At 36.1% G+C, this 71,612-nt stretch overlaps 6 protein-coding genes, 3 long non-coding RNA genes and 1 other non-coding gene across 16 annotated transcripts; 6 read left to right on the top strand and 4 right to left on the bottom strand.

Annotated features, from left to right (window-relative positions):
• The first annotated feature begins 1,949 nt into the window (after positions 1-1,949).
• LOC110894706 (U-box domain-containing protein 44) lies at positions 1,950-6,890 on the top strand. The gene is made up of 4 exons (XM_022141932.2): positions 1,950-2,270; positions 3,008-3,602; positions 3,677-3,986; positions 5,129-6,890. Exons 2-4 carry the CDS (start codon positions 3,054-3,056, stop codon positions 6,694-6,696), a joined length of 2,427 nt encoding a protein of 808 aa, XP_021997624.1. The 5' UTR covers positions 1,950-2,270; positions 3,008-3,053; the 3' UTR covers positions 6,697-6,890.
• Positions 6,891-7,000: 110 nt separating this feature from the next.
• LOC110894707 (probable protein phosphatase 2C 27) lies at positions 7,001-9,521 on the bottom strand. Of its 3 annotated transcripts, none has more exons than XM_022141933.1 (4): positions 9,374-9,521; positions 8,904-9,183; positions 8,049-8,243; positions 7,001-7,963 (listed from the first exon to the last, which is right to left on the bottom strand). In XM_022141933.1, the coding sequence occupies exons 2-4, from the start codon at positions 9,102-9,104 to the stop codon at positions 7,196-7,198; spliced, it is 1,164 nt and encodes a 387-aa protein (XP_021997625.1). In that variant the 5' UTR covers positions 9,105-9,183; positions 9,374-9,521; the 3' UTR covers positions 7,001-7,195. The 3 variants fall into 3 exon arrangements, with proteins under 3 accessions (XP_021997625.1, XP_021997626.1, XP_035836833.1); XM_022141934.1 differs by having other exon boundaries at positions 8,904-9,163; XM_035980940.1 differs by having other exon boundaries at positions 8,904-9,516.
• Positions 9,522-15,631: 6,110 nt separating this feature from the next.
• LOC110896618 lies at positions 15,632-19,455 on the bottom strand. Its single transcript, XR_002568032.2, has 3 exons — positions 18,737-19,455; positions 17,674-17,741; positions 15,632-15,842 (listed from the first exon to the last, which is right to left on the bottom strand). It is a non-coding gene; the product is annotated as an uncharacterized LOC110896618 (long non-coding RNA).
• A 1,358-nt stretch (positions 19,456-20,813) lies between these two features.
• Positions 20,814-24,271, bottom strand: LOC110896617. Its single transcript, XR_002568031.2, has 3 exons — positions 23,919-24,271; positions 22,856-22,923; positions 20,814-21,024 (listed from the first exon to the last, which is right to left on the bottom strand). It is a non-coding gene; the product is annotated as an uncharacterized LOC110896617 (long non-coding RNA).
• A 6,093-nt stretch (positions 24,272-30,364) lies between these two features.
• LOC110894705 lies at positions 30,365-32,406 on the top strand. The gene is made up of 2 exons (XR_002566619.2): positions 30,365-30,530; positions 32,101-32,406. It is a non-coding gene; the product is annotated as an uncharacterized LOC110894705 (long non-coding RNA).
• LOC118485328 lies at positions 30,881-30,946 on the top strand. Its single transcript, XR_004875630.1, has one exon. It is a non-coding gene; the product is annotated as a small nucleolar RNA snoR101 (small nucleolar RNA).
• Positions 32,407-34,468: 2,062 nt separating the features above from the next.
• Positions 34,469-39,592, top strand: LOC110894704 (GTPase Der). Of its 5 annotated transcripts, none has more exons than XM_022141931.2 (12): positions 34,483-34,647; positions 35,222-35,348; positions 35,450-35,496; positions 35,776-35,984; positions 36,081-36,366; positions 37,239-37,463; positions 37,661-37,920; positions 38,000-38,205; positions 38,302-38,427; positions 38,516-38,689; positions 38,931-39,068; positions 39,149-39,592. In XM_022141931.2, the coding sequence occupies exons 4-12, from the start codon at positions 35,861-35,863 to the stop codon at positions 39,461-39,463; spliced, it is 1,854 nt and encodes a 617-aa protein (XP_021997623.1). In that variant the 5' UTR covers positions 34,483-34,647; positions 35,222-35,348; positions 35,450-35,496; positions 35,776-35,860; the 3' UTR covers positions 39,464-39,592. The 5 variants fall into 5 exon arrangements, with proteins under 5 accessions (XP_021997621.1, XP_021997623.1, XP_035836831.1 ...); XM_035980938.1 differs by having other exon boundaries at positions 35,447-35,496; XM_022141929.2 differs by lacking the exon at positions 35,222-35,348 and having other exon boundaries at positions 34,469-34,647.
• A 989-nt stretch (positions 39,593-40,581) lies between these two features.
• LOC110894703 (pentatricopeptide repeat-containing protein At2g13600) lies at positions 40,582-43,749 on the top strand. Its single transcript, XM_022141928.2, has one exon. It carries the CDS (start codon positions 40,794-40,796, stop codon positions 43,512-43,514), a length of 2,721 nt encoding a protein of 906 aa, XP_021997620.1. The 5' UTR covers positions 40,582-40,793; the 3' UTR covers positions 43,515-43,749.
• Positions 43,750-47,643: 3,894 nt separating this feature from the next.
• Positions 47,644-49,742, top strand: LOC110896616 (probable inorganic phosphate transporter 1-9). Its single transcript, XM_022143857.2, has 2 exons — positions 47,644-48,413; positions 48,604-49,742. Exons 1-2 carry the CDS (start codon positions 47,665-47,667, stop codon positions 49,499-49,501), a joined length of 1,647 nt encoding a protein of 548 aa, XP_021999549.1. The 5' UTR covers positions 47,644-47,664; the 3' UTR covers positions 49,502-49,742.
• Positions 49,743-55,441: 5,699 nt separating this feature from the next.
• On the bottom strand, positions 55,442-61,616 carry LOC110894702 (AT-hook motif nuclear-localized protein 10). The gene is made up of 6 exons (XM_022141927.2): positions 61,472-61,616; positions 60,600-61,102; positions 59,999-60,051; positions 59,793-59,924; positions 58,789-58,953; positions 55,442-55,783 (listed from the first exon to the last, which is right to left on the bottom strand). Exons 2-6 carry the CDS (start codon positions 61,078-61,080, stop codon positions 55,580-55,582), a joined length of 1,035 nt encoding a protein of 344 aa, XP_021997619.1. The 5' UTR covers positions 61,081-61,102; positions 61,472-61,616; the 3' UTR covers positions 55,442-55,579.
• Positions 61,617-71,612: the final 9,996 nt, after the last annotated feature.

The raw sequence follows: 71,612 nt of genomic DNA, 5'->3' as shown, positions 1-71,612 counted from the left end.
TCCAAACTTGTCGGGTCTAAATCACGTTCTATCCGGTCTTCGCTTAATCGTGCGTTTGAACCGTATCGTCCTTTAAACTAACCGGTCTAAGCTTAGGCTTAAATAAAGATCCGTTAGGAATCTAATAGGTTATATAAACCTTTGTTCCAGAATAGAAGAACCAGTAAAAGCTACCTTCACTTACTAGTTGTGATTTATACTTACCAAGGTAAATACTTTTAACTTATTTTCCCTATACGGGCTTGGGTTACGGTATATAGAATACCGCTTGATCGAGCATCAAATCTTACATCCTTGGGTGGTTAATTGAATAATTTGATAGGCTCGTTTAAACAGTCTTGTTTACTTTAAGCCTTTGGGGGATTAATGACCATGTCCCGGATATCCTTGGCATCATCTTACGAGATGGCCACGACCAGAGCACGAGGTGTAGGCGTACACCTGTCAGTGTATAACTCATTATTGTGGTGTGTCTATTGATCTTTAACCCGGACAAGATCCGGGCTACTGAACGCACAAGTAACATGTAATTCGTTCACAAGATTATAATAAATAATTATCCCAAGTTATAAAAATGTTTTGTGCCTTGAGCATTCAAATCAATTTTCAACATTTTCAAAATGAGTCAGTTAAATTGTATTTACCAATGTAAACTGACGTATTTTTCCCAAAAGGTTAAGTGCAGGTACTACACGTAATAGGCTGGCTGTCTTCTAGAGCGTCCACAATAAGTCTCGCAAGCTTGGATGACATTAAATCTGTTGAACAATATCTTATTTTTATTTTGATCCGCCTGTGGATCCGTTTCAACTATTAGTGATATTTGATATTACACTCTATTAAAGTTGAAATGAATCTATCTTTGCTTCCGCTGTGCATTTATATATTGTGTTGTTTGTCTATGATGATGCCAACTACGTCACTATACTCCCCACCGGGCCCACCGGTGACACGTGGAAATTAGGGGTGTGACAGCAGAGAACCTTAAAACATCACTGTCAGTACCTAACTCCTCAATACCATTATCCATATCTTTTTTAGGGTTAAGGTAATGGTATATTATATGATCATTCACTGAATAACCTAACTCATTAATCATTAAGGACACCTCATGGACAGAGAACAAATCGATATCAATTAGGTCAACGTAGTTAATCCTACCTCCAACATAAGTGCGACCAGGAGGATGTGTTAACCTACCACCATGATGAATCCGAAAGGAGAAAAGATTAGGGAATCCTTCTGCATTATTCAACAATTTCGAGCTTGATCAGTAACGTAATGTAGAAAATTATAAGTTTATAGAAAGAAATCTAGGATTCATTACCGTATAGCTGCATCACTTCATCATGATCAACTCCTTCTCGTATGTACCAAGTCTCCGATTGAGACATGGTTCTGTTTCGTCGTGGAAATCGTCGATGCAATCGGTGAAGAAACCTAAGGGGCGAGTTGAGCAATTGGGGGAACAATGGTGGGTGAAATTGGGGTTTAGGGTTTTTAGAAGATATGACTGTAATTAGTAGGTGGTAGGTAGAATGACATTAATGCACTCATGTGCTTCTCACGTGACCTGATTTAACTGGTAAAACAAACAAGGTTTAGGGTAAAGGACATAACCTGAATGGTTTTTCAAACATTAAGGATGTTTTCTGGGGTTATTAAAGATAAAGGACATAATTTGATATATTAGACATACATAAAGGACGATCTTTGAAATTTACTCCTTTCAATAATATATCTCAAATCATTTTATAATTCGTAAACTTTTATTATCTTATTTATTCAACCTAAGTAACATACAAGTGTTTGACCAGTATACGAGTAAGACAATCGATTCGATAACGATAAAGGTACAAACCGTATTCATGTATTGACTACTATACTAAGTATAAAGTCAATGGTCACAAATACCACAATCGTGTCACTACATCCACCTCTGTTCTACGGTCTATTACGACGACTACCGAAATTGACTTCAAAAAACCCCATCTTTCTCTCTCTAAAACTCTCTATTCTCACAAAAATTTCACAAATTTTTCAATTTTGACTTTTGGGTATCTCCGATTTCATCACTCTGGGCACCTTCCTCCCCTTTTCTATCTTCTCGACGCTCAAATTCTCTCCAAACAATCCCTAATTCCCAATTAAACAAATCCCCTGTTTCTTTGTCTTTTTCTTCATGTTGTCAATAAACCCTTTTGCTTCAATAATTGACACTATCTGTTGCAGTATGTAGCTAAATTTCAACTCAATTGCACGAATTTGAGGTAATTTTGGTGGGTTTTGATCTGGGTTGTGTGAATTATGCTTCTGATTGAAGTGATTTGATTTGGGTTTGAGATTGAGTTTATGATGTTCTGTTTTAGGGTTTTGCATTGATTGGTGTTGGTGGGTGTGATTAAATTGTGAAATGATTGTTTTGTTTTGTGTTAGTGGTATGAAATGGATATGGATCTTTGAAATTTTGTTGAAATTGTTATGAAATTGTTATGAAATTGCAAGATTTTGATTCAGTTGTTACCTTTAAAAGGTTTGAGTTATTAATTAGTTGCCTGAAATACCCTTTTGTTTGTAGTTTCTTCTTTCTAAAGTAGTTGGAACAATGTTGTTTGACAACGTTTTTGTTGCGGTCGTTGTATGTAAATGACTTCATGGGTTCCTGTTCAGGGAATCAAAAGTGTTCCCTGAACAGGAAGCTATGAAGTCATGTGAAATGCTAATGAAGTAATATAACTTTTTTAGGTAGTTATAGAGACCTAAACTACCCTTTGTTTGTAGTACCCCCGTTCCAAAATAGTTGGAACATTGTCATTTGACAACGTTTTTATTGACGGTTGTTGTGTGTAAACGACTTCACAGCTTCCTGTTCGAGGAACCTGAAGTGTTTGTTCCCCGAACAGGAAGTTGTGAAGTCATGTAAAATGCATATGAATTAATATAACTTTTTAGGTAGTTATAGAGATCTAAACGTATGATGTTATAATTGTGTTTTATTTTCTTTTAGGTGTTGAAGATATATAGTTTTTTCGTTAAAAAGTAAGCGCGGTCTAATGGCTGGGAGCTGGGATGAAAGTCACGAGCTCGGTAGTCAATCCGACGATAGCTTCCAATTCGAGAGACAACACATAGAACCCATATACGACGCATTCATATGCCCGCTTTCAAAACAAATAATGAAAGATCCCGTATCAATTGAAAACGGTCAAACGTTCGAACGGGAAGCAATCGAAAAATGGTTCAACGAGTGTAGAGAAAACAACAGAAAGCTCGTTTGCCCTTTGACATTAAAAGAACTAAAAACAACTGATATGAATCCAAGTATCGCTTTACGGAACACAATCGAAGAATGGAGTGCTAGAAACGAAGCCGTTCAGCTCGACATGGCCCGTAAATCATTAACTCCCGGATGCCCTGAGATTGATACTTTGCGGGCATTGAGATTCGTTCAATACATTTGCCAAAAGAATAGTAGACGTATTATTCGAAACGCCGATCTAATTCCAATGATCGTCGATATGTTAAAAAGCGGTAGTCGCAAAGTCCGGTGTAGAGCTTTGGAGACTCTTCGAATTGTGGTGGAAGATGATGACGATAACAAGGTTGTTAAATGTTCAATGACAACATTATCGTTGTTTGATCGTACAAGATTGTTAAACGTTTTGTTGGTTTGCAGGAAATAATGGCGGAAGGGGATAACGTGCGCACAATAGTCAAGTTCTTGTCTCATGAACAGTCAAAGGAGAGAGAAGAAGCTGTTTCCTTGCTATATGAGCTCTCAAAATCGGAATCTTTATGTGAGAAAATAGGGTCTGTTAATGGAGCAATTCTGATCTTAGTTGGAATGACGAGTAGTAAATCTGAAAATCTTTTGACGGTTGAGAAGGCGGATAAAACGCTGGAAAATTTGGAGAAGAATGAGAGTAATGTACGGCAAATGGCTGAGAATGGTAGATTGCAGCCTCTTTTGACCCTTATTCTTGAAGGTACTTACATAAACTTCAAACTTATAACTAGATCGTTCTGTGGGCCCGTAAATGAACTAAACGAACACGAACGTTTGAATGAACTGATTTTCTTGTTCATGTTCGTTTGTTAAGAAAAAGAATGTGTTCATTTACTTTCGGTAGTTAATATTTTAAAGGCAAAATTGGATTTTAATAATCCCATCTTTTCTCAATTGGCCAATAATAGTCCCAACTGAGAATATTCTTTTCGTACTGCTAGTCCCAATTTTCTAACTAATTTTTTTCAATGGACCCTCATTAGAAAAACTTAACCCAGTTAGTTTTTTGCTGACGTGGACATATGATGTGGAAAAAATATATTTTTCATGTCCACGTCAGCAAAAAAACCAAAAAAAAAATAGTACTTTTTGCACCTCATATGTCCATGTTAAAACTATCAACATCAACAAAAAAAAACTATCTGGGTTAAGTTTTATTTAACGGGTTTCCATTGAAAAAAATAGTTGGAAAATTGGGACTGGTGACAAGAATATTCTCGTTGGGATTATTATAGGCCTACTGAGAAAAGATGGGATTATTAGAAATCAAATTTGCTTATTTTAAATGAACATAAATGGACGTAAACGAATGGGCATTAAATTGACATAAACGAAGAAAATGAAATGTGTTCTTGGTTGTTTGTTCGTTAGTTGTTCACCCAAATGCTTAAATCTAAATATTGATTGGGCTCATGGGTTGATGCAAGATGGACCACTTAGCATTTACTAATAACTAATAAATCAATTTACATGAATATGTAAAAGAACATAAATGAACGAGCATTGACAAATGAAAGTGAACAAACATGACATGTGATCATGATCGTTCGTTTAGTTAAAGAGTTAATTACATAGATAGTCCTTGTGGTTTATTGAATTAATGGCAGTTAGTTTAAGTACTCAAAGGTGTTACAAAATCGAAACCATAGAACATGAACGTGTTGCAAAAAAAAGTTAGTACTCAAGGTTTTACTTTCAATAAACCACAAGGACTATCTATGTAATTAACTCTTTAGTTAAATGAACAAAAAAATATATGTATATATAAGGGTTCACGAAATGAACATTCATTTACGTGCCTACTTCGACTGTTAAAAAAGTTAACCATTTGATTTCTTTCAGGTTCTCCAGAAATCAAACTATCCATGGCTTCATACCTCGGCGAGCTGGCATTAAGCAATGACGTGAAAGTCTTCGTGGCTCGAACCGTTGGTTCGTCATTAATCAACCTAATGAAAAGCGGTAACGTCCAGTCTCGAGAAGCAGCGTTGAAAGCTCTGAATCAAGTCTCATCTTGTGACCCGAGTGCTAAAGTCTTGGTTGAAGAAGGTATACTTTCCCCTCTCGTTAAAGACCTTTTTGCGGGCCCGAACCAGCTTCCAATGCGGCTTAAAGAAATCTCCGCTACAATACTCGCAAACATAGTGGCCTCCGATTGCGACTTCGACTCGATCCCCGTGGGTCCAAACCACCAAACCCTTGTGTCGGAAGAAATAATTCATAATTTACTTTATTTGATCAGCAACACCGGACCCGCAATCGAATGCAAACTCCTGCAAGTTCTTGTTGGACTCACGAGCTCTCCGGTTACGTTAATCAGCGTTGTTTCCGCTATCAAAAGCTCGGGTGCGATTAACAGTTTAGTTCAGTTCATTGAAGCCCCGCAACAAGATCTCCGTTTGGCTGCGATTAAACTGTTGCAAAATCTTTCGCCAAACATGGGTCAAGAACTAGCGAGTTCGTTGCGTGGGTCAGCAGGTCAACTCGACGGGTTAATAAAAGTAATTGCGGAAAACATTGTGAGTTCCGAAGAACAAGCGGTAGCTGTTGGGCTTCTTGCGGATCTTCCAGAACGAGATATGGGCCTCACACGTCAAATGCTCGATGAAGGTGCATTCGAAATGGTGATTGCGAGAATCAAAATGATTCGGCAAGGAGAACCGAGACGAAGCCGGTTCGTCACACCGTATTTAGAAGGGCTCGTCAGGGTACTTTTGAGGATCACATTTGTGTTGCAAAACGAGCCGAAAGCGGTTTCTTTGTGTCGGGATCATGATCTCACGGGGTTATTTACCGAACTCCTAGCAAACTCGCTCGATAATGTTCAAATGGTTTCCGCTTTTGCTTTAGAGAATCTATCGTTAGAATCAAAAAACCTGACGAAACTTCCGGAGATCCCGCCACCAAGTGTTTGCATGTCGATCTTTCCTTGTTTTAGTAAACCGCAGGTTATGACGGGCTTATGTCGGGTTCACCGCGGGGCATGCTCACGACGGGATACGTTTTGTTTACTAGAGGGACCAGCTTTACGGAGACTCGTGGGTCTTTTAGATCACACAAACGCGGCGGTTGTCGAAGCATCATTAGCTGCATTATCGACTTTATTAGAGGACGGAGTTAACATAGAACAAGGGGTGGCGGTTTTGATGGAGGCAGAAGGAATCAAACCGATTCTCGACATTTTACTCGAAAAACGAACCGAGAATCTTGGTCGACGAGCGGTTTGGGTGGTGGAAAGACTTTTAAGGACAGAAGATATTGCGTACGAGGTATCGGGTGATCCTAACGTTAGCACTGCACTCGTGGATGCATTCCAGCATGGCGATTATCATACACGTCAGACCGCAGAACGCGCACTGAAACACGTGGATAAGATTCCGAACTTCTCGGGAATCTTTCCCAACGCGTGATCGATGTTCATATTGTTTTCGTTATACACTCTTGGTGTGAAGAAAGAGCCTTTTTTGGTGAATTCTTTTACATCGATAGACAGTGTATATATAAAACAAATATGAAGTTCTTCGGTAGATGTGTATAATTGATTTTGTTTTGGTTTGTTGATTGAATTGAGGACAAGATGAGTGTAATTTGTGCAGTTTTTTTCCTGTTTTTTTTTGTTTTTGAAAGTTGTTTTATGTTTGAACTTTGAATTATTAAATTATATATTTACAGTTAAAAAAACACAAATTAATGTTGATTTATGTTATATATATATATGCCACAAACATGAGCTAAAGATGATTAACTAATGTAATCAGAAATATCGTACAATGAAGAAAATAAATAAACAGCAAGAGTACTATCTATCGATAACACAACTTACCAAAATGTACATAAAACGGAAACCATCGAAAATTCCCGTCTTCTCCGAAAACGAATACACGAAACTCGCTATAAACACGACCCATTTCACGAGTTACCATCCAAAATACCCTTAAGAAAGTTTAACCCTTCTGAAGAAACACTCCGCCTGTGTCCCATTTGCGATTGTATCTCAATCCATGGCGGTGGATCCGGTGAAAAACAGACCACAATCACCGTTAAATTATCACGCGTACTCCGTTTAAGCGCCTCACGAACGAGCTCCCTCGAGCACCTCTCGGGATCGTTATGAATCATCAACTCTTTTCGGGCTATTGTTACCGCACATTGACTGCTCATGACATCCCACAGTCCGTCACATCCCATAATAAGAAACTCGTCATCTTCCATCAACAGGATTTCTTGCAACTCGGGTTCGGCACTTAATGGGCAAACGGATCCTTTCGAGCATTTCATGTGCCAATCTCCAAGAGCTCGGGACACTGATAGTTGACCGTTTAAGTAACCGTCGTAGATCACGCCACCGAGTTGTTCGATTCTATGTCGCTCGGGTATACTGTTTGGTTTGTGGTCGTTTGATAGTTCTAACGCTCGGCCCCGTTTTCCTAAAACAGCCCGGCAATCACCAGCGTTTGCAACTACCAACATCCGTCCGAATATGAGGGTGGTCAATGCGGTGGTTCCGGAAGAGATATCGACCGTGCTGTTTTCTGCAAAAGCTTGATCGGCTTTTATGTATGCGTTTCTTATAGCCTTCTTCAAGCACCCCGGGAACTGAGGGTCCTCGATTATGAACTTCAATATGTTTTTTCTAACGTAAGATGCAGCATCGGTTCCACCATGCCCATCAAAAACCTGTCAAATTGTAACCTTAGTGAGCCCTACACACCGAGTGTCGGGAAAATAAAATTGAAAAAAAAGGCGTGTTATAGATACATACCCCGTAGAAAGCTCCAAGAGAAGGTAAACCTTCTATTCTGTCTAAATGTTCTAGAAGGTTGTCTATACATATATGTTCGTCTTCCATGTATTCCTTCGGCCCTTTCTCTGCACAACTTCCTGATCGAATCATGGGCATGTATTCGGATTTGCCATCTGAAACTGACTTGATCCCAACAATCCCGAGGACAAAATTCTAGCAAAATCATATAGAAAAGTCAAACGTGGGGTTTTAAGTAAAAGATTAGTACACGTATACATGAAAGGGTCATAATCCACATAAATAAGTTTTGTTCAGATATCAAGTTCTGAGATCCGTACGTGCATATTGTGTTTGCGGTTACAATTTTAATCAGAGATAATTTTCTGCATATAGAGGGCTCTTAAATGGCATCACGCCTGAGTGCATGACGTGTCCCGTAAACCCTAGGCCTTGGAATGTAAAACAAAACTCACTCGTAAAAAAGGTAAAAATAAAGACAAGATGATACAGTTTAAAGATACATCTCCTATACAAGTCGAATACTTCCTAAACATAAACATCAAAAGTATTATTAAATTCTAAACCTGGACGGTCGCAGAGCTAATTGTCATTATTTGGTGCTCCAAAAGTTGGGGGCGAGTCTGTGACCATATTTGTAATTCAAACACATGTAATTTACTTGTAACTAAAAACAACTGTTAAGGTTTTTAGGTGACCGTATGAACTCGTTACCGCAAACAATTATTAATATTGACATGACTACTACAGCAGCTATCATCAATCTAAAGATTAGCAACTAATTTAAGATGGAATATAGGGAACTAAAGGCCAGCATAACATGATCTACTTTCAAAACTAAAACAATCCACATACCGGATCTGCAGGCGCCGTCAGCAGCGTTGCAGTACTTATACTATGTCGAACAACCGACACACATCTCGGCGGTTTTCCAACATCCAGTTGACTCAACTGGTCTGAATTCTGTGACTTCTCTTCACCTCCACAACAAACATCATTACTAAAACCATCTTCCACCATTACACATGAGCCCGAAAAACCGCTACCAGCAGCCATAGTCTTTATTCCAACACATAAACCACCAAATTCCCCCAAATAAATCCTCTTTCAATTGCCTTCAATAAACCATCAACAACTGCTTAAAAAGCAACAAAATGGAACTAAAACCCTAGATCATGTAACTTGGAAGATCTGAACTCATTATACACCAATTATCAGTTGTAATCAACGAAAAATCGTAACTTTACAGCAAATTATAGATCAAATCTCGTACAGGTTATGAATCTAGAGAAAAATCAGTGTGATTTGTGTATCTTGGATCATACCTTGCTGAAATTAGATGTGGCGGATAGAAATTGGAAGCAGATTGTGATATATTTATCTGAAGTGTGACCCAATTTTGGAAACCCTAGAAGGATTAGTTGAAATGAGTTCAGAAATGAAAGGGGGAATTGGGGAAAACCTGAAAAGGGTGTTTATGTTTAGTTTAAGATTTTTAAGAACATATTATTATCTACATTTAGATCCCTATATTAATGTGTATAAGTTTATAACACCCCCATAAAAATGGGTTATTGCATTGTTGATGAGAAGTTATTTGTTATTTAGTAAAACAAAAAAGTTATGCTTTTTTTTAAACGGAATTATCTAAATCGACTCATCGCAATTCCCGAAGCTCGGTTCCACTAAGGCCAGACGATCATTCATCACAACAGTGCCCACTCTGGCATAGAGGGTGACACGACGTTCAACTAGATGTAAACACCATAAACATCCCTAGACGGAAAAGTGCACCCACTCAAAGTGCAATGGGTGGAACGCAAACTCGGGTATGAGGGAAAAACCAGGATGCCTCAACCATGTTACCATGGTATCATTAGCAGTTATGCCTTTTTATTTGCACTTTTTTCTAAGGGTAGTCGCTTGGAAAACAATCCATGTCAACACATTGTGGGGATTAATGTGAAGAAACCTCTCCTAGAAGGTATCTCTGATGATGAAGAAGGGCTTGTGAAAGAGCGAGAAGAAGAACGGGCAAAAGGTGTTCGGAAGGTGCGAGAACATCGCCCTTTTCATGTGGGATCTCGCATGAGGTATCTCCCGAAGGGGTTTCCTCACCTCCATTCTATCTGCACTAACATCTATGGTGGGTTTTCATTTTATATGTAAATAAGTAGGCAATTGTTTAGAGCTATCTTGTTTGTATGTAAAAGTGTTGAAGTTATATAGTTATTGATGTGATATCTTTATTCAACCTTGTTTTTTCGCCTTCAAGCTCGACCTTCACCTTATCTTTAGCCTCCTGGGTCAACCTCAACCTTGTATTTGGTGTGGTATCTCGCATCGCCTAGTAACAGTGTAGTATTGAGAACTTGGCTTGTTTTTACTTCTTTGTTACTATACGGTGATTTATCTTTAACCGAGTTTGGGAATCATCATCAATAACATATTAATAGTGAGATTATTTGGGTTTTTACTTCATTCTGAGTGTTTGAGAATCTTTCACTTAGACTACACGGGATATGCTAGATTACATTAGTTGCGCTCAATGTATACTACTTTTATGATATAGTTTCCTATACAACATTTTTTTAGTTATTTTTACATATTTGTTGTTTTTCATTCATCTTTGTTTTTTGTTTACTTTAAGCATACGTGAAAGTTGAATTTAGTCTAAGTTTCTTTTTTTTCTTTTTTTTTTTTTTTAAATTGGAGCATGTTCAAACTTTTGTGTGTTTTTAACACTTATATATATGTTATCCACAAATTATTCAAACTTTTATGACGATCGATCATATTTGCTGGTATTATAAGTTGAATACACATAAAAGATAATATTGTCTAGACACGTGTATTAATTGTTAGTGGGTTTGATGAATTCATTTTGTGTATTGAGATATGACAATGAAGATGATGGAGTTGTTTGGTTGTTGAATTTGATTATGAATTTTGCTGTTGGAGTTGATAATGATAAATATGTTTAGTCTTGCTTTGTAAATAATAATTATAATAGATATAATTGTTTATTTGTTTTTGTTTATTTACTATTATGTTTCGTCCATTTTACCCGGTTAAGTGGTTAGTTAGCATTACATATAAACGGACTTGGTTATTATAAATAGTAAAAACTCTTTTTAGGAAGACTAAAATTGTTAGCTTGGACAAAATATAAGGATGGTTTATGACTTTATGTAGTTCATTGTAGTCAAGCATAGTGCACAACTTTATTTTTTGTTAAAACAACGAACTTATGCGTTGCAATTGTGTTTTAAAATTCATACATTTTATTCACTAGAACACTCTAATATTTGGAAAGAAACACTAATGTATGACCTATTCAAGTTTCAACATCAATATAATACATCTAAATATACAAAATGTGTGTGTTTGACCATTTTAGCAAGGATGGTTCCTGCTGAAGAAAAAAGTCAGAAGTTGACCATCTTGGGAGTTTAGCCGTATGTTTGACTCTTTATGTGTGTAAATGACTTTTCTTTTAATTTTTAAGCAACATAATTAGTTTTCAAAAAGTCAACCTTTTATCTTACGTTTAAATACTAAAACTTTTCATGGTCGATGTTTAAAACATAATTATTTAAACCATGATATATAGCTTTAAAATAAGATAGATTAGTTTTCGAAAAGTCAACATTTTATCTTTCGTTTAAATATTAAAATTAAGATGTGATCACTAAAACTTTTCATGGTCGATGTTTAAAACATAATTATTTAAACCATGATATATAGCTTTAAAATAATATAGATGAATGGACACAATCATTAACATAATGATCCACTTGGATATCATATTTTTCATCCATCATTTTCTTGTTAAATTCTTGATTACTTTAACCAATTCATAATCATACAGAGCACAAATTTAATAATTTTAGAATATAGGATAAAATGATAATAAAATATTTTAATACAAAACACGTATTAGTTAGAATCAAATCCTTAGGCTGGGTGGTGTGTCTTAGCACCCCTTGCCACCTCACCCTCTTTGTCGCCCCTTCCCCATTTCCTGGGCGCTATGGAGGGGCGTTATGGTCAATTTCGTTACCACAATGGCGAATGCTATAGGGGTATGCATAGGGGACCCATTCATTCCCACTAATCAGATTTCCCCCTTTTTGATTTCTTTTTCTATTCTTTTTTATATTGTTTTAAAGGGGCTTTAAAGGGACGTCATCCCACACTGTGTAAGTTAACGACAAAGCTCCTCGCTTACGTGACGTATACGTGACGCTGATGTGGCGTGATGTAACAACTGTCACTAAAATCCCTAATTAGGATGGTAATTAGCTATTAAGAAAACCCTAATTGAGACATCCAAGTGATTCTACGCAAAACCCTAAAATTTTCAGAATTTTCAGAATCAGGATCAGGGCCCCTAAAACTCAGGGGGGGATAAACCCTAGCCAACGATTATCTTCATAACTATCTGTAAAAATCGAATTTTAGGAAACTGACAACACAGCAAGCCTACATGCACGAAGGGCTACTCTATGAAAGTAGGGTGGTCACTCGCGTAGCGCGACGCCTATAGGGGTACCCCCTCGCGCTACGCGACGGCGTCAAATTTCCAGTATAAATAGAGGAGTTTGGCACTTGATTTCCTGCGTTGGTTCGACGGTAAAATTCAATTTGTACGTCCAGATATCGTCGAAATACTACAAAAACCCACATAATCTCGAAGTTCTGCCGCAATAACAGGGTAATTACTCGATCGCTATTACGATTCAGTTTCCGGAATCAATACATTCAAAGAATGTCTAAGTGCTGCCCACACTGGGCTATGCTTTGTCGTTTGTCGGTAATCCGATAAATGAGTTGAAGCATTGTACTTTGTCGTTGTCGATAATTCGATAATGAGTTGAAGTACTATACTTTGTCGTTTGTCATTTTGATAAATGAGTTGAAGTATTGCACTTGGTCATTCATTGCGAGTATTTGATCTCGGGAAATTATCGTAACTGCTGTATTGATCACTAATCCTGTTTTGTGGGCATTATTGCTAAATTAGAAATAATCAAGGCTAATCAGTAGGCTTATACACTGCTCGTTAAATCTGCAAAGTGAGTCATTCTTCTTTTTATCAACTGTTTTACAATACTCCAAATTATTTTCAAAAGTGTTATAATTACAGGGACTAAGTCGTGGATATCTTGATTTATTGGTTAGTGGGGTATTGTGCACATTACTATTTCTCTCAGTTAGGTTCATTGACCTACTAGGGAGAAACGTCACTATTAGAGTTCATTGACCTAATAGTGGTATGACCATCGTCACCATTGTGACTTGTCACCATTGTGACAGAAAGCCAGATAAAAAAATAAGATATGAACCATTGTAATCGCTCTTATGCTGTAATTTATAACTATGGGTCATTTCCTAAAAACTGAATGAACTCACTCAGTATTTCCCCGCTGACAAAACCTTTTTCAAACATGTTTCAGGTAATCTGTTATGAGCAAAGAAAAGTGCCAGGAAGCACTACCAGCTTAGAAAAGTGGCTCAGTGTAAATAAATAAAGAAACATGTTTTGGAAAATAAAGATTTCCATGGAAATCACATTATTGTAAATTACTGGGTTTTATCCCTAAATTATGTAATGAGCAGTTTTAAATACTAAAGATCCTGTTTTAAAAAGACTTCCGCTGTCGCCTAAATTAAATACCACGGGATTTCTGTCCCGCGGCTCCTGAAACGGGTCAAACCGGGTCGGGGGCCGTGACAGAAATAAGGTGGTATCAGAGCCACTTCTCAAGCCACTGATTTAAGCCAATTAAATATTTAGAAAATACTTAATTTTTTTAATTGCTATTTTGTGATTATGTGTTCTATTATCTGAATAATTTTGTACAGCATGAGCAGATCTTTATATGCTAGTCAATGTAGTAAGTAATGCAAATTCTTAAATAATTTGACTCAAGTATTAGTACCTTTATTATCTATAGTCTAGAAGTCTTATCAAGAAAATTATAAAATTTACAAATAAAACCTCGTGTGATGTAAATTTCAATAGTACCCAGTAGGAACTAATATTTAAAAAGTTTTCTATAAATTTTATGAATTCTGACTATGTCTATTTTTGCTAAACAGCATGAGTAACTTGTCTGAGGCCCTTCAGAATTTAAATCTCTATCCAGTAAGAGTAGAAGTTTCTAGAGATTTCAATAGGTATATACCAGATATAGAAGAACCTATAGAGTTCGATGCTTTACCTCCCAAGAAACCCAAGCCCAAGGAAATAGAAATTGGGGAAAGTTTTAGGCAAATTGAAAAGTTACCATCTCAGGAAGAGTTAGATTCTATAATGGCAAGCCATAATACTATTAAGCCTGTTAATGAAAATATTTTTAATCGCTCTCTTGAAACACCACTACCAATGAACTTAGAACCAGCTATTCCAAACCCTTCAATCCACTCGCAAATAGACGAATGGTTAATTAATGAAATACAGTTACAAAACCATCCCTATAAGCTTTTTCCTCAAGTTCCATCTAGAACCTTTATCAAATCCACCAATGAGTAACAAGAATAAGGCTGAACTTCGCTTTGGTGAAGAACTAATGGATACTGGGAATAGGATCCAAGAGATTGGGGGACAGATCTCCTGAAACTACGATAAGAGGGAATACAGTTACTAGAATATCGTTGACAAAAAGAATAGGGGATTTATGAAACTGTTATTATGTAATAATAATAGTAAAATCAGTATGTGTAAGATAAATAATAAAACGGTTGTATATAGAAGCATGAAATTTTAGAAAATTTACAAATTTTGTTCGTATACGTGATTATGTGCAATTAAGTATGATATTGGATTATTTCTTGTATACTAATTATTTATCTATAACTTAGTTGTCAAATGGAAAACGCTAATAATGAACCAGTTAATGAGGTTAATGATTCTGAGCAACAACCGGGAGATCAATATATGACTAGGCAGGATATAGAAAATATCGTTGCTCAAGGGATAGCCAACACTATTCCAACAATGATAGCTCAAGGGATAGCCAACGCTATTCCAGCCATCGTTGCTGCTGTTAAAAATCCAATAGAACCACAACAACCCGTTCCTAGCAAACGTATTTCTGAAGATAACTTCAGTAATAGCGTAAACGGAGGCAATGATCATGTTAATCATGACAATGAACCACAACAAGCGCCGCTCCCTAAGAAAATGAAAGTTGCAACGCCTGGTTGTACTTACAAGGAATTTCTTGCTTGTAAACCATCTGAGTTTGCAGGCAATGAAGGAGCAACTGCGGCACTACGTTGGTTAGAGAAAACTGAGGCAGTAATTGCCATAAGTAAATGTGCTCAGGATGATCAGGTCATGTACGCGTCAAATCTTTTCAAAGAAGGAGCGCTAGAATGGTGGAATACGGTGTTACAATCAAAAGGAAGAAGGATGGCGTATGCTATGAACTGGGAAGAATTTAAGAGCTTGGTAGAAAGAAAATTCTGTCCCGAATATGAAAAAGAACAAATGACAAACAAATTTTTAACCCACCGAATGGTTGATGTATGTTACGCCCTAATTCGTATTTGTCAAAAGTCGCAGCGGAAACACGTACCATAAAATTTCTTTCACTATAAATACCTCAACTTATTTAAGATTTAACTTTAACACAGTTCTTTCTCATAAATCCATCATCCTCTTATTTACTAGTTAAAAACATAGCTTATGTTTACTACATTATGTACATCAACGTTTCCGTACAATCTCTCTAGTGACTCGATCTTCGATCTCCAATCCTTGGATATCCTCATGACTGGTACTACCTGCGCTCACCACATAAAATTTCACATCATTAGTACGCGTTATAAACATACAAGGTTTGTTCACGTTTACTTCTCGTTTCATTAACTCTTTATATCCCAGCGTTCCCATCCTGATCATATGATCCGTAGTGAGACTTCTTTGGTATTCCTGCGTTACACTTCATTCACCAAGCACGCAACTATTACCGTTAGTACTCAATTTCATTAGATGCATGCGTACATACCTTTCATACAAACTGATACATACCTTTACGGTCACAAATAGCAACTGTCCTACATACGTACCTACGTACGTACCTACGTACGTGCATACCTAATTACATCCATTCCTACCTACATACATACATACCTACATTCATACATACATACATACATACATACCTACATACATGCATACATATATACATACATACTTATTACCTGCCTTCACACAAACCTACATACGTGCATACCTTCGTGTATGGATCCTCTCGTGAGCCCATATTCATCTAAACGCATACGTACGTTCTACCTACCTACACACCAACATACATACATTTAAACGCAAAAGACATTCATACGTATATACCTTTCTTACATCTTTACATCCACGCATATGCTTATGCCTATCTTTATGCATACGTACATGCACCTCTACATACATACATACCCTTCCTACATCGTTACGTACATGCATACACTCGTACATATCTTTATACATGCATACATACACATTTACATACGTACATACTTTAACAAACACGTACTAGATCACGCGTACCTCTTACATAATCATACATCATTAACATGGGTCTTAGACTTAGCTTTATAGCCCATAAACATCTAAGGAACCATCAAAATCATGTTTGGAAAGTCCACCGTAGTCCACGGATATCAAACCGAAGCCCACGGTACATAAATTAACTTAAATAACAAGATTTCAGCTTTTGGGACTTGGGAAGGCCGTCGCCGACGCCCCTAGGGCCGTCGGCGACGGGCCTTGCATTTACCCGTAGCCCAAAAACCCGTAGACAGGTAATTAACCCGTCAGCACAAAAACTGGTTTTCTAGAGCCCGTCGGCGACGCCCCCATGCCCGTCGGCGACGCCCTCTAGATTTTGCATTTTTCTGCAGCTCCGTTTCGTCGTCCGTACGCACTAAAACGCGCATAACTTTTGAACCGTTTACCCGTTTAACCTCCCGTTTCTTCCTACATGCTTGTAAATTCATATTCTATCATATGAACTTAAAATCCCACATCCAGATTAAGGAAAATCTTAACTTACATGCATTCGGCTTATTATTATCTTCTAATTATTTGACCCGTTCGTGCATTTATTAACATAATCTGTTTATTTGACCTCAATCTCATATGAACTTAATAATTTCATTGACGCCTATCATAAAAGATTGATTTCTCGGATGTCTAGCGTTCTCTTAACCCGTTCTCGCTCAAAGGCTTATTTTGACCCGTTATGGGTAATTGTGCATTAATTGGTCTATGACATACAAAACCCTATACTACGCTTTCATACTTGACAAAGACATTACTTTAATCGAATAGCTCATTTCCAAACAACTTTTAAGGTCGTTTGCCCAATATACCTATCAAGGGCGTTTTTGTCAACTTACGCTATCCTTAACAACAAAAGATTTCCTTGCATAAGTAACCGATCCTACTACTTAACTACAAATCTTATTCACACATAACTTGCTTGGATCAAAACTAAGATCCGTTTAATACTTCATCGATATCATACAATTCATTTCTATTTGACTTCAATTACCCTATCTAATTAAATTGCATATAACTTTACATAAACAACTAAGAAGTGATTACGGAATCACTTACCTCATGCATCCGTGTTCATATTCGTTTCCTCGCCACTTCTTGACCCATTATCCATCCGTGCTTGATTCCTATACTTCCATGTCATCGAAATCACATTCTTATTAGCATATTCATTTGTACATGTTGACTATCATATCATTAGTTGTTTCTAACAAGCATAACCCATATAGTCATATCCATATCCGTTTGCCCTCATGTAGTTCATCATGTCATTACATATAACGTGTATTGATGTAACATGTAACATATGACTTCCTAATATCTTACCTTCACAACAAGAAGTTAAATTATGCTTCTTGTTCGTAGTTGACTTCCAGAAAGTCAACAATTCATCTTATTTAACTTTCGACTTATCATTTTATACCCGTATCATCATGATAGACTATACGGACGACACTATATACATTTTATCATACGATTGGTGTGCGTACCACCTTTTAAGCATAACACACAACTAATTCATGCACAATCTTCTAATTTCATACATAGTGCATCAAATCCTTCTACTAATCAACATGTAGTATTTAAAATCAAACATCAATAATATAAACATATTATCATTTTCATCATATCATCAAAACCCACTTCATGACTATTTTTCTAATCACTTACAAGTGATCAAATCTTAAGTTCTTCATAGTTTCTTCATGCTTTTGATATATGTACTACCTTGTAAGCATAGTGTACAACTAGTTCATGCATATCATTCTAATCTCATACACAATTCATCAATTTCTTCCTTCTAGTAAACACAAATCATACATGCATAACCATCAAACCTACAATTATCACATTTCTTCCAATCCTTCTAACAAGAATCCATCATACATAACATGATACATAAATTTTTGAACAAGAATTAGACCTAGATGAGATATCCATGCTATCATCTTCACCCCAACAATTGGGTTTCACCTTTAAACATCAAATTAAGTTAAATCATGCATAATTCATGTTCTATATGGTGATTTTAACACCTATACATGAACAATTTCATACCAATTCACGGATTAAGACATAACCCACTTCATACAACTTCATAAATCTAAATTTTGAGACATACCTCATGATCCCCTTGAGTAGGTGATCCTTAATTCATGTTTGGTTGTGAATTTGAGCTTCATTTGACTCCTCAATTTGATGATTGTGTTAGAACTAGGGTTTGGTTCATGGGGAGTTCCCCCTGATCGTTCTAGAACACACGAAATGTGTGTGTGCTTGTGTGGGTGTGTTTGTTACTTAAGACATAACTTTCCCCCTTGTTCATCTTTGGTCCCTCAAGTTTGTTCCCTTGTTTGCTTTGTTAAACATTTTATTACATTCCATCTTTTAATAGTTTTAACCATACATCTAAGTAGGTTAATTAGCCTAGTTGTTTATTTCTTGAGGTACCATATCACAGCATTTTAACGAATATAAATATTCGGGTTTTGGGGTGTTACAAATCTACCCCCCTTAAATAAGGTTTCGTCCCCGAAACCTTTCTCATTTCCTCTACACACACACACATTTATGTTTGGCTTAACACCCTCATCACATTCATAAGTAATCATCCTAACTCATTTCATAATTATTCATGTAATTGGCTTCTTCTTCTTAACAAGGCTGTACTTTTCATGGTATACTTTCATATAACGTTCTTATTTCCTTGACCGACTAGTAATAGTTCATCGTCCCTATATATTCAAACCTATATTAATGCTTACTTATAAAGGCATTCATTACATCCTTTTACGTTTTAAATCCGTCCCACGGATTTAAACGTAACATCCATACCCTTCATTCCTTCTATGTTTGAATCCATCAAGCGGTTTCAAACATGTCATTCTTACCTTTTCTTTCTTACATGTGTTTAACAAAAACTTAAAGTTTTACCTACCTTCAGCAACAAGGTTTTAAGGTTAGTCATCTTAGTTGTCGAATCATAATTACTTCATTTTAGTTCTATTCATATAGGAGCTTTCTTCTTTCTTACACATTCAACTACCCAAGTAAATGGGGTTCGGCATAAACGCTCTCAATAAGAGTTAAGCATACACATTCGACTACCCAAATAATTGGGTTTCGGCATAAACACTCTCAACGAGAGTTAAGCATACACATTCCACTACCCAAATAACTGGGTTTGGCATAAACACTCTCAACGAGAGTTAAGCATACATATTCCACTACCCAAATAACTGGGTTCGGCATAAACACTCTCAACGAGAGTTAAGCATACACATTCCACTACCAAAATAACTGGGTTTGGCATAAACACTCTCAACGAGAGTTAAGCATACATACTTCACTACCCAAATAACTGGGTCTTTCGCTTTTAATCATAACTTCTTCTTTCAATCCGTATAACGGATTAAGCTTCTAGCATTCATTAGAGTATTCAAAATTACCCGTTTAAAAACAGATGGTAGCTTATTCTTATTCGACTTGTTCGCTAGAACCGGTCGACTCGCATAACTTTTCATAACCTTCGTTAGCATAACCAAATCCGCAATGGATTTGCTTTTTTGCATTCGCTACAACATAGCGCCCACCTGCTACCCAGTTCTACCGGACATACCTGCAATAATTGCCACGGTCTCACGAACGTCATATGCTTCTTGCGTACTGGCCAGGTGCGCAATTCACACACTAGTTTCGTGCCTTCGTGTAATCATCGCCTTATGCCCGAGAAAAGGGTTTCAGTTTCGTGCATATTTCTAAAACTTCCCCAAGACCACATCATTGTCTTTCGTTTAATAATTACCCTCCCAAGGAGACCCCTTCCTTTTTTCTTTTGACATCGGTACTCATACATGTTAGTAGTGTGTACCTGGGGTTAGTTTGCCTATTTGCACCTTTGCCCGCCTTAGCGTTCATCCTATTCTGCATTCCCGGATCATCCTCTTCAAACTCTTAAGCTTACCTTGCACATAACATACTATTAGTTTCCTTCAAATACATAATCTAATACATACTTACATTTGCTTTTGCATTTAGGCCTCGATCGAGTCTTGGATTGTACGGGTTCTTGATTACGAGAGCACACTGGTTTGAGTTCAAGCATTTACCTTCTATTACTTGATTCTCTCAAACCAGGGCTCTGATACCAACTTGTTACGCCCTAATTCGTATTTGTCAAAAGTCGCAGCGGAAACACGTACCATAAAATTTCTTTCACTATAAATACCTCAACTTATTTAAGATTTAACTTTAACACAGTTCTTTCTCATAAATCCATCATCCTCTTATTTACTAGTTAAAAACATAGCTTATGTTTACTACATTATGTACATCAACGTTTCCGTACAATCTCTCTAGTGACTCGATCTTCGATCTCCAATCCTTGGATATCCTCATGACTGGTACTACCTGCGCTCACCACATAAAATTTCACATCATTAGTACGCGTTATAAACATACAAGGTTTGTTCACGTTTACTTCTCGTTTCATTAACTCTTTATATCCCAGCGTTCCCATCCTGATCATATGATCCGTAGTGAGACTTCTTTGGTATTCCTGCGTTACACTTCATTCACCAAGCACGCAACTATTACCGTTAGTACTCAATTTCATTAGATGCATGCGTACATACCTTTCATACAAACTGATACATACCTTTACGGTCACAAATAGCAACTGTCCTACATACGTACCTACGTACGTACCTACGTACGTGCATACCTAATTACATCCATTCCTACCTACATACATACATACCTACATTCATACATACATACATACATACATACCTACATACATGCATACATATATACATACATACTTATTACCTGCCTTCACACAAACCTACATACGTGCATACCTTCGTGTATGGATCCTCTCGTGAGCCCATATTCATCTAAACGCATACGTACGTTCTACCTACCTACACACCAACATACATACATTTAAACGCAAAAGACATTCATACGTATATACCTTTCTTACATCTTTACATCCACGCATATGCTTATGCCTATCTTTATGCATACGTACATGCACCTCTACATACATACATACCCTTCCTACATCGTTACGTACATGCATACACTCGTACATATCTTTATACATGCATACATACACATTTACATACGTACATACTTTAACAAACACGTACTAGATCACGCGTACCTCTTACATAATCATACATCATTAACATGGGTCTTAGACTTAGCTTTATAGCCCATAAACATCTAAGGAACCATCAAAATCATGTTTGGAAAGTCCACCGTAGTCCACGGATATCAAACCGAAGCCCACGGTACATAAATTAACTTAAATAACAAGATTTCAGCTTTTGGGACTTGGGAAGGCCGTCGCCGACGCCCCTAGGGCCGTCGGCGACGGGCCTTGCATTTACCCGTAGCCCAAAAACCCGTAGACAGGTAATTAACCCGTCAGCACAAAAACTGGTTTTCTAGAGCCCGTCGGCGACGCCCCCATGCCCGTCGGCGACGCCCTCTAGATTTTGCATTTTTCTGCAGCTCCGTTTCGTCGTCCGTACGCACTAAAACGCGCATAACTTTTGAACCGTTTACCCGTTTAACCTCCCGTTTCTTCCTACATGCTTGTAAATTCATATTCTATCATATGAACTTAAAATCCCACATCCAGATTAAGGAAAATCTTAACTTACATGCATTCGGCTTATTATTATCTTCTAATTATTTGACCCGTTCGTGCATTTATTAACATAATCTGTTTATTTGACCTCAATCTCATATGAACTTAATAATTTCATTGACGCCTATCATAAAAGATTGATTTCTCGGATGTCTAGCGTTCTCTTAACCCGTTCTCGCTCAAAGGCTTATTTTGACCCGTTATGGGTAATTGTGCATTAATTGGTCTATGACATACAAAACCCTATACTACGCTTTCATACTTGACAAAGACATTACTTTAATCGAATAGCTCATTTCCAAACAACTTTTAAGGTCGTTTGCCCAATATACCTATCAAGGGCGTTTTTGTCAACTTACGCTATCCTTAACAACAAAAGATTTCCTTGCATAAGTAACCGATCCTACTACTTAACTACAAATCTTATTCACACATAACTTGCTCGGATCAAAACTAAGATCCGTTTAATACTTCATCGATATCATACAATTCATTTCTATTTGACTTCAATTACCCTATCTAATTAAATTGCATATAACTTTACATAAACAACTAAGAAGTGATTACGGAATCACTTACCTCATGCATCCGTGTTCATATTCGTTTCCTCGCCACTTCTTGACCCATTATCCATCCGTGCTTGATTCCTATACTTCCATGTCATCGAAATCACATTCTTATTAGCATATTCATTTGTACATGTTGACTATCATATCATTAGTTGTTTCTAACAAGCATAACCCATATAGTCATATCCATATCCGTTTGCCCTCATGTAGTTCATCATGTCATTACATATAACGTGTATTGATGTAACATGTAACATATGACTTCCTAATATCTTACCTTCACAACAAGAAGTTAAATTATGCTTCTTGTTCGTAGTTGACTTCCAGAAAGTCAACAATTCATCTTATTTAACTTTCGACTTATCATTTTATACCCGTATCATCATGATAGACTATACGGACGACACTATATACATTTTATCATACGATTGGTGTGCGTACCACCTTTTAAGCATAACACACAACTAATTCATGCACAATCTTCTAATTTCATACATAGTGCATCAAATCCTTCTACTAATCAACATGTAGTATTTAAAATCAAACATCAATAATATAAACATATTATCATTTTCATCATATCATCAAAACCCACTTCATGACTATTTTTCTAATCACTTACAAGTGATCAAATCTTAAGTTCTTCATAGTTTCTTCATGCTTTTGATATATGTACTACCTTGTAAGCATAGTGTACAACTAGTTCATGCATATCATTCTAATCTCATACACAATTCATCAATTTCTTCCTTCTAGTAAACACAAATCATACATGCATAACCATCAAACCTACAATTATCACATTTCTTCCAATCCTTCTAACAAGAATCCATCATACATAACATGATACATAAATTTTTGAACAAGAATTAGACCTAGATGAGATATCCATGCTATCATCTTCACCCCAACAATTGGGTTTCACCTTTAAACATCAAATTAAGTTAAATCATGCATAATTCATGTTCTATATGGTGATTTTAACACCTATACATGAACAATTTCATACCAATTCACGGATTAAGACATAACCCACTTCATACAACTTCATAAATCTAAATTTTGAGACATACCTCATGATCCCCTTGAGTAGGTGATCCTTAATTCATGTTTGGTTGTGAATTTGAGCTTCATTTGACTCCTCAATTTGATGATTGTGTTAGAACTAGGGTTTGGTTCATGGGGAGTTCCCCCTGATCGTTCTAGAACACACGAAATGTGTGTGTGCTTGTGTGGGTGTGTTTGTTACTTAAGACATAACTTTCCCCCTTGTTCATCTTTGGTCCCTCAAGTTTGTTCCCTTGTTTGCTTTGTTAAACATTTTATTACATTCCATCTTTTAATAGTTTTAACCATACATCTAAGTAGGTTAATTAGCCTAGTTGTTTATTTCTTGAGGTACCATATCACAGCATTTTAACGAATATAAATATTCGGGTTTTGGGGTGTTACAATGTAGATTGTCGAAAGTATACTACGACATTCTTCGAGTATGCTCGAGTAGTACCAACCCTGGCTTCGCCAGAGCCAGTACTTATTTCTCGATATATTTGGGGATTGATTTCTGAAATCCGTAACATCGTCAAGGCTGCGAAACCTCGCACGATTGATGATGCGGTAGATTTAGCCAATACTCTGACTGACGAACTAGTACGGACAAGAGAAGAAAATAGAAGGAAGGAAGTAGCCCAAAAGATTACCCAGGTAATCCGTTCGGATAACCATAACGATTTTAAGAAAGGAGGGAATGGGCAATCTTCTACTAGTTCATTTTGCAATTTTTGCAAAAGAAAGCATTTTGGAAGATGCAAAGGATACTGCAATTTTTGCAAAATTCCGGGGCATCAGGAAGAAGACTGCAGAAGGAAGAAATTTTCAGTTTGTTACAACTGTGGAGAAACTGGACATCTTAGGCCAAATTGTCCAAAACTGAACAAACCGTCTGACACTAAAGCCAAACCTGCAGAAGAAGCAAAAAGGAATGCAAGAGCCTTTCAATTGACTGCTCAGGAAACAGAGCTCATTCCAGATGTAATAGCCGGTACGTCCTAGGTTACAACGTTTATACAAAAAGTATTAACTGATTCTGATGCACACCAAAGTTTTATAAATACTTCATTCTGTCAAACTCTTAACTTAGACAAATCTTTACAGTCAAAACATGCAAAATATAACTCTCAGGTCATATAATTCTTCGCTAACCTAATTCCTATGAAATTAGCCGAGTTTGATGTTGTATTAGAAATAGATTGGTTAGTAGCCAACCCTACTCGAATTCTCTGTGATAAGAACTTTATAGAAAATCCAGGTAACCACCGGAGAAGTATTTATGATTATAGGAAATAAACCACGTAAGGTCACATGATGAATCATGAAGATATTCACTTAGATCCTGCTAAGATAGCAATGGAAGAGTTCGCAATCTTTAAATGGAAAGTAAGTATTTTGTAAATTTATCCGGATACTATAGGCAGTTTATTAAGGATTCTTTTAAATAGGTATATCCTTAACTAAGTTAACACAGTTAATTCTAAATAAGAACCCAAACAAAAAGAAGCCTCTAGCTAGCCTTACCAGAAGGAACAAAAGATTTTAAAGTATACGGTAATGCTTCAAAGTTAAAATTTGGATATATGGTAATGCGACACAAAAAGGTAATTGTGTATGCATCAAGGCAATCGCAAAAGCACGAAGAAAGCCTTACCACTTGTAAGCCAAAAAAAAAAAAAAATTAGAAACCACAAGTTATCCTTAAGATTAGGAAACAATATCTAAGCAAGTTTACTATCCATATGGGTCATAAGAATTTAAGATACATATTTGAGCAACAAGAATTAAACATGAGGAAAAAGGGAAATCCTCGGTGATTACAACTGTGATATTCAGTATCACGAAGGAAAGGCTGAAGACGGTTAGAAGAACTATACAAATAATAAACAAAAACCGTCGAAGTTCGAGTTGGAGACAAAATGCTATTGAAAGTATTTCCTTGGAAAGGAATTTATAAATTCGGTAAGAGAAGAAGCTAAGTCTCTTATACGTAGGACCATTACCAGTAATCCAACGCATAGGACCAGTAGCTTATCAATTACAACTACCAGAAGAATTAGCAGGAGTACATGATGTGTTTCATATATCCAATCTCAAGAAATGCCTATCAGACGAATCCCTGGTAAGTACCTCTTCAAGATATAGAGGTAAATGAAAAGCTAAAATTCATAAAGAAAATCCTACAAATAGAAAATCGGAAGATTAAGTTCTCAAACACAAACGACTAGTACTAGTAAAAGTCAAATAGGAATCCAGGAAAGGACCAGAGTACACTTGGGTACTGAAATCAAAGATAAAGTGAAAGCACCCTCATCTATTTCAGTGAATCTCGAGGACGAGATTTTTCTTAAGGTGGGGAGGATGTAACAACTGTCACTAAAATCCCTAATTAGGATGGTAATTAGCTATTAAGAAAACCCTAATTGAGACACCCAAGTGATTCTACGCAAAACCCTAAAATTTTCAGAATTTTCAGAATCAGGATCAGGGCCCCTAAAACTCAGGGGGGGATAAACCCTAGCCAACGATTATCTTCATAACTATCTGTAAAAATCGAATTTTAGGAAACTGACAACACAGCAAGCCTACATGCACGAAGGGCTACTCTATGAAAGTAGGGTGGTCACTCGCGTAGCGCGACGCCTATAGGGGTACCCCCTCGCGCTACGCGACGGCGTCAAATTTCCAGTATAAATAGAGGAGTTTGGCACTTGATTTCCTGCGTTGGTTCGACGGTAAAATTCAATTTGTACGTCCAGATATCGTCGAAATACTACAAAAACCCACATAATCTCGAAGTTCTGCCGCAATAACAGGGTAATTACTCGATCGCTATTACGATTCAGTTTCCGGAATCAATACATTCAAAGAATGTCTAAGTGCTGCCCACACTGGGCTATGCTTTGTCGTTTGTCGGTAATCCGATAAATGAGTTGAAGCATTGTACTTTGTCGTTGTCGATAATTCGATAATGAGTTGAAGTACTATACTTTGTCGTTTGTCATTTTGATAAATGAGTTGAAGTATTGCACTTGGTCATTCATTGCGAGTATTTGATCTCGGGAAATTATCGTAACTGCTGTATTGATCACTAATCCTGTTTTGTGGGCATTATTGCTAAATTAGAAATAATCAAGGCTAATCAGTAGGCTTATACACTGCTCGTTAAATCTGCAAAGTGAGTCATTCTTCTTTTTATCAACTGTTTTACAATACTCCAAATTATTTTCAAAAGTGTTATAATTACAGGGACTAAGTCGTGGATATCTTGATTTATTGGTTAGTGGGGTATTGTGCACATTACTATTTCTCTCAGTTAGGTTCATTGACCTACTAGGGAGAAACGTCACTATTAGAGTTCATTGACCTAATAGTGGTATGACCATCGTCACCATTGTGACTTGTCACCATTGTGACAGAAAGCCAGATAAAAAAATAAGATATGAACCATTGTAATCGCTCTTATGCTGTAATTTATAACTATGGGTCATTTCCTAAAAACTGAATGAACTCACTCAGTATTTCCCCGCTGACAAAACCTTTTTCAAACATGTTTCAGGTAATCTGTTATGAGCAAAGAAAAGTGCCAGGAAGCACTACCAGCTTAGAAAAGTGGCTCAGTGTAAATAAATAAAGAAACATGTTTTGGAAAATAAAGATTTCCATGGAAATCACATTATTGTAAATTACTGGGTTTTATCCCTAAATTATGTAATGAGCAGTTTTAAATACTAAAGATCCTGTTTTAAAAAGACTTCCGCTGTCGCCTAAATTAAATACCACGGGATTTCTGTCCCGCGGCTCCTGAAACGGGTCAAACCGGGTCGGGGGCCGTGACACGTGATAAAGCCCCTAGGGGCTTTATACCAAACCACACAGCCTTAGAATCGACATAATGGGCATAAGAGCACCCACATTGTCGTTAATGTGGCGCGGTCCCAAATTTCCGGACTTGAGGTGTGACACCCCGCAAAAATGTTCAACAACACTAGCTTCTTCAATGACTGCATGCTAAATTTTCAGGATGAAAATTCTTTCAACTTGGGGATAATGTGACATCCCGAAAAAACAAGTAACTTCCTGAGTCGATTTCTTGTATATTTTATAAAACACGAACTTTGGTTTCTCTTATATCCGTGTATATTGTAACGTGTGTGTATGTATATAAATAAATGTCTTAACTTGAAATATTCATATTACGGAACTTGAACTCGTTACATCAGATAATCTAAACCCGCGTATTACGAGGCCCAAATCCGTGCACACCTTTTTGCAGCCCAACCGAAGCAGGCCCAAACCGCCCACCCACAACCCCTCCTTTGCGTCATGAGCAGCCCAAACACACCCCCTTGTCCTCGGTCGAACCCCAAAACACAAAGCCCATGTTTTCTTTTTTATCCTATACGCATACATGTGTGTGTATGTTCAGTATTCAAAAAAAAAAGTTAAATTCCATTTTAGTCCCTGTGGTTTGGGCCAATTTACCAGTTTAGTCCAAAGGTTTCATTTTTAACCTGTGGGTCCAAAAAGGTTTCACAGTTGCCATTTTAGTCCACTGGGTTAACTTCATCCATTTTTTCTGTTAACGAGAAAGCCAATTCGGTCATTTTATATGGCTGAATTGCCCTTCTAGTTAACAGAAATACATATAAAATGACCGAATTGGCCTTCTCGTTAACAGAAAAAATGGATGAAGTTAACCCAGTGGACTAAAATGGCAACTGTGAAACCTTTTTTGGACCCACAGGTTAAAAATGAAACATTTGGACTAAACTGGCAAAATGGCCCAAACCACAGGGACTAAAATGGCATTTAACTAAAAAAAACACGAACCAAACCCTACTCCCTCCCTTGGTGTGTGCGAATGCAGAGAACAACCCCCCCTCCTCCCCAGTAGATCGCTCCCTCTCTCTCTAGTCCCCTAGTTCTTTGATTCAAGGTTAGTGTGTTATCATGTGTTTTGATTTTAGTTTCTCAGATGTTCTTGGCTGTGTTTTTGTATGATGATTATATTTGGTGTTCATGAGAATAATCATAATCTAGGGCTTGCTAGAAATCATGCTTTCAGTGTTTTTTGATCATATAATTACATGTTTAGTAACTAGGGTTTTGTGTGATTATAGCGTTATGAGGATTTCTTGTGAAATTGAAATGCTAGGGTTTTATTTGATTATTGAGTATGATGTTGAACATGATAAATATGCTATAAACAACTATAAACCTGCTGTGAATCATGTTTTTGGTGTCTCGGATACATTAGTTAGTCGTTTGCATAAGTGGGTAATTGAAAACAGTTCTGTCGAAATATACAGCCAACTTCTGTTGGCTGAAACCGGGTCATAACATATCGAAAACTGAGTTTTCTGGAGTCCACAAAGTAGAGTTTCGAAATACGGTTCAAACGGCGCTGGAATCGTAATTTTATGACGTCGTTTACTATTTTAAATGGAATTTTTTGTTACAGTGCGCTGGGCTGTCCATTTTCTGATGAAATTTAAATTGTAGAAAATATGAGAGTAAAATTAAGTTTTCCAACTGGAATCACCTCGTTTGGAGACTCGGTGATTTTTAAATAAAATAAACGGTGGGCAGGGGTATGAATCGTAACGATTCAGACTACTGCCCATTGCTCAAAATTTTTTGAAAAATCTGTAAACAATTAGACTTTGAAAATTTTATAGAAACACGTCGAGACCTTTCCACATGTCGTGTATTTTTTGGGGAATTTATCATGACCTGTTACTATTTTATAAAACCCCGAAAACAGCCCAGCTTTGAGTATTAAAGCTGAAACGTATTAAGTCTGAACTTACAACCAAGGTTTAAAAGAACGGAAACGAGTTTTGAGGTGTTTTCCCTTCGCCTCACGAGGCGTAAGCCTCGAGGCGTAAGCCCGAGGCGGAATTAAAAAATAAATATAAAAATTATATATCTTATAAAAATAATAATACTAACTAAATTCATCATCAACTTCATCAAAATGATCAAAAACACAAATAAAAAAGACATAAATTGCTTGAAATTGACACAAAAATTCAAAAACATAAAAAACAAGTAGCAAACCCCCCTGAGGCGCAGCCTTTTTAGCGCCTCAGCCCCTCTGAGGCGCACGTACAACATAAACCACCTGAGGCGCGCCTTAGAATCGTTTTTTGGGCGTTTCGCCTCGAGGCGCGCCTTGAGGCGCATGCCTCAGCCGTTTTTTAAAACTATGCTTACAACGGAATCAAAAACGGTAAACCAGAAAAATAGGAACGAACCACTGAACTCGTTCAAAGCTACAACTCAATAAAAACCCTACCTATTAAGTGCAGTGGGCTCAGCCCTTATTGAAATAAACCCAAACATAAAATAAGCCCATCATCCTGACCCATTTAAAATTTTGCTTACAATTGGACATACCCATCCAAAGCCTCTAAGAATTATACTCAACCCAAAACAACCCATATTCTTTTATTTACAGCCCAAATTTATACCATTGGGTCAGGATTGTCAGGCCTAGTTCTGATTAACTAAAATCCATACGCCAGTACGATATAAATGGTCGCACCCTACCTTTCTTTCTTCTTTCTTTCTTTCACTATCCGCCGTCATTAGGGTTTTACTCAACGCCTTCAAAAGTGGTCAAATTCATGGTAAGATCGATGTACATCTATATCCATTTCATTATCAACACTTGCTTTGATGAAACCTATGCTTTGTTTTCTAGAATTAATGGCTCCAAATTGTAATTCTGCTCGCACATTGAACCTTTACAGGAATTTGGGGATAATAGTTGGAATGAAAAGTCTTCAGTATTTCGTTCGATTATGCACACATTTCATCAATTCATTCCAACTATTATGATACCTATTAATTTGTGCGAGATAATTACGAATTTGAAATAGTGTTTTACGAATTTGTGGTTTACCAACTGTCAAAGAATGTTGAGTATAAGTGAAAAGGGGGGATATGATAAGGTGCAACATAACATATTGCAAATGATGGCTTACACTTGATCTCTGAATAACAACAGGTAAGTACTGTTGACAACATTCATATTGCTGATGCAACTTATTTTGCACCTGCCCTTTTCTCACTATGCTCTACTCACTTCTATGTTACTTTACCCGTCTAAAAAATACTACTACATGCTTCAAGCTATGCAGTTAATGAGGTAAAATATCGGATATCGGTCAAGGACCGATATTTGAAATATAGGTTATCTCGGTGAGATATCGGTGGGATATCGGTAATTTTAATATAATGCAGAATTTATATATATATATAGCAATTTAACACCAATTTCAGTGATATATCGGTCAAATATCGATGATATATCGGTTATATCGGTCAAATATTGGTGATATATCGGTCAAATATCACTCAACATCGCCGATAATATCGGTACCGATATTTTGACCGATATTTGACACCGATATTTTACTAAGGGACCGATATGACCGATATATCACCGATATTAACTGCATGGGCTTCAAGTAAAAAGTAATAGCTTCAATGGCGAAGCTTGAAAATTTCAACGGGTCGGAAGTCACCGGACCTAAAAATTCTATATAAGTAAAAAAAATTATAAAACCGCAGGGTCAAAAACGTATATACCTAAAAAATTCTATACGAAACGTACATACATAACATTACTGAGCGAAAAGTTCGGGGGGTCGGGCCCCCGCCTCCTTGAAAGCTGCGCCTCTGAATACATTTACATACATGTATCAATAATCAGTTACATTCAAATGATCACATTATTTTCAGTTGAAAACATACTCATTTTTTAAATGGTTTACAAAATCTACACCTTTTGTCCACCACAACACACCTTATAATACAAGCCATTTGGTTTTTGTTAATAAAGTATGTTATTATGTTTTTTTGCAATGTAGAGTGTGTTAATTATTAGTTAAAGCCTCTTATTAAACTACCAGGCTATTATGATTTAGAATAGAAACCAGCTTTTTTTATAAATAACATTGCAAACTTGTTAATTTGCCAGTGTTAAGCCTGACAAAATAACAGGAGGGCCGTATGGGACTATGGGTTGGTGTCGCATTGGGTTTAGGTTAAAGCGCAAAATCAGTTTGGGTCAAAATGAACTGTTGTTGAAAATTATTAAATTGGTTCGGGTTAAAACAAGTTTTTACTAGTTGAGATGTTTTACAATATTATATTTGTAAAATGCCAAAATACCAAATTACAAACAAACGGCAGGTAAACGGCAAAAAGTTACCGATCCTACTAAAAATGAAGCGACTCTATGGGCATGCCGGATGAGGTGAATGCCAATGTCTTTGGTGGATTTGTAGGGGGCAGAACTCACAAGGGCAAGAGAAAAGCCATATGGTGTAGAAAACTGTTGGTTCATTGAAACTTAGTAAGGAAAATATGTAAAACTGGTTTTTTATGTATTAGTTTTGTCGAAGCAACTTAAATATTGAAACTTGCTATTAAGTAAGTTCTTGTGTCTTGTAATTCACCTCATTGCAAGTGTACATATGATGTTTTTAGTTTTGAGGATTTGGGTTCCATGGTATAACTATAGATATGAAAACTTCTTTGTAACAATTAAAATCTCAAGACTGATTTTCATGATATAACTGCAGTTGAATACAATGGGTAAGTTTATAAATGTATACGTTATATAAGAAATTTGTTTTATGTCTTAGGAAAACACATATATAACAATTTTAAATACCAGTTTAAACATATTTTATATATCTACAAAGAGCATGGAGAGGAATAGTATCAGACAGCTGTCTAGCACTTCCCCATTGGTCCAGTCAAATTATAATTTTGTCTCGTTTAAATTTACAGTTTTGCTATTGGTTTTGTTTTTTCTTCTCCTAACCAAATCACGATTTTGCCCTCAACTCAAATTTACAATTTTACCATTGTTTTTGTTTTTTTCCCTATCAAATTACGATTTTTCCTCCGGTGTAAAACTCGTTTTAGTGTTTTTTTAATAAAAACTATGGTAGTATTTTGTTTTAATTGTTTGGCTTGATATAATTTTTATTAGTGCCAAGCGTTAGTTTATCCATCGTTTTTTTTTTTTTTTTTGCAAAAGTATGGTGGTGTTTTGTTTTAATTGGTTGACTCGATATAATTTTTTTTTGAGATCGTGTTATGAGTAGTATGTACAAGTAACCGAAACATAGACGCACATGTTATGAGAGAGAAATATTCGGCTTAGTGTCCCACAACACGGGCGTGACAAAAACTAGTTGAAAATACAAACATTAGTTTCTTTATTATAAAAAATACATAACCCTTGATCCAAGTTGTCTTGTAACAATATATAGTTTTTAACAATATATAGGAGACACTACAAACAAAACAAAATCTTCTAATTGTCAAAGACTCTAGTGCCATATCCTAAGATGAAAGTGTTATATCATATATTCTTATCCAAGTTTGTTCATGATCAATGTTACATGCACTGGACGTGATAAGATAAAAGTGTGCAAAAACTTGTCGTGTTATTTTAATTAGAGGTGTTTAAAAACCGTTGAAACCCACCAAACCTTCCAAACAAGCTAGTTGACTAGTTTGAGATTTAAACAGTTCGGGTTTTGTGGTTTGGCTATTTAATAGTCCTATCCGATTTGAAACTTGAAATCGACTGCAAATCAAACATACATTTAACCTTCAGTACACGTGCACGCATACTCATATACAGAGGTATGATCAAATACACAATACTCTTAACCTACGAAACATAGCAGTGGCGAATCTAGCTCAAAAATTCAGTGGTATCCCAAAGTCTTTTTGAGATCAGAGGTATCCTTTGTATAAAAAAAAAAAGTTACACTACGGAAACAGTACGGAGACGGGGTTGAGGGTAGCCGTGCTACCCATCCTAGTACATTAATCCGTCCATGAAACATAGTGTACCCGAATTAAAGAGGAAAAATGCTTGATTTTATTGTATACTTTTTAAAAAAAATTTATGTCGTATAAAAAGTTATGCACTTTTAAATTTAATGAGAGAACTAATAAATTGACTCAATTACCCTCGCCCATAAAAATCTAATGCGCCATGTAGTCTTCTCATTGCTTCCTACGCTTTTTAGGTTAAGAATAGTGTATACAGAAACCAAGCCCTATATATCATCGAATCCTTATATATCATTGAAATACGTGTATACCTATTGTTATTAACTATCTTTTAAATTTAAAACTCTTAATTCAATCTCCTGATTTTAGTACAATTAAATTAATTGTGAATGTAAATAACTGTTAAATTACAAAAACTTCAGGGACTCTTTATGTAGTTCACTTTATGGCGCAACAATAAATGTGCGGCATGAACAGCCACTACAATTTCTATATGTATGAATTGGTTTGATCTGTAAACACAATTACAAACCTGTTCTGGTGGCTAAATCATTCGCATACAACACACCAGAGTGTCTAAATCATTTGCAGGTTTCAGGGCCGGCCCATGGGCAGCTAACTCAAGCTAGGGCTTTAGGCCACATGTTTTATAGGGCCTCTGGCCAAAAATATTTTTATATAGCCTGTATTGCATTGTGGGCTTTTAAACAAGGGAGTGGGCTTGGCCGCTAGGTATAATAATTGGGAACGCTTGAAGGACAGAAGGAAACACATCGCGTGATTCTGGGGAACGACAGAAGATTATCTAGGGCAACTAATCGGCAAAGGAAACAAAGCATGAAGGCTGAAGCGACTGCCAATAGAAGTTGGTCTGTTGTGCTTTGCAATCAAAATTGTCAATGGAAGCTTTTCTGTTTGAAGGTACATTGTTATGCTTTTCTGTTTGATAATCTTTTCCGTAGGTTTTTCGATTATTTTGTTTGATAAACCAAGCCTGGTTGATAGTTATTTCTGACTGCTGATTTTATAGAGAAGTGTTTGACTTGAAGGTAGGCTATTATATGTTTTTTTTTTTTTTTTTTTTTTTAATTCAAAAATCTTCAGAGATGGTGTTTGATATAGCAATAAACATAGCTGAAGTAATTTGCAGTTGTACATATATTGCTATCCAGAAATCTTTCTTTTGTTTAGATTCCAATTAAAACCCAAATGCACATGCTAAGCAAAGATAACATTATCATTTGTATTTTGATGTAAGAACCACTTTTTAATTTATTTTGATGCTCATGTTATGTTTCCGTTTGAGCATCATTTGGCTGAAAAGTCACAAAATGATGGTTATGTTATCTGTAAAAAATAAACTCTTTAGGTCCTTCGAAACCAATATGCAGGCTTTTCTTTGTTATTGACAGCGAACTAGCATTACCAGAACTACAAAAGTTATCTAATGTATTAGTATTGCATACTTATGATATCAATGTATCAATAATCACAGGATACTTTGTACACATGCTCTAATAATGATCTCAAGTTATTTTCCCTATTGTATAACTTTTCAACGGAATGGCCCCATTTTTACACTTTGCTTTAGGCCTCTAAAATGATTGAGCCGGCCCTCACAGGTTTGATTCTCGTTTGTACTCACTTGGTATGAAGATGCACATCAAGTGTTTGATAAAATGCTTCAACTAAATTTCTGATCTGGGTTAATTGATTTTAGCAGATTGTGGTGCAGATATTCAAGTTATCTTAAACATTGAGTTATTACAGGTAACTCTATTTCATTGAATTATCACAAATTGCATTCAAGTTATCCTTCATTATTTTTATGTCTTTTTTTTTTCTTGAAAGATGCTCAACTATTAATTATTGTATGCATATGTCTTAAGAATAGTAGTTATATGTATACAGGGTAGGGATCCTAAAAGAAATGCACCCTATTTGAGAAACTTGAGAAACATTCGCTATAGATATTTAGATAATAAAGAACTTATCTTTTGATTTATTCATAATTAGTTGACTGAATAGTGTTAATTCGTCTTCTTTCAGCTTGTATTCAGGATCCATTTTGCAACCAATATATAGGAGACTTACACGCAACATTCGTTACTCATTACAAACTATTATTTATCTGATGTCTCTTGCGTGGCTTCATGCTCTTTCGTGCCGGAAGACCCGTATCACTACTCTTCTACAAAAGAATTTGATCCACCACTGCGTTAAAAGTAAAGGTTCTACAGGTTTACAGTTCAATAAAGGTATTATACATGTGTCAGAATCATGCTTATGAAGTTTGATTGTTTTTAAGAATAGGAAAACGTGACTTTAACTTGCTAATACTTTTTCAATGCTAGGATCTCTGCTTCGTAGTAAATGCTTACCGTCAGGTGGCATTAGAACAACGTTATTAGGTTTCGATACTTTCAACATAGTTTCACACTTCCATCATTCTACTCTCGAATATAGAAGATGGTTCTCTACCATTCCAGCTCAGGATGATGTATGCGATGATGCCGGAGACTTTGATGCAAAGCTTGAAACTGGAAAACCTATTGAGTTCAGCAAAGTAGATACACACTTGCTTCCAACTGTACTTCTCATTGGCCGCCCCAATGTTGGCAAATCCGCATTGTTTAATCGGTTAGCTATTCTAATATATGTCTTTTACAGTTATATTAGAGGTGATTTACCTTGTCAGACATGTTGGGTAACTTGCCAAAACAAGTTTGGGTAAAACGATCATCATTTTTTGTATGGGCCAAAAAGGTTAGGTTGACCTGAATAGTATACTTTTCCAATAAAATGATTTAGGAGGTTTTACACAATTAACATATACTTTGGACACCTTTCAGCCTGTTTGACCCATTTTAATTTAAGCTACTTTTTTTCGTTAAATCGTCACCCAAATCAGACCATTTGTAAGTCACTGGGCTAAAATTGCCACCTTTAAGTTATATACTTGTATACATATTTTCATACACATACACGATGTGTGTAGGGGTGCAAATGAGCCGAGCCGAGCCGAGCCCGAGCTCGACCAGACTCGAGCTCGAGCTCGTTTAACATATGAAAGGTCGAGCTCGAGCTCGGCTCAGGCTCGACTCATTTAGTATTTATTAATTAATTTGTATTAATTATAATTATAATTAAACATATAATTTAGTTATTTTTTATATTTATATAGATGGTATTTATTATTATATAAATATATGTTTCATATATTAATAAAAAATATATAAACAGAAAGCTCGTTTAGGCTCGCGAACCGGCTTGAGCTCGATAAGCGAAGCTCGGGCTCGGGCTCGTTTACTAAATGAGCTTGTTTATAGGCTCGCGCTTGAGCTCGTTTAAGCTCGGCTCGTTTGAGCTTTTTTTCGAGTCGAGCTCGAGTAGCTCGCGAGTAGCTCGGCTCGTTTGCACCCCTTGATGTGTGTTTGTCACAGTTTATTTATCTGTTTTTATTTTTTGTATCTAATATCGTTATATTTGGTTGATGTGGATATGGTATTTAGTTTGATTAGAAGAAGAGAGGCACTTGTGTACAACACTCCTAATGATCATGTGACTAGAGACATACGAGAAGGGATTGCGAAATTGGGTGACTTGCGATTTAAAGTGTTGGATTCAGCTGGCTTAGAGGCTGAGGCTTCATCTGGTTCTGTTCTTGGTAGGACTGCAGAAATGACAGCAAACGTGTTGAGAAGGTGTAAATTCGCATTATTTCTTATTGATGCAAGGTTAGTTTTATCTTCATCACTTGTTCATGCTCATATCTTCTTATGTGCACTAGATTTTGACATAGAAACAAAATAAATCCGTGCAGTTGCTTAATGCATGATATATAGATTTAATAAATAAATATTCCTGAACGTGTTTCGGCCGGTACACAATTGCCACATAGGCACCTCTAATAATTTGTTTATGTGATGGCTAGAGACGGGTTGCAGCCCATGGATTTGGATGTCGGAAAGTGGCTAAGAAAGCATGCTCCTGAAATTAAAATTATTACGGTAATGAATAAAGCTGAATCACTTGATGATGGTTTTGGGTCTTTTATTTCTGCTGCTAGTGAAGCCTGTACGTTGGGATTCGGAGATCCTGTTGCTCTCTCAGCTGAAACTGGTTTAGGGATGAATGATTTATATGAAGTTCTTAGGCCATTGCTTGAACAACATATGCTTCAAACTGTAGACGGTAAGAATATTTTACGAACCCCTAACATTCAGAAAAAAAATAATATTTTATTCATATTTGTTGCTATTTTGCAACTCAGAAGGTGCGGATGAAACTAATGAAGAGTGTGAAGAGGAGTCAAAGCTACCACTGCAGTTAGCATTTGTGGGCCGGCCTAATGTTGGCAAGTCAACCTTGTTGAATGCAATTCTGCAGGAAGAGCGTGTTTTAGTGGGCCCGGAGGCAGGCTTAACAAGAGATTCTGTCAGAGTTGAGTTTAAATTCGAAGGAAGAACCATCTACATGGTAATTTAAATTTCTAAATTATCATCATATTACCTCAATGATGGATTACATTTGCATTCTGTTATTTTTTTTAATTAATATTTGGCTGTTTTTTAGGTGGACACAGCAGGTTGGTTGCAGAGAACAAAGTCGGAGAAAGGAGCATCATCTTTGAGCATTGTTCAGTCCAGGAAAAACTTGATGAGGGCTCATGTTGTTGCTTTGGTCCTTGATGGGCAAGAGGTTGGTCAAACACTTTTTTTATAGATAATTATGCATTAATTGGTCCAGGAAAGTCTCAATATTCCTAATGCGTTTGTATGAAAACTAGGTTTCAAAAGCTAGAAAAAGCTTGACACATGATGAAGTAGTGATAGCAAGACGAGCTATAGAAGAAGGGCGGGGTTTGGTTGTGATTGTGAATAAAATGGATCTTCTTGAACAAAGATTATATGATCGGGTTGTTAAAGCTGTCCCTCAAGAAATTCAAACAATCATCCCCCAGGTTAGTTGCTATTTTGCAGAGTAGATGTTCCAAATTGGGTTGGTTGAGAGGTACGATACTTACATTTTACCAATCGAGTAAAAAGACGCCAAATTGATATGCATTACCCATGAGTAAATAAGTCTAAACCGCCACCACTAAGAAAAATGGATAAATCACTAATTTGGGACAAAGTTATATCGTTTTCCATGTTTAGATGTATATACGCCCGAATTCTTTAGGTTAAGAAACATGTTGACAGGTGACAGGGATCCCAGTTGTCTTCGTTTCAGCATTAGAAGGGAAAGGCAGAATAGAGGTAATGCAGCATGTCATTGAGACATACAAAAAGTGGTGTTTGAGGTTATCAACTGCTCGCCTTAACCGTTGGCTACGCAAGGTTATTGTTATTATTATTATTGTTGAACCTAGACCCTAAAGCCACGATGAAAAGGTCTGAGTAAACGTTGTTTGTTTCAGGTAATGAGTAGACATTCTTGGAAGGATCTAGCAGCTCAGCCCAAGGTGAAGTATTTTACACAAGTGAAAGCCAGACCGCCCACTTTTGTGGCCTTTGTTAGCGGAAAGACTAGACTTTCAGACACAGACTTGAGGTTCTTAACAAGATCTTTGAAGGAGGACTTTGATATGGGTGGGATCCCTGTTCGTATATTGCAACGAACAGTTGTCAAAAATGTCCCTGGCAGTAACAAGACTAATAAAAAGTATGCCGGGAAACTTGCTGCGGGAGAGACGTCTGATAAGAGGATACTCACAGTCGACACAACAACATAAGATATGTTGTTTTGGTTGTACGCTACTAGTAGAAATTAGTGTCAAAGATAGGTGGATTATGCCATTATGGTGGTGTATTTGCCAAAATCGTAGTGTTGTGATTGCAATATTACCCCTGTTACCACTTTGTTTCTTGGCTTTCAAAAAAAAAAAAAAAAAAGATTCATGTGGTATTAAATTATCTTAATTATTATCACTTTTTCATAAATCGGTTCCAACCCTTTAATGCAATCAAACACCAACAATACAATATTGGTGGTTATAAAATAACACTTTTTACTACCCTCTAATCATACATACATAAAATTGGTTATCCATAAAAGAACAACTTCACGGTTAAACATAGTTTGTCAGAAGAACTTACATGATTGGTGATAAAAGTAATAAAACTCTAGGATGTCTATGATGGGTAAAAAACATCACGGTTAATTGGTTAAACATAGTTTGTTAGAAGAACTTACATGATGGGTGATAAAAGTAATAAAATTCTAGGATGTCTATGATGGGTAAAAAACATAATTCGTAAAATGAACAAGGGTGATTTACACTTTTCATCCTTTATATTTGTATCGTATTGCATTAATACGCAACTTCAATGATTAAAGTCACTTTAATTCCTTTATTTGGAAAACTCATCACATCTTTCGTCCTTTAACACTAACCAGGTTAAAATATTAAGTTAAATATGGTCATGTGCCATGCAAAAATAACCGAAAAAAAAGAAGAGTAAGGGAACTAAGGAAAGGAAAGAAAGGGAGTAGAAAGAAAATACTCTTTCCCTTTCCTTCCTTAAAAAAACACAATTTGATTTTTCTTGACATGATTTCAAATACTTTATTTTCTCAAGAGTAAAGTACATTTTCAGTCACTGACCTTCAGTCACCTTTTGAAAAAATCGATCAAAAGTGTCTATGGTTGTCGATTGCTCTCAATCAATATGGGGCAGACAGGGGCGTGGCTTTGTAGGGGCCGGGGGACGCCCGACCCCCGAGCTTTTCGCTCAGTAGTGTCCGATATGCAGTATTCGTATAGAATTTTTTAGGTATATACGTTTTCGACCCCTGGTTTTATAATTTTATTAGGTATATACGTTTTCGATCCCTGTCCGAAATCTCAAGCTTTGCCACTGGGCAGAGATGAATATGGTGATGGATGAGTGTAGCTGCCTAAAAACAATTGTGAGTAATCCCACTAGTTTCTCTTAAATTTTCAAACTCAGTTAACCTTCTTATTATCAGTCTTAGCTGTTGCACAAAATTTGCAGATGAACTTATTATTAATCAAATGAACACCCAAACCCACATACATTCAACCTTCTTCACAATCTCTCATGATCACCAGCCTCTCAACCTCATGTCATCCTTTCTGTATCATCCGTCGGCTTTTCTCGACCCACCGCAAAAATCTCTCAAGAAACATACCTCCATACGAAAACCCAGATCGATCTTACATGGAATTATCTCAGAAGTTCTACGAATCGATGAAAACATGCGCAAACGTTCAATCCCGACCCTTGGCTCGAGCACTTCATTGTCAACTTATCACAACAGGATTAGACGTTTCGACTTTTGTTCGGAACAATTTAATCAACATGTATTCCGGATGTGGGTTGATCGATGATGCGTCATTGGTGTTTAATGAGATCGAGTTGAAAAACGTGTTTAGTTGGAACACGATGATTGAAGGGTTCATGTGTTCAGGGCGGGTTTTGGATGCAGAGAAGGTGTTCGATGAAATGCCTCAGAGGGATGTTGTGTCGTGGAACTCGATGATGTCGGGTTATTTTCGTAACGGGTTGTTAGAGAAGACGGTTGAGGTTTTTGTTTCGATGATTAGGCGGTTTGATTGTGTGCCGGATGCGTATTCGTTTAGTTGTGTGATGAAGGCATGTGCCGGTATTAAAAACGTTAACTTGGCTAAGCAAGTTCATGGTTTAGCGAAAAAGTTCGAGTTTTTAGGTGACGATTCGGTTGAATCTTCGATGGTTGACATGTATATAAAGTGTGACATGCCGGATGTTGCTGAATCTATATTTGTCAAAATGAAAAACCCGAATATGTTTTCATGGAACTCCATGATTTACGGTTACTCTAAGCTCTACGGTGCTCAGAGTGCGTTGAAACTGTTCGATCAAATGCCTAAAAGAGATGTCGTTTCGTGGAACATGATCATTTCGATACTGTCTAAGCACGGAAACGTCATGAAAACACTCGATATGTTCATCGAGATGTGTCGTCAGGGTTTCAGACCGAATTCCATGACGTACGCGAGTGTCCTCAGTGCTTCAACTAGCATATACGAACTCACCTGGGGGGCCCACTTACACGCGCGAATCATCCGACTACATCAAAACATCGATGTGTACGTCGGCAGCGGTTTAATTGACTTGTACGCTAAATGCGGGCGCTTCGAAAAAGCACGTAAAGTATTTAAAGAAATAAAAGATCACAACGTAGTATCGTGGACTTCGCTCATCGGGGGAGCGGTACATTGCGGCAACGAAGCCGACGCATTTTCATTGTTTAAACAAATGAAAGAGGTACCCGTCGCCTCTGATCAGTTCACGTTAGCAACGGTTCTTGGAGCTTGTTGCGCGTTAAAAGATTTAAATCCCGGAACACAAATCCACGCGTATTCAATCCGAATTGGTATGGATCCTTCCATCCCCGTAGCTAATGCGTTAATTACAATGTACGCTAAATGTAGCGACATTCGGAGTGCAAATAGCGTGTTTGAATCGATGTCGCATAGAGATATCATATCATGGACAACGATGATCACGTCGTTCTCTCAAAACGGAAACATTGAGAAAGCCCGAAAATATTTCGATAAAATGCCCGAACGGAACGTTGTATCGTGGAACTCAATGTTAGCGGGATACGTAAATCATGGATTTTGGGAAGACGGTCTGAAGATCTATGTTTTAATGAGACAACAAGGAGTCAAACCCGATTGTATTACTTTCGTAAGTTCGATCGGCGCGTGTGCGAATGCAGCCGTACAAAATCTCGGTACCCAAATCGTTTGTCAAGCTGAAAAATTCGGTTTCGGTTCTGATATTTCAGTAAAGAACAGTATTATAACCATGTATTCAAAATGTGGGCGTATTAACGATGCGGAGAAAACGTTTGATTCGATAGCTACTAAGAATTTGATTTCGTGGAACGCGATGATGGCGGGGTACGCTCAAAGTGGTCATGGTAATCAAGTGATAGATACGTTTGAGAAAATGATCGGGTCAGGGATGATTCCGGATCATATAAGTTACGTATCGGTTCTGTCAGGTTGCAGCCACGCGGGTTTGGTATCCGAAGGTCAACGCTACTTCGATATGTTGATTAACGATCATGAAATTATTCCAACGTGTGAGCATTACGCGTGTGTGGTGGATTTATACGGGCGTGCCGGGCTCGTCGATAAGGCGAAAGATTTAATCGATGAAATGCCGATGGAACCAAACGCTGCGGTGTGGGGAGCTTTGCTTGGTGCGTGCAGGATTCATCGGAATTCAACAATGGCGGAAACCGCTTTGAAGAATCTCGTTGAATTAGATGCAGAAGATTCCGGAAGTTATGTTCTGTTAGCGAATCTTTATACAGATTCCGGGAATTTAGAAAACGTGTCAAATGTTCGACGAATTATGAAAGATAAAGGAATAAGGAAGAATCCGGGTTGTAGTTGGATTGAGGTGGATAACAGAGTGCATGTTTTTACGGTTGATGATACTAATCATCCGAGAATTAATGATGTTTATAACGCGTTAAGGGAGATTATTAGGAAGATAGAAGAGACGGGAATGTATGTTAAGGAAGACGGTTTTGGTAGCAAGGATAGCGCGTATCATAGTGAGAAACTGGCGTTGGCGTTTGGGTTGATGAGTTTGCCTGCTTGGATGCCTATTCATATAATGAAGAATCTTAGAATATGTGACGATTGTCATTTGGTGATGAAGTTGGCGTCTCGGGTTACTTCGAGGGAACTTGTGATTCGAGATGCGAATCGCTTTCATCGTTTTAAGGATGGGGGTTGCTCGTGTCGGGATTATTGGTAACTTATGTTGTTTATGTTAGAATCCTTTACCTGTAAACTGTATCTATACCAACGGGGGTGGTCCATTGGGAAAAGCAATGCCTTTAAACACCTTGGGAGGGGGAGGTCTTGGGTTCGAGTCCCACAGACGACAAGAGTAAAGAAATTTGCCGTTCAAAAAAAGAAAAAAAGAACTCACAATATCTGACCAATGTTATGGTAACAGCGTATTAATAATAGCAAGTTACATTTGTTTACATGTGTGAGTGTCAATAATGTTAGCAAAATATTACCCAACTGTAATGTACTGATTGAAAATTGCTGAGGAGACCAACCAAAACTTTGAAAAAAAAATACCGAGTGTGAAACCAAAATTAATGATAGGTTTAAAGGTTTTCACGGTTCAAGCCGAACCATGAACACCCCTACAATACATATATTCATGCCCAATACACAAAGAGGCTGTTTGGTTGCCTCTTAATGACCATTTAGATGCTAACATGAATAAGAGGTAACCTCAAGTCTGAATGGTTAAGAGGTAACCTCTAACTGGTAAATGATCATATGTCATATTCTTCTACCTTCTTATTGGTAAATTCTTAATGGTTCCATTAAGAGGTAGCCTCTTAATGACCATTCAGAGGCTACCAAACAGCCCCAAAGTCATGGTCGCGTATTTACTACGTGTAAAGTGTCAACAATATTACCTAATTGACTAATTCTTCTACGTTGATGAGAACTTTTTTATATATTATTTTATTCATTATGTCTCATTCACACTATCTTCCAAACGTAAGAGAGCGATGTAGATATAGAGATGTCAACGATGATTTACGAATGAGGACATAGATTTTTACAAAAATTTCGTAATCACAGAAAAATATTATGGCTTCGTCCGTACTATGGCTAATTGCTTGTAGTTTTTATCATTAATCAGTTAATTTAACCAAAAAAAATGTTATATGGCAAGGAAAACTCTTACGACACTCTCTCCCTTCCCCACACACGACTCTCATATTCGAGGCCTTATCATATCACCCACTCCTAGGAAATCACACATGAGAAAATTATGAAAGTAGTAATTTTCTTGCGTGTGTTATGCCACTACAACCATATTACAGTATAGCTTTGCAATACACAAAGCCATGGTATGGTAGCATATCTACTTTCGTCCAAACATTTGCTTTTATATCTATCAGTTTTCTGTTTAACACATGAGAAATTTAGACCTTTAGACACACTGAGAGAGAGAGACATGTGTTATACGCTGATAATATTCTATTGACCAAGGCGATCCAAAATGTTGGAATGAGAGTGGTGTTGTGCTATGTATTTGTGTAATCAACTAATCAAAATGTCATGTGGTGACGTTGATAGCTGAAAGACACGGGGTTACATGCACCAATCAGTCTCTGTCCCGATTGTTTGAGTGTTATGTGTCTTAGGTCCAAGACTTGATACAAAACCACAATCGAGCCGGGGGTCTCACTGGAAGCAGCCTCTCTATTCCTACGGGGTAGAGGTAAGGCTGTCTACATCTACCCTCCTCAGACCCTACCTTAGCTTTGCTATTGGTGGGATTTACTGAGTATGATGATGATGATGATGATGATGAACTAATCAAAATGTCAGATTGAATAAAGTTTAGATAAACTAATTAAGAAAAATAAAGTGTGAAATATTATAAACTTTTTATCGGATAAGAAAGCAAAAAAGTATGAACAAAATTCATAAATAGTGACAAAATCTGTAATTAATCGAAAATAATAACTAGAAGTAAATTCTTATAATAACAAAAACTAAAATATGAAAACTAGGGGTCAAAACGAGCTGGGCCAAGCTCGAGCTCGGCTCGTCATGTTTTTATGAAGCTCGAGCTCGAGCTCGGTTGGGTTCGAGCCTACTTATTTGAGCTCGAACTCGGCTCGCGGGTAAAACCCAAAGCTCGAGCTCAGCTCAACTCGAGCTATTTTGAGAACAACCTCAGACGAGTTAAAAACTCGACTCGAACTCGCTTCAATATCGCTTAAATGAGACAAAGCTCGGCTCGCCAATGTTATCATCACTATTATTATATTATATATAAACTAAATAAATTTTTGTTCGGGCTCGTTTAGGCTCGCGAGCCTAAACGAGCTTTGTATTTCAGGCTCGAGCCCGGGCTCAATAATTAAACGAGCTCTATTTCAGGCTCAAGCTCAGGCTCGGGCTCGGGCTTGGGCTCGTTAAAGCTCGGCTCGTTCGAGCTTTTAACCGAGCCGATAACGAGTAGCTCTCGAGCCTCTAGGCTTGTTTACACCCCTAATGAAAACATTGTTTCATCTTCTATGTTGCGGATGAAATTTAACCAAATGGACCATATCACATATGAAAACAAACTATACACCTGAACAGAGACAACCTTAAAAATAGTCACCATCAAACGTTTTTATATATTTAGCATATATGAATAATTTCGTCACTAGGAAATTCCCTGGCAATTTCCTTGCATATTTATTATTTTTTTTGTCAATTTTCCTAAGTTTAATTTATATATTCTTGTGTTCTAATCAAGAAAATCTAATCCTAAAATGCGTTGAAAGTTTCATCAACATTTGATGTTGCCAAGACACAATATTACCAGGGGTGGACCTAGGTAGAAGGTTGGGTAGGCGGACGTACCCTTTAAAAAAAATTAGTGTATTTTATGATAGGGCAAAATCCCGATCGCACCACTTGAAAATTTGGTTAAACTCTTCGTTCGCATCCCCCTAAAATATTATCTGGATCCGCCGGTCAGCATTACTACTTCAAAGCCATAATAAACTTAGTAGAGCACTACAATTTTTAACACATGTGTGACATACCTTATGAATGGTGTGCAACATAAAAAATAGGATGCAAGATCATCTTTATCGTATTCTGATTTTGTGAGCACGAATTTCAGCATTTTAGTTACCACGAAATAAAAATTAAAAAAAAAAGATACAAAAAGAGGTTTGGACGGGATACGAAGAAATACAATGGTAGTGATATCTATCGAATGAAAATGAAAGGCCACTACTACCATTTCTAGTTCAGTTGATGTTAGGTTGGCATTTTACCCCATGTAATTTTGAAGCCGATCCCATGAAGTTTTGGCACAGGCTCTCATGAAAAGGTTATTTAAGACAATTGTATAAGAGTTAACTTCCTTAGAAAATAAAATAAACGTACGAAACGTACGAATTGAAAGAAAGTCAAAAAAGTGGCGATGGCATTTTGGCGATGGCATTTTGGTAATCCCAAAATTACCCTACAGATTACATGTGTTTCGGGTACAGCATTACATGTGTTTCGGGTATGTGTGTTTCAGGCAAGCAACAACAGTTATTTCGGGTATGTGTGTACCGGGTACATGTGTTTCGAGTCGGTGATAATTACCAGATTGTCACCACCACTTTTTCCTTTTTCCAAGTAATTTGAAGTTGCTGATAATTACCAAAATGACACCGCCACTTTTTGCTTTTTTCCTCAATTCGTACGTTTCGTACGTTAATTTTGTTTTTATTTGATCCTTTACCATTGTATAAACCTAAATTAACATACATAAAACAACTACGCCCATTTTATACAATTAAACAAATAAGCCGATTTTAAATTAAACCCAAACGCCCAATAACTACTCTAAAAGTTAAGCCCAAATAACAATTAACCCGTCCATCTTAAATAATTAGAAATTCAACCTAAACACTAATGAGAGATCCTGAAATTTTTATCATTTGGGTCGGAATTTTTTAGGATGGGTTGCCTATCAGTAAATATTAACCTTTTTCGCTCTGATGTGTTCCGTTGGTAAATATTAACAGTCGGTGTGACCCAGTCATGAATTACTAAAGTAGCATAATTGGACTTCGTCAACCTAAGTAACATACATACGACATTCGATTATATCAACGTTTCAACTTCTTTAATGCCTGATAAAATTTAACCATACATGACATAGGGAAACAAACAATATACCTTAACAAAATGTTACTATAAAACGTTTTCAACGGTATATATATTTAGCATATACTAAGGATTTCATCACTAGGAGATTCCCTGGAAATTTCATTTCCAACTGTATATTTTAAGTCAATTTTATATTTTTAATACGTCCAATTAGTTTCCTATAAATTCTTAAGTTCTAATCAAGAAAATCTAATCCTAAAATGGCGTTGAAAGTTCTATCGGCTCTTGATGTTGCAAAGACACAATATTACCACTTTAAAGCAATCATAATTGCCGGTATGGGTTTATTTACCGACAGTTATGATTTATTTTGTATCCCTCCGATCATGACACTGATCGGAAGGATTTATTACCCAAAGGTAAATCAAGGGGACTCGGACCAGAAGCAGAAGCACTGGTTCGAGGTCCCAACTGTGATTGCATCCACAATGATTGTGATCGCATTAATAGGGACCTCGATTGGTCAACTGATTTTTGGTCGCCTCGGTGACCGTGTTGGACGCCGTTATGTGTATGGCGTTTCTCTTATGATGATGGTGATGGGTTCTTTTGGATGTGGATTTTCGCTTTCGAGATTGACGTCGATGATGTTTGTGAGCCTTGGGTTCTTTAGGTTTTTGCTCGGGATTGGTATTGGGGGCGACTACCCGTTATCGGCAACAATTATGTCCGAGTTCGCTAATAAGAGGACTCGTGGAGCATTTATCGCGGGTGTGTTCTCTATGCAAGGGTTCGGTATACTACTTAGTTCGCTTGTTACCATGATTGTTTGCCTCATTTTTAAAGCTTGTGCCGACGAACTAATATCACCGTCTGAACTCAAACCAATGGAAAACGTTGCTCGGGTCCCACCTGAATCAGATGTGGCGTGGCGACTTATTCTCATGATTGGTGCTATCCCGGCATCAATGACATACTATTGGCGGATGAAGATGCCCGAAACTGCCAGGTACAAACCACAATTCGCTCTATTCAAGACACTAGACCATCCAGTTCCGCTAGGGAACGGGCATGGGGTGGTTCGGTTCAATGGGTTTGTACCATTATGTTGGAATGGTACAAACCCATTGAACCGAACCAATGTAAATAAGGTTTGTTTGTATAACAAATTTAACTCTCCTTGAATGATGTTTTCACAGATTCACAGCTTTGGTGGAGAGAAACACATCACAAGCAGCCAAAGACATGGAGAAAGTGCTCAATGTATCACTAAGTTCGATCCAGGAAGACATTGAGATGATGAACACACCAAACACTCGTGCACCTCTTTTGAACACCTACCCTTTCTTCTCTAGAGAATTCTTCCGACGACATGGTCGTGATCTTGTCGCTGCATCCATCAATTGGTTTCTGGTCGATATCGTTTTCTACAGCCTCAACTTTTTCCAATACCACACATTCAGATCCCTTTTGACTTCTAAGAGTCGCGTGAATATATATGATGATGCATTGCAAGTTGCAAAACTCCAAGCAATCATTGCAGTCAGCGCAACGATCCCTGGATACTTTGCGACGGTTTACATGATTGATAAGGTTGGGAGGGTCAAGATCCAGGCAGGCGGGTTTGTTTTCATGGCGGTCAGCTTGTTCACGGGTGCAAGAGTTTACAAAGGTGGTTCCGACTCGGATCCGAGTGTCGGGTTTATAGTACTCTATGGGTTTACATTATTTTTTTCGAATTTTGGGCCCAACACTACGACTTTTATAGTCCCGGCTGAGCTTTTTCCAGCGAGGTTTCGGGCCACTTGTCATGGGATTTCAGGTGCGGTTGGGAAAGTGGGAGCGATAATCGGGTCAGTTGGGTATCTTTGGGGTTCTCATGATCCCCCAGATGGGCATGCGGTGTCGCGTATGTTGTCCGCGATGGGCGGGGTTTGTGTGTTGGGGTTTTTTGTGACTTATTTCTTTACTAGAGAGACGATGGGGCGGTCGTTGGAGGAGAATGAGAATGTTGACGAGCTTACGGGAGTTTGGTTCGTGAGATTTTGGCCTAAAAAGTTTTGGGCTACAAGATCTGAAACAAATATTGGTGATTGACGAATTACAGTTTCAACTAGATAGTCCATCGTGCATGATAATCATTTTCTAGTAGTATTTAGTTTACAATATGTAAATAAGCATCTCAAAGTATCATTTTATGTAAAAATGTATCATCCTTGTATTTTTTTTTTGGGAATTTGGTGTTTTTTTACATGATACATAGTGTCAAGTGTTTAGGATTGATTGTATAAATTACTTGTATCATTGTTTGTGAATCTATTTTCCTTTCTATTTTTGAATAAACGGTTCAAATAGTTTATATTAAACTTTTTGTATTACTTTACAATATGTAAATAAGCATCTCAAAGTGATGATTAGATATAATGTATGTTTGGAATAGAGCTTTTAGGAGCTTCTAGCTTTAAGCTTTTAAGAAAAAGCTACTACTCAATAAAAAGTCTTGTTTGTTTGAAGGAGCTTTAAGCTTTTAGGAGCTTTAAACTTTTGGTTGAACGCTACTACTAGTAGCGTTTAGAAGGAGCTACGAGCTTTTAGGGATAAAATGACTATTTTAACCACTAAAAATAAGGAACTATTTAATAAACCAACTTTCTAAATTTTTAGTTATGTCCATTTTGGTCATTTTATGCATTTTATTAAAAGCTCCAGCTACTCTATCAAACACTAAATATATCTAAAAACTACAGCTACTAGCTACCAGCCAACAACTACTTTTGCCAAACATACCCATAGCTAATAAATTGAAAGGTTTTTTTAAGACGAACCTAACGTGTATCATATGTGATTCATGCATTTTGGAAGTGTAACTTAAAAAAGTTTCAATCGATGAAATTTGTAATTATTAGCTTAAGCTACAAACATTTTCAAAGATGTCATTTCTTGTTTGTTTCATTTGAGAATAGCTACATCTTGTGAATCCACCTTTGACATGTCATTTATTGTTTGTTTTCATTTGAGAATAGCTACATCTTGTGAATCGACCGTTGACCTAGTTTTCTACACCTTTGATTATATCTATACTATATTATAATGCATGAGGGAGGGATTCCCAAAAGTTAAGAACTTCTTCCCCCTTATTTATAAATAAACCCCTAAAATGAGGGTAAAGTGGTCTTTTAAACCATAATTATTTTTTAGTCCTTCAATTTATTACATTTAGATCCTTGATATTTAACATAATCTATACTTCTATACTATATTATAATGCATGAGTGAGGGGTATTTTAAGATACCCAAAAAATAAGAACTTTTCCCCCTTTTATTTATAGATAGACCCCTAAAATGAGGGTAATTTGGTCTTTTAAAAACTATTTATTTTTTAGCCCCTAAACTTATTACACTTTAATCCCCGAGTTTAACAAAATTATAGATAAGTAGTTACATTTTCCCCCCTCCACCATAAATTTATAGCATATTTTATAAACTATAATGTTTCATAAAAATCTAAAGGTACCGTGACGACCTACTCATTTTTGTCGACGTTTCAATAGTTGTCTTGGTCAGTATTGACGTGCGAATTAAAATGTACAAGTAGATAATGCATTAACGTACAAGTGATTAAAGTAATGTGTCCTATCACATATACATGTTCGAGACTTTCTATATTGTTATCATTATTATTAAACTCAAATAACAAAAAATACAAAGATATAATAACACAATAATAATACTAATAATAAATATATTAAATACCAAATTGAACAAATGCAAGACAATTATTTCTTCAATAATCGTTTTATTAAGTTGATATACTAAACAAAATGGGGTAAATATTGGTAGTACATCCCTCCTATTACGTTGATATGCTAAATAAAATGATTTTACATCCCTCTATTCATCTCTATTGAATCTGTTCCAAGTTTATCCTTGAAACTCAAAAGTCAAAACCTTAAACAAACTCCTCCTTATCTATCGTAACAACCAACAAACTGATCGGATTTTAAGGATAACCTATTAAACGTAACTGAGACTATTTTCAAAACCTCACAAAAACCTTAAAAAACCAGCTCGCACATGTGGTTCTCTCATCGTATGTTCTACTCAAAATAGCCACCGACGGATCACCATAAATGAACCCTGCGACATTGCATCACGGCGATCGGCTTTCCTTTTGTCTCATACGTAATGGTAAGCTTCTCTATTTCCATTTGATACGAATACCTGTAACCGAGTGACCCGGAAATAACATTTGGGATTTCCGTTGGTAGGTCTCAAAATAATAGATCATCTTCGTTCAAGCCTCTGAGCCAACCTATTCGTCTGCTCTAAAACGCAACCGATTGCCAACATCGCCACCACGATTGTTTGATTCATTAGTTCAACAAAAGGTATTGCTAATTTTTTTCTATTCCAAAGTTATTCCTTGTTACGTAACTCAATAGTATGACATATATTCTTTTGATTAGCCACTTCTAACATCTAAATAACTTTATGCTTGAACCTCATGTTGTCATCCGCTAAAAGCAGCAAAGACCCATGCCATACATTTGAAGGATCTATTTTGTAAATAGTTATTGCGAAAAGGTTTAGGGTATTGATCATTTTCTTTCTGAATTCATTTGATTTTAACATGACATTCACAAGGTTTGTTTATTTGCTTTTGCAGCTATTGTTTATTAGGGTTCACAACTTTAACAATGGGGGATAGATTGGGAAGAGTACATAGAGGCGGTTGCACCAGTGTTGAAACACAAACAAGGGTAGCAAGCATACTATAAACTTAAGATTGTATAAATTTAAAATATTGTGAGTGTCAAAACAATGGAATGGATTAATAGATGTATGCCTTTGATCTTATAAACAGATACACCAATAAAAGTTGCCTTGTATATGTAACCAATTTCAGAAGTCAAAAGATTCAAAAAATGACCGGTTTAACCCCAATTTTGACTCAGATATATTTGTTTACACCAATTTTGACTTGCTTTTTTGGTCACTATCATGTATGGGTAAGATATATTTGTTTACGGTTTATATCACTTAAAAGTGTGATGTTAATTTATTTTTTGCTTTCAAGAGAATTTAAAATTGTAATTAACAATGGCGCCGCTTAGAAGTGGCGTTGTCGCATCACATGCTTAAGGGCTCAGTATTTACTCGAACCTGATAAGTCTACGACCTGTTTGAATCTTTTTTGCTATAATTCACTATTTTTATTTGATCCGGCCCGTTTGTTGTGAATTTGACCATTGTAACGTGACCCATTTTTGGCCCTTATGTACTTTGCTACAATTGTAATCGCATAATCTTTGACCCGAAAAGGAAGGGGATCTAGTGAAAACTATTGATAACAACCAACTCTTTTTGAGACGAGAACCTTTTTTTAATCAAAACATTAAAATTGATACTAATTTAACTTTTTTTAATTTGTTAATAGATACAAAGAAACAAATGTAAAAGGTTTGCATATACTCCCTCTAGCGGATAAGGTAAATCATATTGAAATTTGCATTTGGTAATGGCTCACATTGTGCTTGCAGATAGCATTTCATAGAAGCTTTCTTCCAGGTATTTATACAAAAAAAATGTCTCTTCAAAGAATAATTTTGCTTGTCAAATATGCTTTTGTCATCTGCAATCATTCTATATCGACAGGAATTTTTTATCTCTCATGGTCATGGTTTAGATGAGGTAAAAAAAAGGTTATCTATAAAGGAAACATCGAATGCGGGTCAGACAAATTATAAGACACCTTAGGTGTATCTTAAATGTATTAAACCTTCAAAATCATTAATCATATTCAACACACCAATTATCTATAAAATGTTAACATATTCTTTATGTTGTCCTTAACAGTTCTACAAATTGGTCTCAACAACTGAATCAGAAAGGAAAGGTACAATAGTGTTGAAGATGACCAAAATCTAGAAGAAAAAAACGGATGGTAATGAGCTCCCAACTATCACTCTTTGTCAATTTCTGAAAATGGCAAAAGATGTGTTTTGATAGGCATTTTTAGCCCTAATCGGTTCTAACCCATGTAAATAGATAGCTATGTTTACCTGATTGCGAACTTATTTATGTTCTACCCACTCGATGGAAGTGCCAAAGATGCTTTCTCTTGAATTTCTGTAAAGTAGGTCTAGGGTTTATGCTTTTTATTTGTAAATTTATTTAGTGATGTTAAATCTAAGTAGAGGTTGGTTCTAGCGAAATTCCTTTTGATTGTTATTTTATTAGCTCATGTCTGGTTGACTTTATTTATTTTAGTATGCTTGATCAAATAACCATAATAAATATATAAATAAAATTAGAGATATTATATATTTAATACCATATGCTTTTGTCTAAACCTCATTAAAGTAACCATTGCAATAATATTGGTTCAAGGTAATTAGTTTGTAACAATGAAGTTACAGGACATTATTCTATGTCTCAACTCTTCACAACTCATATTTACACATCTTGTGCTTTTTAGTCTCATTAAGGAACATCCAAAAGGCTATTGAGTGGAAAGCATCCCCTTACACATCTAACAAAGTACAAGATTCTACGAATAAGAAAACTAACCTATGTGTTATACAATATATCATGAGACGCTTAATGAGTATCGCAGTGCAAAGTGTCGTCCCCGCCGCATCGCGCGGGCACCCTACTAGTTATTCAATATGAACAAAACTGACATTGTGGGATTTAAAATTCTCATTACATAAATCTAATATGAAATTCACGGTTTTAAGTTTGGCCTAAATGTGTTAGGCTCAGTTTTAAGTCCAACTTTACACGTTTAGCTAAACGAGTCTATATTGAGTCAACTAGGAGGATCCACAAGTTGACCCATTTTGTTTTACAAGTTTTTTTTCTCTCTATGTGATATAAAGCGTTAAACCGTGATATAAAGCGTTAAACCCTAAACTGTATTGTATGCAAAGAGATAAACAAGGGATACCTGAGTCATATTCGGGTTCATGTGTTCAACAATGTTTTCGGATACGGGTTCCTGTAAACTTTCAGAGATCCCATCAGATTCAACCCATCAACCTATGAAGATTACTCACTAATAGTAGTTATGCGTGGTCTCGTTGAAATGAATATAGAGACTGGTTTTATAAAGTGGTTTTTACATGCGAAACATACGACAGATGTAGTATGCTACAAGTGTATTTTAGCATATCGATATCAAACTCTTAACCTTTGAATCATGATATACAAGTGTATTTTAGCATATCGATATTTAACTCTCAACCTTTGAATCATGAGGTCATATCAACATGGATACGCTCAATATTTACGATATCAACATTCGAGAAAAGTTAGCCTTTATGCGCCGACCATCACAAAAGCTACCTAAACAAGCACGGTTATGCTATTAGTGTCTAAGTTGACCAACACCTACACTAACCTAGCTTCTAAATCAAATTAGACCATGTGTAGTGGTGAAGAAATATAATGCCCCCACCATGGGGCATTATCCGACACTTGTCATCCCAGTCAACATGGGGCATTATAGCATAAAGTGGTGTAGTGGGACATTATTCCAATAACCCCCATATTATTTTTAATGAAAAAAAAAGCATGTGGGATGTGGGTGTGTCAGAGCATGTGGGTAATTTGATTGGTGGGTCTTAGTGGTCCAAGCTACCAACATAACATGTGTCAGAGCAATTCGGCGTTTTAAACATAACGCCAAAAACAATTTTTTCCAAAAGTAACGCCCCAAAACGCCTAGTGTAGTGGGGGAGGGGGCGTTTTGGGGCGTTTTTTTTCAATATTTTTTAAAAATAACGCCCCACTACGGGTGGTTTTAGTGTAAAAGTTGTTCTTCAAGAAGTGACTACAACAACAAAAAGTTGTGGCGAACTGGGAATCGTTTCAAGTCTAATTCAAATAACTTTATACAAGAATATTCTCTATACCTCTCTCACTTATATTGTAGTTTAACCTCAATACCATTTCGGTTCGTTTACAAATCCAATCACATCATAACACTCACTAAAAGAACATATTTAGGTGACACGGTTACTTGTATGGTTAATGTAAGAAAATAAATAATAAAAATAAATAAATAAATAAACCTTGTTACTTGTTTGGTAAAAGGTTTCACTGAAGACTAAACTAAAGTTACAATTAACCCTCAAACCACTAGTCCATAAAATCTTACCGCTACAAAAAAGATCATTTCCATGGCATACTTGTCATGTCCTGAGAGCTACGTTCATTACCTCGGGTCACTGGACTCCCGGGCCCACCTGATGACTCACTCAGGGTCCCATGAGACGGTGGGCTGCTCGGTCCCATGCCATGGTTAGCCGATGGTTCAACAAGGTTAGCCAATAGAGGTTCTTTACGGTTTTCTGGAAGAAAACTTCCTACTATAACCTGCATTAGATAACCATCAAATTTTACCATTTGGGAGAAAAAGGATAAAAATACTACACTACACAAAGCTTCATTAACAACTAGTAAAATTACCCGCGCGTTGCGGCGGGAGTTTAGGGGTTTTTTGATACCCGGTAAAAAGTTCGAAAGAGAAAAACATCAAAATAAAGTTGAAAGAAAATTTTATTGAAGTTTAAGGGTTTTTTGACAATTTTATTAAAATTTAGAGTCTAAGAAGTAAACTAAAGGGGGTGAAAGTGTAAAACGTGTGGATACTATTCATCAATCCACAGTCCACACCTTTTAATATATATAACTAGGTTATAGACCCATGTATTACATGAGTTTGAGGATAGAAAATGAAATGCTTTAAGATAATCATGGAGTTGATCGAGTTCTTCGGAAAAAAAATTGTTTTCCATTTATATAAATTTCAATGAGTTTTTTAAAATAAATATGTTATTGTTGAGGTTGGTTGCGTTTGAAGGACATAACGATTAGAAATTTTGAATTATCTTTTATATTTCATGTTTATTTCTTGCATCACACATAATAAATATAAATTTTGATATGAATACATATAACCCTAATATGAACTATACATACAAAATTAAAGAAAAATATAATAACATTACTCATTTTAAATGATGTGTTTACGAAGTAAGAATTTTGTTTTTGAATACAAAAGAATTAGTATATTTTATTTCAAATTAATATTTTCTTATTTTAAAAAGTGTTATCAAAGTAGAAAATTGAATGCAGTTAGTTTATGATCTAAAGATTATACTAGTAATAAGGCCACGCGCGTTGCGGCTTGGGTACATCGCAAACATCAAATAGATTAGCGCAAGCGTTATGTAATGTGTAAACCATATAAAAACGTTTGTTTTGACGTATCCGATATAAATCAATGTAACTTATATAAGCATTTAAATCAAATAACAAAATCCAAACCAGGTTGGTTCATTTAGTGGGGTTCCACCTAATTACTACATAACCCTTACATTTTCATTAAGACTTAGTGGCATCAATGCGCATAGTGACTCGTATGTCAAATCATAAACCAACTAAAAACGTACATAAAGATAAGCACGAAAACGTAATATATTTGACCATGTTTATTAACATGAAATTATATTGACATGTACATATAAAAATGAGCATGTGAGAAAATAAAGTGTTTACATCATAACGTATAACAACTTAAAACATACATAAAAATAAGCATGAAAACGTATTATATTAGACCGGACTCATTTATAGGAAAACGTTAGGTTGAAACGTAAATGTGCACTGTTTACGTCCAATGCCGATACATGAATATGTACCGAAATGTCCATAAAAATAAGCACGTGAGGAAATAATCTTTTTTATGTTAAAGAATGAAAATAAGGTGTTCGCGCGTTGTGGCGTGACATTTAAGGGCACATTATCGTTCGTTAAGCACGTTGGCATGGTGACATTAACGTGTTTAAGCTCACGAAAGAAACATATAAAGATACGGTACGATTAAACAAAAGTTATTAAGTTGTGACGAACCAACTACCCATTTCGAATTTATAGCAACATGTAAACGTGATATAAACTAAAAACACAAAGGGAAAAAAAGAAAAAAAAATTAAAAACTAAGGAAGTAAAAGTGAAAAGTTAGAAATTTAGATGATAGATTTGTTATTGTGTAAGTTTTAGGAGAAAAACAAATTAGTTAAAAAAATGAGGGAGCCAAAATGGAATATACTTAGGGAGTCAAAATGGAAATTACATCAAAGGACAAAATTGTAATTTGAGGTGTGTTGTCGGTGGCCTTTGCCACCAACTTTGTCCTTTTAGATATAGTAGAATATATTTTAAACGTATATATATTGTTTATGGATTAGGATCAAATACAAAGGATCCTAATTGTAAGAAGTGTAAGAAGGATTTATAGAGTGACAAGTGTCCAATAACCTAAAAAAACCCACTACACAAAAAACCCCACTACAAAAAAAAAAAAAAAAAAAACCTTAAACATCCACCACCACCAAAAACCTAACCCCCCCCCCCCCCACACACACACACACATCACCCACCCTAATTTTTTTTTTTTTTTTTTTTTTGCCGAGGGGGTGGGGGGTGGGGGTTTAGGTTTTTGGGTGGGGGGTGGGGGTGGGTGTTTAGTTTTTTTTAGATTTTTTTTTTAGATTTTTGGGGGTGTGGGGGGGGGGGGGGTTAGGTTTTTTTAGGTTTTTGGGGGGTGGGGTGGGGGGGGGGGTTAGGTTTTTTTTAGGTTTTTGGGGGTGGGGGTGAGGGGTTAGGTTTTTGGTGAGGTATAGTTTTTTTTTTTTTTTTTGCCGGGGGGGGGGGGGGGTTAGGTTTTTGGGTGGGGTGGGTGTTTAGGTTTTTGGTGGTGATGTAGTGGGTTTAGTTTTAGGTTATTGGACACTTGTCACTCTATAAATCCTTCTTACACTTCTTACAATTAGAAGCCTTTGTAGAATAACTTGACCCTATTGTTTATATATATGTTTAACATTTGTGAAAACGATAATAACAAATTATAAACATGATGAGGTTTTAAATTTTTGATTACGTCAAATAGTGATGGTGTAATAAATTTTTTGTTATCCTATCTTCTTTGGATAAGTTTATTTTTATTTATATAAGTAGAGATATTATATTAAAGTATAGGTAAGTAGATAACTAATATTAATAATTGAGAATTAAGAATACTGAAGAGATACAATCATGGATATAAGATTATTTTAATATATATATTCAATTCAATAATTTAATAGTCTTTATATTAATTTACTTATTATTTATTATGGTTGAGGTAGCATGATAAATTGCCAGATGGCATTTTGATGAAATCCTTTATTATAAGAGAATGCCATGTGTCATTAAGGGGACTCTTTTATTAGTATTAGATTGGTCAATATGATGACGTGTCAGCCAACACGTCTGTTACTTTGACCATGTTGACTTTGTGTACGAAAATAACAAAAAGTTTAGAAATTAGGGAAAACCTGAACAGGAGATGCAGCAGTTAAGAGTCCTGCTACAACACCACCAAAAACCCGAGCATTTGATCCATCATTCAATGTGATGCTTAGTCCACCTGTCCGAGTGCGCTGACCGGACGCCTCTGATAGCACAAACGAACCCGAAAGTGACAATATGTCAAATCTCCCCTGAAGAATGTATGGAGACGTTGTCAGGTGTAAGTGTGTAACAGTACATCAATAGAACTTTCGGAAGTATAACTAACTTACACCAACTCTGATATATTTTAGTCTAATACATTATATATTTATAACTAGTAAAACTCCCCACGCATTGCGGCGGAATTCACTCGATAACGGTTCGGGTAATTACGATATGTGTTTTACTATGAAAAAAACCATAAAAAAACGGAAAAAAAAACCCAAAAATAAAGTCACGATATGTCAAATAGAATATCAACACGTGTTATACAGATTGAAACCATAAAAACGAATATTAGTAACGGTTTAGAAAGTACCAATATCGGTTCTGATGTTGCTTGGTAGGGGAACCGACATGGTACCGGTACGATACCTGCTCTCAGTTCATTGCATTAAAGAACAAAACAATAAATTTTTATTTTGACGTGTTCGTAGATAAATAAGCACGTCGTAACGTACTAACGTAAGTCATTAATAAGTATAGAAAATAAATTCAAAATTAGAATAATAAAAATAGTATAAAGCAAAATATAAACACAGTAAAACTAACCAATAAACTTAATTTTATAATGAAGACATGGTTAACGGATAAATAAAATAAATAATTAACATATATTAAGTGGTCTCCCCTTCTCTAAATAATATAACGCCACATGTCCTAGGTTGAAAAAACTATTCAAATTGAGTTATGTAAATATAGTAATTACGCACGAAATCACAAGATTAAAACTTTGACCAATCATAATTAGTTACGGTTAACACAAAGTTGATAATTTTATTATATATAATTTCACTAAACAATGAAAAGAAATGAAAATCAGACAAACCTCATATGTTGCAGTTCCACCAGAAGTTGCGGCTTGACGAAGTGTTACGTTATTGATGACGCCGATGCCAGACATGATGCATATCGCCCTAGGCCCGTTCTGAGCGAATGACATGATCTTGTTTAGTACATCCTGAAAAAAAAACATAAAATTTAAACATGGGTATTTAAGAAACTTTAAACTGTAGACGATCAAAAAAAACGAACCTCTCCAGGCTGCACCACGATGATATGTGGAGTAAAACCGAATCCAGATGATCCTACAAAAAATAAGCTTTTTTCATTAGTATAAGAAAAATTATATCGGTTTTTGTTGTGAAGTAAAGGCTTGCTAAATATCCACCCACAAGAAATCCACTTTTAACCGATTACTGCCGTGGACCGGCTCGTTGATTTCAGTATTCATCAAAGCAACTATCAAAACAAAAGTCAACTAAATGAGGCCCAAGCAAATACTAAAATAGATGTTAGACACTTAGACAGGTTTGGTTCATTGAATTTGAAAGAATACAACGGAATGGAAATGGAATCTAATTCCATCCCTTAGCCTGTTTGCTTAGAAATGAAACGGAATTGGAGATTCATTCCTTATCTCGGTTGAAAGTTTAAATTTCATGAGAATCCATAAAACGTGACGTGAATGCCCCTAACAACATTACCCTCTTGTTCAACCAAACGCTCCCCGACTAGAAGCAGTGCCCACCAAACATAATTCATAAAAGTACAAAAACATGCAAAAATCACCAAAAAAAGATGCCACATTTTGTACAAATACTGCTTAAAATGCAACCAAAAAGCAGAGATTTACCTACAGCTTCTCCTTTCGGTTTCTTGTTCAACGAACCAGGTGGTCTCCCTCTCCCCTTCTTCACCGAAGCAAACCCCTCCTCCATCGGAACAGAACTAACCGGAGCCGCAGAAATAGGCAGAACAGCAGCAGCTAAACGTGCTTGCTGCTGCTCTTCCAAACCTCCATTCAACGAACCCACCATGACATTACCAGCTGCCACATTCCCCGCCACAGCTGCACTGACCGCAGGCGGAGACACAGACCCGTTAGGACCGTACTTCCTCGGCCTCCCCCGCCTTTTCACCATTGTTTCACCGCCACCATACTCGTTAATATTAATATTCTGGTGTAACCCCACACCACCACCGCCACCCGTTACATCCGTAGCGACGTTGTACCCGCCACCGGGGTACGGCAAACGCGCGCTACTGACCGGCGGTTGAGACGTTACCGGCGTCATTGCCGATTGAAACATCTCACCTTGTTCAGATCCGTTCATTTGTATACAGTTGTTCAAAACCCTATTGTTGGAACACAAATTAAACAAATTGGAATCACATAGCAAACCAAAATCAATTATTCGAAGAAAAGATTCAAACTTTATGCTCAGTTAACTGATCAAAGACACAAATTTACCATAATTTAAACTAGATTAATCTTGTGCAGTAAACCCTAATTACAAGACTTATAATTTCACTTTCGGAGTCAAAATTGAACTTGATTTTGAACGAATTTAGAGAAATTAAATTAAAATAAAGAAGGGGGAAAAGAATTACAGTAGACGATAAATTGGAAAATGATATTGTGTTTCGTGATTTTACAGCAGAATATACAAAATTAGTCAAATGTAAAAAATATAAAGAAATTAGGGGAAAATATGAGTTTCTTACCGTAAATATCTGGATTTTTTGTGAAATTAAGGGGAGATTAATGTATGAGGAAGAAGCAATTTCTAGGGTTTGCGGGGAATTTGAAAGAGAAATGAATTGATTAATAAATTGTGGAGTATTATAAATTATTAGGGTTTTTGAAATTCAATACATATCCACTTTTTCATGACTTCTGTTTACGGCTTTTTTTTTTTTTTTTTTTTAATTTGAGTTAAATGCCATTTTAGTCACGGTGGTTTTAGCAATTTTGTAAGTCTAGTACAAAGGTTTCATTTATCGTGTGTGCATTTAAAACTGATTTAATGTTACCATTTTAGTACATTGGGTTAATTTTATCCATTATTTCTGTCAACTAGAAGAGCAATTCGGTCATCTTATATGACCGAATTGTCTTTCTAGTTAACAGAATTACATATAAGATGATGACCGAATTGTCCTTCTTGTTAATAGAAAAAGTGGGTGAAGTTAACCTTGTGGACTAAAATGGCAACGGTGAAACCTTTTTGGACCCACAGACGAAAATGAAACATTTAGACTAAATTGGCAAAATGACTCAAACCACAGTGACTAAAATGGCATTTAACTCTTTTAATTTTCTTTTAGAATAAGGAGGTGATAATCATTGTTCTCCACTAGAAAACTTTAATAGGAGAAATCCCGATCACAATAACTTTTCGGTAGTGTTCATTCCGTATAATGGAATGAAATCTGGATAAATTTGGAATTTAAATTTCATTTTTTGTGTTGTTCGTTTCAACAAAGGAAGGAATTGGAATCTCAATTCCATTCTTAATCGTGTTCGTTAGCAAAGGAATTGAAATTGGAATTGGAATTGATGTTGTTCGTTTCAACAAAGGAAGAAATTGGAATTTGAATTCCATACTTAATCATGTTCGGTTAGCAAAGGAATTAGAATCGGAAATGAATTCATTCAAATTCCTTTAACTAAAGGAACACAAAATTCTTCCAAAATTTTGAAGGAATTTAAGAAATTCATTGGAATCTTCGACCAGTCATCGATGTAAAAAATGTCTGGAACCGAGCTACTCCGTCACCGACCCACAACGCCTCGCCCTGACCCAACCAGTTAACAACCCGAAATGCCCCGACTCGTTAATGGTCCGACGCAACCTGTTAACAGCCCAAAACTTCCCGACCCGTTAACGGTGCGAAACGTCTCAACCCAACCCGTTCGGCGGGCCTAGATTGGTAGATTCCAATTCATTTGCCAACTCAACACATCAAGAATTGAATTTAGATTCCAATTCCTATTGAAATGTTTTTATTCCGATTCCAATTCCCTTACATTTCATGGAACAAACACTGCCTTGAGTTATTTTTTAGAATGAATCTTAGACCTCCAATTCCTTGTGTAGTTGTCCCCACTATCCCTGATGTTCACCATAATAATCACCCAATCTTTCAATCACGTTCCAACTAGATCCTCACTCTTTTTTTCTTTTTTCTTGGTGGTATTTCTTAACGAGATTTGGATGACCATGAAGATGAAGATGATGAAAATCACAAAGAGGGGGCAATGTCTCTTAGTTCCATGTACGTCTATGCCAATCATATAACTAGACACGTAACCAAACCACAATAACTAATATTTGTAATCGAACAGATAATAATCGGAAGTGCAGTATTGCAAAAGTAGGAATGCGCCTTACAATTGCTTTAGTCAAAATTTTGCCATTTACACATCACAATTTAACGTTGTTTTGTTTGGAATTAAAAAAAGATAAGTTACTACTGTAATTAACAGTTTGTTACAAAAAAAGTAACAACCAAATTACCAAAAGAATATCTTACCTTAGTAAATCAAAGAAATCTAGATTCCATAACCATGGAAATGTATGAAACCAGAAATCCACAATCACAAAAATATGAAACAAGAATCGTAAGAAAAATATGTAGAAGGATAGTCGCCACTTTGCAGAAGCATAAAGTGGGGAAAGAAATTGGCTTTTCCGTTGATGATTGCTCTTCCATTAATAGATTCCAATGATTTACTACCTACTTCTGTTTGCTATTACTCTAAAGCCGTGTATACGAATATGAAAGATTGCCCGCTGATTTACTGATTAGTTTGCAACCTAAACCCATAACAGACTTGGCCTGTAACCTATATCATATATACCAATTTAGAAATGGAGGCCCTAATTTTTGGTGGCCCTAGGCTCTTGCCTAGCCTCATTACATTATTGGGCCGGCCCTGCTACACGCACACCAGTTGTTTGGTCAATTGGCTTAGTGAACAGGTTTTGGAGTGTATATGGTGAAGGTTTATAGCTATATTGATGTTTATGAGGGTGAGTTTTATGAAATGAGTTATGAATGTGATTGGATGGATTTGGGTTCAGTATATGAGGGATGGATTTGGGGTTTATAGATATTATGTTGTGGATATGTATAGGACTATCTGCTGCTGCAGAGTAGATAGTGTCATGGGTATGGGGTTCATACTTGTGAAGATGTCAGCAAGTATTTTGGGGAGTTTAAAATTTTAGGCATATTGATGCGTGTTCATAGTAACATCAAATTCCATGCTTGCTTGTGTTAATGTTTATTTGCATTATCTTATGCATGCTGTTTGATTCCAACAGTGGTGGTTCAGTCTTAGCAGATTTAGTACCCCTTAACAATCTTTTTAATGGTAAAATATCCTAATTTATCATTGTATTTTATAATATTTTTCATGCATGTAGGAAAACTACATTAATTACAGGCTGCTAATTCTATTGTAAACGTTGATGTAACTACAGTACAAATCAAGTTACTATCTTTTCAACTGAAAGTTATTAAACTTATCTAGTATTTTTTAACATACATATACATCTTGATCAACTTTTTGTTGAAAGCTTATCCAAGTGCTCCAAACATGGCCTGCACAAATGACAAATCCATTTAATCCCCCAGAGAGTTTTTTTCACCTTATTAATAGTTTTTATGAATTTATGATTATGTAAGGATACTTATAGGTACTAATTACTATAACCAATCATTGTTTGTGGTTTCCTTCATTCTTTGTTGGAATGAAATTAGTTGATTTGGTGCCTCAATTTGTGAATTTAGTTCCTTTGGGTTGTGATTTATGAAAATGTTATTGGCTTGTGTTTTAGTGAATTTGATGAGGTTTCACATAGGTGATCTTTGTTCCAAAGGATAACCCATCTCGGCAAGACTTAATTTGAAGTTCAAATAATCTTTCCATGTATAAACCGCAAAATAATAATAATAATAATAATAATAATAATAATAATAAGAATAATAATAATAATAATAAAAAAATTGAAGAGACTTAACAAGGATCAAATTTCTCATAGGTGGAATGTCGTTGAGGAAAATGATGGATGATCCTCTCCTTAGCAAGTATAGGTGCTGGCCAAGCCTTTTTTAATTGTTACTCACTTATCTATAGTGAGGGATACATAGGTCACATCAATTAAAATGGTTACAAATAGCTAGGATTGCTTATACTATAATATGATGACTATCAAAAATAATTACCTTGGTTTTAATTTCAGTGTGATTACGGCGGATGAAGCTCATAAGTGATTCTTTTCAGTGATTCCTTTCAGCACACAAATGTTTATAAAATATATTACAAACATGTTTGACTGATATTGTCATTGATATCAACTCAACACTTTTGATGTTTAACTGTGAGAGTAACATGTTTAAATATGCCCCCTCCCCCCGAATGACAATATTTAATTTTTAGGTTGTTGAGTTGGAGAAGAAGCAAGATACTCATGCACAATTTCTTAGACAAAAACAAAGAAATGACATAGTAGCGAAAAAACTACAAGATGAAATTCATAGAATCAAAACACAAATGGTCTATTTTCCTGCTCATAATTTTTCTAAGCAGTGGTTTTAAGATAAACTTTTACATAAATCCATGTGTGTACTTGTTTGGTTATTTAAGATATGCTGAAGATGGAAGCCAAAACCCAAATGAACCATCTTCCTTGCATGTGGAATAAGGTAGAAACATTAGTCAAAGTACCAGAATCCCCCCTGCCGCCGAAAGCATCATGAACAACTAACCAAAACAACTGGGAAAAAGAACTTCTGGAATAAAAAAGTTGGAAACCAAAGAGCCGGATTGTTAAAGTATTGGTCAACTACTAAAGACAAAGTGCTCGGTCAACTAGTCAAAGCTGAAGACAAGTGCTGGTCAACAAGTCAACACATGAAGACCAAAGAGCTGGAAACCAAAAGTGTTGGAATCCTCCGGCAGTTTCCCTTTGTATTTCAAGTAGTTTTGTATTTCAGTTGATTTAGTCATTTTTCCATTGGTTTTGCAAACTGCTGGAAGTTACATCATTTATTAGGTTGTTTAGGGTCACTTTCATGGTGACGTCACCGATAATTATCTCCTCTTATAAATAGAATAGTACACGTTGTAATTCACTAACTCTTACAACTGAATATCCTCTGATCAAAGAATCTAGAAAGAGAAAAGCATAAGTAGTAAGAGAGAGAGAGAGAGAGAGAGAGAGAGAGAGAGAGAGAGTTTGTGTGTGCACCTAGTGAGTGGGAGTGATTATTGTACTTTGATTGTGCTGAAATCATTGAATATATATGAATATATGCATCATATGACAATAATTTCCTAAATCTTGTTGTGTATTTAATGATGTGTTTCTTATTTACATGTTAAAATGGATTTCTGATTTATTAAAAAGTTTTTTTTTTTTTTTATAAAAAAACACACACTCTTAGATCCAACAATTGGTATCAGAGCAAGGTTACAATTCTTGGGTCATGTAGTGAACCAACAGGGGATCCAAGTAGATCCCAGCAAGGTTGAAGCCCTCAAGATTGGCATGCGCCTAGGCCGCCTACAGAAATCCGCCAATTTCTAGGCTTGGCTGGTTATTATTGGCGTTTTATTGAGAATATATCTTGCATTGCGCAATCTTTAACTCTCCTAACTAAGAAGGACAGGAAGTTTGAGTGGGGGAAGAACAAGAAATGACTTTTCAGTTGTTAAAGCAAAAATTGTGCCATGCGCCAATTATCCCTCTCCCTGATAGAACCGATTATTTTGTGGTTTATTATGACGCATCTCGTAAAGGCTTAGGGTGTGTATTGATGCAAAGGAATAAAGTTATTGTATATGCCTCTCGGTAGTTGAAGATAAATGAAAAGAATCATACCACCTTTGATTTAGAGTTGGGGGCAGTAATCTTTGCACTTAAAATATGAAGGCATTACTTGTACGTAACAAAGTGCGAGATCTTTACAGACCATAAGAGTCTGAAACATATCTTTGATAAAAATGTCAGGACCCCCTACCCCATCCTGGGCGGGAGCCGTGGGCAGATGCAGCAGTGGTATCGGTGTTCATTAAATTCACAACGGAAAATTTTACTAGGACTGTGGTTAGGAAAATTTCAGAGTTGTAAAACACCAAAGTTTTAATATTAAACAGATGGAATAAAATCCATACTACAATAAAAGATTTTTATATGGATAAATAAAAATCAAGAACATAAATAAACGTGTAAGTTATGCTAATAAGAGTTTTATGCATTTTAATCTATAAAAGGAAAGTACAAAAGTTTGCAAAATCTGGTGGAAATTTATGGTTGACGAAATTGGGGCCCTAGATCAAGGAAAGTACGTGTTAAGACCTTTTTGTCGCCTGCTTGTGTGCCCGTAACTCCGGTTGTAAGTTACACTCATATAAAGTTTGGGTCTTTTCTGTCTTGTTTCTTCCCATTATCTAGCCAACCAGCTAGCTCTTGAATATGCTCCTCTTCAATTTATGATCAAAACTGTCAAGAACACGATATCAACCACAACAACTAATTATAAATAAAAAGATAATCTGCGCAACTGCTGTGAACTGACTCAGTCACCGCAAAAAACAAATCTGCAGAGCCGAAAATTTACTCAAAGACAGCAGACAAACATATCTTCACTAGGCTGCAAACAACTCTCGAACACAAGAACAGAAACCTCTGATCGTTCTAGAGAGAAAGAGGAATGAGAAGGAATTAGCATAAGCGTGTGTGCGGCAGAAGATTACGAGCGATACTGTTTTTTTAGCCAGGAACCCCAAAAAAGAACTTATAACCAGACAGTAACAACAGCGTCCCTTGCACGCCACGCACAGCCCAACCATAAAGCCCATCAGCAACAAAGGAATGCAGCCCAATCATTTAAAAACAACCCACATACCTCAAAGAAAAAACATAAAAGAAATATTAGAACCAATAATAGGATAAAACATATAAAACATATTGAATTGGCATATATTTTAACACCCCCCTCAATTCAATATTTGAAACAATCAAATATGTTGAGAAGTTGACAAACCTTTTCGTGAGGACCAGGTGACAAACCTTTTGTAAAAACATCAGTAGCTTGATCCTCTGACTTAACACCAAAAGTCTGAATCACTCCCTTAGCAATTTTTTCTCTTAAGAAAAAAAGATCAACCTCAAAAATTTTGGTACGCTCATGGAAGACAGGGTTGGCAGCTATGGAAATGGCAGCCATATTATCACAACATAGCTAAACAGGGAGCTTAACATCAACGTTCAACTCCCTTAAAAGATTCGAAATCCAAATAATCTCGCATGTAGCAGCACACATTGGTCGGTATTATGCCTCAGCAGAAGACCTTGAGACGGTGGACTGCTTTTTTACTTTTCCATAACACAAGATTAGTTCCTAAAAATACACAAAAACCAGTAACAGACTTTCGAGAACCTAGGCATTTAGCCCAGTCCGAATCAGAAAAAGCTTTTATATCTAAAGTATCCCCCTTTTTAAGCAAAATTCCTTTTCCAGGAGCACCTTTTAAATATCTTAAAAGTCTTAAAGCAATTTTGAAATGAGCTTGAGTAGGTGAATGCATAAACTGGCTGAGATAATGCACAGAATATGCTATATCTGGCCGAGTGTGAGAAACATAAATCAACTTACCGACAAGTTTCTGATAAACTGTTACATTGATTAAAGGTTGATTATCTTTTTCACAAAGATGAGACAAAACATGTTTTGCCTCAATAGGACAACTGACCGTTTTACAACCAGTCATACCAAATTCAGCAAGTAAATCTAAACAATATTTCCTTTGTGTTAAACACAAACCAGTAAAATTTCTAACAACCTTAATACCCAAAAAATATTGCAACTTTCCTAAATCTTTTATTAAAAACTTTGACTTGAGTAAAAGTTTAATTTCATCAACCTTTTTTGAACAACTACCAGTTATAATAATATCATCCACATAGACAAGAAAAACAATGAAAGTAGAATCTTTTGTCATAACAAACATGGAGTGATCACACTTACTTTGTTCAAAACCTAGATCAACAAGAACTGACATAAGTTTCTCATTCCACATCCTAGAAGCTTGTTTCAATCCATACAAAGATTTTTTTCAATTTGCAAACTTTAGACCCATAAGAAGAATTATAACCATCAGGAAAGCACATATAAACTTCTTCATTAAGGTCACTATATAGAAAAGCATTGTTAATGTCAAGTTGATATATTTCCCAATTAAAGTGAACAACCATAGATAATACACATCTAACTGTAACCATTTTAACCACAGGAGAAAATGTTTCAAAGAAATCAATGCCTTCATTTTGACTTAGCAACAAGCCTAGCCTTATACCTTTCTATTTCACCAGTTGATTTATATTTAATTTTGTAAACCCACTTACACCTAATTGCTTTCCTATTAGGTGGTAAGTCTGCAATCTCCCAAGTTTTATTCCTATGTAAAGCTTCAAGTTCCAAATTCATAGCATCAACCTAGTTAATATCATTCTTAGCTTCAAAGTAATTCTTAGGTTTACAACTTTTATTTAACACAGAAGTAAAACAAAAACTTTCAGAAGACAAATTAGCATAGTTTAATACTTTTTCTAGGCCATATTTAACTTTCTCATCAACCACATAATCATCAAGTTTAGAAGGAAATTTAATGTTTCTAGAAGATCTCCTTAAAACCGTGCTAGTTTGTTCCCCAATATCTCCCTCAGAATTATTAGTGTCTTCATGTTCAGTGTCATGTTCAGCCCTGTCCGAATCTGATTCTACATTGCTAGGTTGCTGATTACCAGCCATACCTAAAGCAATCTCTGAATCAGCTCCAGACTGCTCAGACCCATGACTTGTTGAAGTACTAGTTTGTGTATTCTCATCATCGGGAGTTGGGTCAACTTGAGGGCTTTGAGTAAAGTTTAAATCGGATAAATCAAAAAACTTAAGGGTGTTAACTTCAGACGGAGTATTAAGATCAGAATATGCTTTCTTTTCTTTAAAAGGAAACACAGTTTCGTAAAACCTAACATCCCTAGAAAAAAAAACATAATTCTTTGATCTAAACTCCAAAGTTTGTACCATCTTTTTCATTTGAATATCCAACTAAAACACACTTTTCAGCATGTGTGGTAAATTTATCAGAGTTGTTTAACACAGTGCTGAAACAAAGACACCCTATAACCCTAAGTTGACCTAAAACAGGAGCAAAACCAAACACAAGTTCATATGGAGACTTCCCACTCAAAACAAACGAAGGCGTCCTGTTAATTAAATAAGCAGCAGTTAGAATACATTCAGACCAAAACTTAAGTGGAAAACCACCTTGAAAGAGTAAAGCCCTAGCTACATTTAACAGATGCCTATGTTTTCTTTTAACTACTCCATTTTGCTGTGGAGTATGAACACATGAAGTCTGATGTGTAATCCCATTTTCATAACAAAAAGCACTCATTTGTTTATTTATAGATTTAGTACCATTGTCACTCCTAAAAATCTTAACTGATTTACTAAACTGAGTTTTAAGCAGATTATAAAAACCTTTAATATTGTAAAATACTTCATCTTTTGACTTCATGAGATATACCCACACAGCTCTAGTATAATCATCAACGACAGTAAGAAAGTATCTAAAACCATCCCTACTTTGAACTCTATAAGGACCCCAAACATCAAGATGAATAAGATCTCTTAATCCCTTAGTTTTATTGTCACACCCCAACCAATGGCGGAAACATCGGGATGAGACGAAGTGTGAAGATTGCTAGAGACATCATAACGCTATTTGTGATAATATTTAATAAATCGATTTCATTTCATAAAGTAAATTGTCAGCATTACAAGAATTCAAATACAACAAGTTCAAAGAAGTACATAACAACATAAGCAAAATTGGTACAACATATTAAACCTAAACGTCTATATGTGTATCTAGGCATCAACGCTACTTCTTTTCATAGCATCGTCATCATCAACCTGTAACATGTTTAAAATACAATTCAATGCAAAAGCAAAGGCGAGTATACAAGTTTGATACGTACATAACAAAAGATAAGTTTTAAACAATTCCTCATAGCAAGCATTCGATTCAAGATAAACAATAAATTTGGTATGTGTCTAACATATCAAACCAATAATGAAACGGAAGATGCTCATGACATAACCACAAGTTTACGGGCGGGTCGTTAATCCTATAGCGCTACATATGTCACGATTAGGCTTGTACGAAGTTAATAATAAGTTTAACACATAAGTATCACCCAAGTTTAAAGTATCAAGTAATCAAATAAGCATGCGTGTAATAGGAATGTTTATGTATTATGATAAAGTTTGTGTGTAAGTTTATAAATAACATGTTACACCCCAAAAAGTGGTAAACGAAAAAGGGGTCAAGTATACTCACAAGGCTTGCATATGCTTTCCGATTATCCAATTGTTGACGAGTAGAGATTTAGAGTCCGAATGTATAAGGGTTAAAGTTCAAGTATGTTTAGAGTCGAGATTCGGTGTTTAAAACAACATAAAAATAAGATATGAGAATAACATGGAAAATAATCATTTAGTACATATGATGCTTGTTCTTGACACTAGGAAACTCGAAGGAGTTTAGATGTTTTCATGGAACAAGGTTCCATTAGAATCGTGACAAGTTATCATAGTCTAGAATGATGTAATCTAGTACCCCGACATATGAATACTAGTTCATCATCAAAGATTCGATTATTCGAATAATATGTTTAGGTTATATAATATATGTCCAATAGTTCAAGCATTAGGTAGAAGATTAAAATCTTCATTTTGGTACCTCTAAATGTCATAGAAATCATGTAGGAGGTAGGAAGATCAA

Source organism: Helianthus annuus, chromosome 12, assembly GCF_002127325.2.
Source record: "Helianthus annuus cultivar XRQ/B chromosome 12, HanXRQr2.0-SUNRISE, whole genome shotgun sequence".
In the NCBI taxonomy this organism is placed as follows: domain Eukaryota; kingdom Viridiplantae; phylum Streptophyta; class Magnoliopsida; order Asterales; family Asteraceae; genus Helianthus; species Helianthus annuus.
The sequence above is the reverse complement of the archived record's forward strand: the minus strand, read 5'-3'. Positions and strand labels throughout refer to the sequence as shown.

Coding starts and splice junctions, on each gene's coding strand:
- LOC110894706 (XM_022141932.2), top strand. CDS start 3,054: ATGGCTGGGAGCTGGGATGAAAGTCACGAGCTCGGTAGTCAATCCGAC. Junction 3,603..3,676: donor AAGATGATGACGATAACAAG/GTTGTTAAATGT, acceptor GTTGGTTTGCAG/GAAATAATGGCGGAAGGGGA. Junction 3,987..5,128: donor TTTGACCCTTATTCTTGAAG/GTACTTACATAA, acceptor GATTTCTTTCAG/GTTCTCCAGAAATCAAACTA.
- LOC110894707 (XM_022141933.1), bottom strand. CDS start 9,104: ATGGCTGCTGGTAGCGGTTTTTCGGGCTCATGTGTAATGGTGGAAGAT. Junction 8,244..8,903: donor TGACGGCGCCTGCAGATCCG/GTATGTGGATTG, acceptor TGATTTTGCTAG/AATTTTGTCCTCGGGATTGT. Junction 7,964..8,048: donor CTCTTGGAGCTTTCTACGGG/GTATGTATCTAT, acceptor ACAATTTGACAG/GTTTTTGATGGGCATGGTGG.
- LOC110894704 (XM_022141929.2), top strand. CDS start 35,861: ATGTCTCTTGCGTGGCTTCATGCTCTTTCGTGCCGGAAGACCCGTATC. Junction 36,367..37,238: donor AAATCCGCATTGTTTAATCG/GTTAGCTATTCT, acceptor TATGGTATTTAG/TTTGATTAGAAGAAGAGAGG. Junction 38,690..38,930: donor TTCAAACAATCATCCCCCAG/GTTAGTTGCTAT, acceptor ACATGTTGACAG/GTGACAGGGATCCCAGTTGT.
- LOC110894703 (XM_022141928.2), top strand. CDS start 40,794: ATGATCACCAGCCTCTCAACCTCATGTCATCCTTTCTGTATCATCCGT.
- LOC110896616 (XM_022143857.2), top strand. CDS start 47,665: ATGGCGTTGAAAGTTCTATCGGCTCTTGATGTTGCAAAGACACAATAT. Junction 48,414..48,603: donor AAGATGCCCGAAACTGCCAG/GTACAAACCACA, acceptor ATGTTTTCACAG/ATTCACAGCTTTGGTGGAGA.
- LOC110894702 (XM_022141927.2), bottom strand. CDS start 61,080: ATGAACGGATCTGAACAAGGTGAGATGTTTCAATCGGCAATGACGCCG. Junction 59,925..59,998: donor TCGTGGTGCAGCCTGGAGAG/GTTCGTTTTTTT, acceptor TTTTTTTTTCAG/GATGTACTAAACAAGATCAT. Junction 58,954..59,792: donor GTGGAACTGCAACATATGAG/GTTTGTCTGATT, acceptor TACATTCTTCAG/GGGAGATTTGACATATTGTC.